General features: G+C 36.9%; 2 protein-coding genes across 2 annotated transcripts; one reads left to right on the top strand and one right to left on the bottom strand.

The window, feature by feature from the left end:
• Positions 1 to 17,939: 17,939 nt before the first annotated feature.
• Positions 17,940 to 18,374, bottom strand: LOC149138500 (UDP-glycosyltransferase 71K3-like). The gene has a single exon (XM_089450374.1). It carries the CDS (start codon positions 18,372 to 18,374, stop codon positions 17,940 to 17,942), a length of 435 nt encoding a protein of 144 aa, XP_089306500.1.
• Positions 18,375 to 30,664: 12,290 nt separating this feature from the next.
• LOC149138499 (putative LRR receptor-like serine/threonine-protein kinase At4g37250) lies at positions 30,665 to 31,159 on the top strand. The gene has a single exon (XM_089450373.1). The coding sequence runs from the start codon at positions 30,665 to 30,667 to the stop codon at positions 31,157 to 31,159; it is 495 nt and encodes a 164-aa protein (XP_089306499.1).
• Positions 31,160 to 72,089: the final 40,930 nt, after the last annotated feature.

The following is a 72,089-nucleotide window of genomic DNA, read 5'->3' as shown; positions in this document are numbered from 1 at the left end:
AAACATTGAAATGAAATTTGCAGCAGCGTGAATGAAACGAAAGTTTTTTTACAGCAGTAAATGTAAGAAATTTTTTACACAGTAGTGTAAAATTTTCAGAAGGGACAGAGTAAATCCTTTTTTTTGTGGAACTAAAGTGTTCCTGGTGTAATCCCTCAGGAAGAGGAAGAAGTTTGTAACAGGCAGTATTTATTAATGAATAGAAATCTTTTTATGTGTGTGAAAAACTTTGTTCTTCTTCAGCAAACAAATTTTTGATCCTGTGGTTAAAACAGAGCATTTTCTCTGTTCTGTTCAAGTTATTTTGTTTTGGAATTAAACAGAAAATTCCCAACAGTGGTATCAAAGCTTGTCCAGGCTCTTTGAAGCTATCAAAGAAGCTGAAGGAAGGATTTTTTGCTGCAGCAGCTTCTCCAGCAGAGTGAAGACTTAGTCAAGAAAAATCCAAGGTATTTCTCAAGCTAGTTTTCTGTGTTGCTGTTGAAAACAGACGGTTATTTTAATACACAGTCAAGTATTTTAAAGAGTGGAAGAATGGCTGGAGCCAGCACTAGCATGGGTATCTTTAATACTCAGCTCCCACAGTTTAATGGAAAAAACTATGACTATTGGGCAATAACCATGGAAGCTTTACTTGCCTCACAAGACTTATAGGAATTTGTTGAAGATGGTTTTGAAGAGCCAGCAGATGAAGATGAGTTTAATAACTTGACACAGGAAAAGAAAGATCTATTGAAGAGCAATAAGAAGAAGGATTCTAAGGCCCTCTTATTTTTGTATCAAGTAGTGCATGAGAGTGTGTTTCCAAGGCCAGCAGTAGCCAAGACATTCAAAGAAGCATGGCAAACTCTTAAGATAGCCTATCAGGGCATGAAGAAAGTGAAGACAATAGAACTACAGTTGTTGAGGAGAGATTTTGAGAATCTTTGCATGAAGGAGTCAGATAATATTGACTGATTCTTCACACATGTGATTGGTCTGGTCACACAGATAAGGTCTAATGGAGAAATTCTTGAAGAAAGGAGGATTGTGGAGAAACTATTGAGGATCCTACCCTCAAGGTTCGATGTGATTATCACTACCATAGAAGAGACAAAGGATCTCACAAACTTCATAGTTGATGAACTACATGCATCACTGATAACACATGAGCAGATATTGAGTAGAAATGAAAACTCATCTCTAGAACATGCCTTTAAGACCCAGATGTTCTTTGGAAGAGGAAAAGGTCAAGGCAGAGGAAACAAGAGAGGAAGAGGCAGAAGCCAAAACAGAGGTGGAAGAAACAGTCCAACAAATGCTCAAGGAAGAGGCAACAATCCAAATCAGAACCAAGGCCAAGGCAGCAGCCAACAAAGTGGACAACATCATGCTCAAGGACCAAGGTATGAAAAATCCAATGTCCAATGTTACTACTGTAAAAAATATGGGCATTATGCAAATGAATGTAGGAAGAAGCAGCATGATATGAGTAATAGAACTAGTGAAAATTTCACTAGAGAAAATATCAGCCAAAATAATTTGTTTTTAGCTTGTAATATGGCTAAAGAAAAGAGTGAAGATGTATGGTTTCTAGACTCCGGTTGCAGCAACAATATGACAGGAAACATAGCTCTGTTTTCTATGTTAGATCAGAATGTGAAGTCACAAGTCACACTAGGGACTAATAATAAAGTTTCTGTTATGGGAAAAGGAGAAGTAAAAGTATTAGCAAAGAAAGGAGAAAATAAAACCATAGCAGATGTTTATTATGTTCCTGGAATGAAATGTAACCTCTTAAGTATCGAACAGCTTGTTCAAAAGGGTTACAATGTTTTCTTTGTGGATGATGTATGCACCATCATGGATAGAGCACCCAGCAAGCAATGTATTGCTAAAGTGAAGATGACAAGGAACAGGATGTTCCATCTCAGGATGAAAGAAAATTTGAAAAATAAAGAAGTAATAGCAGCAGTGACTAAAGAGGCTTTCCAAAGCGAACCAAATGATGAAAATTGGTTGTGGCACTTGAGGTTTGGACAACTCAATTTTGGAGGTCTTAATTTGTTGAATAGAAAAGGAATGGTAAGAGGATTACAATTGATAGAGAAACGAGACATCCTTTGTGAAGGTTGCATCTTGGGGAAACAACACAGAGAAAGTTTTCCATCCGGGAAAAGCATAAGGGCAAAAGTACCCTTAGAGATTGTCCACTCAGATTTATGTGGACCGATGCAAACTCCATCACTTGTAGGCAGCCACTATATAATAACATTCATTGATGATTTCACTAGAAAAACTTGGGTTTATTTCCTTAAGAACAAAAGGAAGTGTTTGAAATATTTTGCAATTTCAAATCACTTGTAGAAAACCAAAGTGGGCTGCATATCAAAGTTCTGAGAACTGATAGAGGAGGTGAGTATATCTCCAAAGATTTTCTACGTTTTTGTAAATGGAATTCATAAGCAGTTTACCACTAGGTACACTCCGCAACAAAATGGAGTTGCTGAAAGGAAGAATAGGACAATCATGGATATGGCGAGGAGCATGTTAAAGGGAAAACATTTGCCAAATGATTATTGGGCTGAAGCTATACACTGTGCAGCGTACATTTTGAATAGATGCCCTACAAAAGCAGTTGTGAACAGAGTGCCAGAAGAAACATGGAGTGGGAGAAAGCAAGGAGTCACCCACATGAAAGTTTTTGGATGTGTGGCTTATGCACACATTCCAGATCAGCTAAAGAAGAAGTTGGATAGCAAAGGGGAGAAATGTATTTTCATTGGATACAGTGAAGAATCCAAAGCTTACGGGTTGTATAACCCATCCACCAAGAAGCTTATAGTGAGTAGAGATGTTCAGTTCATTGAGGAGGAAGCTTGGGATGGAAGCATAAAGAAAACAGTGAATGTTAAAAACTCTTTGTCACGTGATGAAAATGATGAAGAGATGGCTGAAATACATCCCCAAACAGCAGCACCAACACAAGGGCAGCAAGGGACACCCTTGAAGAGAAATGAAAGTGCTTCTTCAAACACACCACAAGGAGGAAATTCAAGTGCTTCTTCAAGCACTTGCACACCAAATGAAAGAGGTAAGAAGTTCAGAAATTTAAGTGATATTTATGAGCAAGAGGCAGCAAATGAAGGTGTGAATTCTTTGTTTGCATTATATTTTCATGTTGATGACCTTGTTCATTTCGAAGAAGCAATTAAGGATAAGAAATGGATAGAAGCTATGGATGAGGAGATCAATTCCATAGAAAGAAACAAGACATGAGATTTAGTTGAACTACCAAAAGGAAAGGAAGTCATTGGAGTTAAATGGGTCTACAAGACCAAGAGTAATGCTGAAGGAAAAATAGAAAGACACAAGGCAAGACTGGCTGTCAAAGGATACAAGCAGCAGTATGGGAGAGACTATGAGGAAACTTTTGCACTGGTTGCTAGAATGGAAACCGTGAGAGAAATGTTGTCCATAGCAGCACAAAACAAGTGGAAAGCTTACCAAATGGACGTGAAGTCAGCATCCCTAAATGGAGTGTTAATGGAAGAGGTTTACATTGAGAAACCTCTAGGCTATGAAAATAAAGGCCAAGAACACAAAGTGTGCAGATTGAAGAAAGCGCTTTATGGGCTGAAGAAAGCACCAAGAGCATGGTACAGTAGGATAGATTCATATCTACTAGAAAATGGATTTGAAAAGTGTGAGGGAGAACCCACCCTCTACATCAAAGAAAAGGATGGTAAAATACTAATTGTTGTGTTATATGTTGATGATGTTATTTTCACAGGTAATGATGATTATCTTATTGAAAATTTCAAAACAGTCATGAAAGAAGAATTTGAAATGACTGACATGGGTTTGCTAAGATACTTCTTAGGAATAGAAGTAGAACAAAGTGGAAATGGGATTTTTATCTCACAAGCAAAATATGTTAATGAAGTGTTGGAAAGATTTAATATGCAGGAGAGCAAGGTAGCAATCACTCCCACAGTGATGGGATTAAAACTCAGCAAAGAGGACAGCAGCAAGGATTTTGATCCTAGTTTGTACAAGAGCATAGTTGGCAGCCTCATGTATTTGACTGCAACTAGGCCAGATATAATGTTTACTGTTAGTTTAATTTCCAGATTCATGGAGAGACCAAAAGAAGCACATTGGCAGGCAGCAAAAAGGATTCTGAGGTATGTTAAAGGTACTAAAAGGTTTGACATTATATATACTACTTCAGAATGTTTAGATTTAAATGGATACATTGATAGTGATTGGGTTGGAAGTGTAGATGATCAGAAAAGCACATCCGGTTATGTTTTTCACATGGGTTCAGGAGCTATTTCATGGGCTTCTAAAAAATAGCCTATTGTAGCATTGTCTACAGTAGAGGCAGAATATGTGGCAGCTACAGCAGCAGCATGTCAAGTAGTTTGGATGAGAAGGATGTTAAGGAGCTTAGGCCAAGAACAAGCAAAAGGAACTGTGATTTTTTGTGACAATAGCTCAGCTATTGCATTATCCAAGAATTCGGTGTTTCATAAGAGAACGAAACACATTGACACAAAGTTTCATTACATCAAGGAATTGGTAAACAGTGGAGAAATTGTCTTAGAACATTGCAGAACTCAGGAGCAGGTTGCTGACATTCTGACCAAGCCTTTGGGGCAGAAAAGTTTTGAATTTTTGAGGAAGTGTTTGGGTATGACTGATAACCCAACAGTTGAAATTAAAGGGGAGTGTTGAAATATTAATTCCAACTGCAGTGCAGCGCTGTTTTTGCAAAACCGCCAGCACTCCCATCGCACCGCTTTTCACCGAGTGGTGGTTTTCCTCCGAAGGGCAGCGATAATGTACACCAGCTCACACGTGCACAGTAGTTTTACCAAAGCGGTTTTCATCGGAGCATAAAGTTCGTGTGGATTGAGCAAGCGATAGCCGTTCGATTGAAATCAAGGTTGTCCACCGTCGATTGAAACCAAAGCTACATACAGGCCTGCACATGGAGCTAACGTGAAGTAGAAGTCTCATTTTGACCGTCGTTTGTATCAGTAAAGCATTTAATAAAATTTATTGTTGTCGTAAATGTAGGTAGAAGTTTTAATTTTAATGTTTTTTTATTATTGTCGGGAGTATGGCAATAGGTAATAGTATTGTTATGTTTATTTTTTGTTGTATTATTGTATATGCAATGAACTTGCAATGTGAAGCTTGTAGCAGCACGAAAGAAAAGTTGTTGTTGTTCATTGCATATGAAAGGAAAGCACGCAGTAGCGTGAAGTTTTTTTTTGTAGCTGTTTGTTGAAAGAACAAAAGGGAACTCATAGCAGAGCGAATGTACGAAGAATTTTTACAACAGGTTGAATGTAATACACACGGCAGTGTGAAGCAAGTGTAATGGTTTTGTTTTTGTAAAACATTGAAATGAAATTTGCAGCAGCGTGAATGAAACGAAAGTTTTTTTTACAACAGTAAATGTAAGAAATTTTTTACACACAGTAGTGTAAAATTTTCAGAAGGGATAGAGTAAATCCTTTTTTTTGTGGAACTGAAGTGTTCCTGGTGTAATCCCTCAGGAAGAGGAAGAATTTTGTAACAGGCAATATTTATTAATGAATAGAAATCTTTTTATGTGTGTGAAAAACTCTGTTCTTCTTCAACAAACAAATTTTTGATCCTGTGGTTAAAACAGAGCATTTTCTCTGTTCTGTTCAAGTTATTTTGTTTTGGAATTAAACAGAAAATTCCCAACATATTCCTAATAAGATTTGAACCGTCGACAACCTAGTGAAGTATTAAATTTGACCACTACCCATCATAATTTGAATTGTTGTTCCATGGTCTTTTGGTTTGTCTCTCAGAATTTGAAATTTCGCTTTCATTACCTATTGCCTGGTTTTTCGATCTATGTTAAAGTTATGAACATGCAGATTTTGTTTAAATGAAATTGGAGAGATAGTAAAATGTAACAGTTTCTAATTACTCAGTTATTTTTAAGAAATGGTTTTAGTTTTATTTGTGAAATTAGTTTTTATTTTCAATTATTTAATTTTATTTAGTATTTTTTTCAAGTTAAATTATTCTTTATCCCGGGAAACACAATGTCTTGTTCAAAGCTATGACAATTAAGGGGTATTCATCCCATCAAAATCATAAAAAATTGATCTCATGTCCTCGTCCATTAGCACATTCACTGCAAGTGCCCCAACTTCTTGTTGAACCACAACAGAACCTACAATCTTTTAAGATATAACTACATTGAATTAAATTGATTGATGTATAGAAGCCTAGGTGATAACTGCCCAAGGATTTGACATTTCCTTTTCCATATAAAGTAGTCGCTTGAACGTGTTAGGCCTTTATAGCCCTACTTCACCAATCTCTTTCATTTGGTTGGCCTTGTTAGATCCCGAGTGTCGAATCATTGCATAAATCACTCATTATGTTGTATGTTGAGGTATAATTCGTTTTTTAGCACCTTTTCAGGTATTCAAGTTATGGATTGTCATGTTGTATTAAGCGTTAGTATTCTATTTTGCAACTTATGTTTGAGGAAAACACATTGGAATTAGTTTGTAGTAATTGTCAAGAATGTCAATGGTCTCTCAACACAATTTCTATTGATTCACTTGATTTGTTATTATAGAAATTTATTTTTTAATGGCCCATGGGAACTCATTTTAGTTAGGTTTGCATATATATTGAAGATTCTCTACATAGTCTTTGTTCTTCTTTCTGCTTCCACTGTTCATAATAAACAACATGTTTTCCAAATAATACAATGAGGAATTTTAAATGTTATGATATATTTACAGATAATACAGGGATGCATATCGAATGCTACTACATATCCTAACATATCCTAATGAATATAAAGAGGGCATGGTGATAGTGACATATTTTCTCGTATCAAGTGGAAGCTATATGCTAAAGTTCTATATAGTTTTTTTTTTAAATCTCCTTGTGGAAAAAATTGCAATTTCTATTAAAAAAAAGAATAGAAATCACATCTGGAAATCACATGCCTAATGTGCTTTAAGCACGAGTACAAAGGTAGTTGAAAGTAAAAAGACTAATATTTTGCCCTAAATACATGTGGATCACAAAAATGAAATATCCCGCCCTAGAGTCCCCTCTAGAAGCTTTCCTCCCTAAATAAGCCCCCATAATATAAATCTCATGGCAGTTTTGAGTTATAAGGAATATATATTATAATTAGAAAATAAAAAATTAGTGAAAATGACTCATCAGAACTAGACATCAAATCAAAAGATAAAATATCTTGATTGTATCAAAGTTCCAGATATAGAGTCTTCCAAAATAATTCATCGAGCAGAACCAAGATATTGTTTCATGATTACATGAGCCCTACAGTCCACTCTAGAAACTTTCCTCCCAAAATAAGTCCCCATAATATAAATCTCATGGCAATTTTGAGTTATAAGGAATATATATTATAATTAGACAATAAAAAATTAGTGAGTATGACTAATCAAAACTAGACATCAAATCAAAAGATAGAATACCTTGATTGTATCAAGGTTCAAGATATAGAGTCTTCTAAAATACAATCAAGGTTCGAGATATAGAGTCTTCTAAAATAGTTCATCTAGCGGAACCAAGATATTGTTTCACAATTAAATGAGTAAATGATACTGTCTCAAACCTCTGATGCCTCTTTTCACTGATTTCCCAAATCTTCTAGCAGAATCTAGTGAATTTGTATCTTCCCTTTCCTTGATTGAATAACCAAGGAAGAATCCTATATATGTCTGAAACTCACTCATTTTCCCACGACTATCTCTAAAAGAAGATTGAATAACCAATGAAGAATCCGATATATATGTCAAAACTCACTCATTTTCCGAGGGCTATCTCTAAAAAAGACAAAAGCCATCATTTCAGTATAACAGTTCTTTTCCCAATATTTATACTTTATATTATAGTAGTTGAAAGATAATTTTCAAATAATAACCAAGGAAGAATCCTATATATCTCTGAAACTCACTCATTTTCCCACCACTATCTCTAAGAGAAGATTGAATAACCAATGAAGAATCCGATATATATGTCAAAACTTACTCATTGGGCTATCTCTAAAAGAAGACAAAGGCCATCATTTCAGGATAATAGTTTTTTTCCCAATATTTATACTTTATATTATAGTAGTTGAAAGATAATTTTCAAATAAGGGAGTTTGACGCTTCCAAATTTATGTAGAAATTAAAATGAAAGACATGAAAAATAAAAAAACGTCATCAAATAACGTCATCAAATTTTTATTTGACAAGCAAAGAATTTGAAATTCCAAGCCTGCTCAGGACAGGACTGATCGGGCGATGATGTAATGGGGCTGGTGCGTCCGTACCGTGATCCATGATCGCAGAGCGTGCTCTTCGACTGCTTCCCACAGAACCACAAATTTGGGGCTTTGGTATGCTGTCCGGAATAGGAGCAACCGAATTCTGTGAGCCACAAACTCCTGAATACTCTGGCCGGCTAAAGCCGCACAGCCCAGAAAAAGGACGAGCAGCACAATCGAAGCGAAAATCATTAAATTCGATACCATCATCCAATCAATCAATCCCCATTTCCACTCGTCGATATAGAAATAATGATATTCATAGAAATAATAATCATCAAAGTCAATGTATATCATATATATCTCGGAAAACAGATGAATAAGCACGCCCATTTTCAACTATTTAAAACAAAAATTAAGACAATGAACTTATTATCGGTTTAAAAATTAAAAAGAGTAAACCAGTTATTGGTTTACTTTACTTATCCAAACGATTGGTCTAAAAGTTAAAAAGAGTAAATCAATTATTGGTTTATTTTACTGTATCCAAATTTGTTTTGGAGTTTTTTTAGTGTGATTTTCCGGGGTTTTTAAGATTTCCCTTTCACCCACTTAACAATTCCCCTTATCTTTCGTTGAGTTAGTTCTATTTCTCGAAATCGTGTGTACGTGGTGGGGCTGTTGCGGACCACCACCTAAAAGTCCTTTCACCACCTTCGTGACAATTTCGTTTAGTGCATTCGATTTCTAGTCGCCCAAAAAAGTCATACGAAAGAAATTTCCGTGAAATTCCTTTGATAACAACATTACAATTCATTACCCCCGAATAGGGTACCTTGCACGATCTGCCCACACAATGCCGCCATCGATCAGTCACCAGCGGGTTTCGTGACAGTTTCTGTGATGTTGTTTAACTCATTAGTTGACTTCATTCGATTTCTAAATAAACAAAAAGTCGGAGGAAAGAAATTTCGGTGAAACTCGTGTGATAACAACATTACGATTTGTTATCTAGCACGATATGCCCACACGATGCCACCATCGAGATGCCTGAACAGGTGGTGTGGCAACCGCGTATCGCCGTAGCATGGAGAGGATTTGGTACGTAACTGGGAAATCTCAAATCATTATGGACTTAAGTGTTGTTTCCATTCACCTTGGAGCACGATTTTAAACTGTCCTTGCGGCCTTCTCGTCTAGTCGCCGCTGTTATGGCCATGAAATCTCATAGCCACTACTGCTATGGCCATGAAAGGAAGAATTTAGCTATAACAATTTCAGTCTCTCACATTGTGGATGGAGTGCCTCACCTGTATGTAAGTTGGTTTTCCTACTCATCTTCAGTTTATCTATAAGTGTACGTACTTGTAATCTGAGCTTTCTCGGGGACCTGGAGTTGGACCTTCTCAACCATAGGCTACACTATTTCCCTTCTCTAGCAAGTTTCTTTTCCTCAATCTACTCCTTCAGCGACCTCCCTTAGTTTGGTTTTGGTCTGGAACTTCCCTAACAAAGTTATGGTTCCTTTCATTCTGCTCCCCTGACTTTGTCACTATGCCTCATACTAATACTGGTTGTGATCTTTAGGGATGTCGAAGGTGTGGTGTTGGTCTGGAACTTCCCTAACAAAGTTTCTCCCACCTATTTTCTATGGTTCGTTTCATTCTGCTCACCTCACTTTGTCACTTGCCTCATACTGATACTGGTTATGATCGTTAGGGATGTCGAAGGTGTGGTGTGATACTGGTTGTGGGCCCATGACGGTGGAAAGGCCTCTGCTACCCTATACTCTGAGCTCACCCCTCTAGAAGCCGGAGACGAGATCAATGTTGTCGAGGTTGAAGCTTGTGTAGAGACGAGCTTCATATAATGAATAGATATGGAGAAAGAGATGGGGAATTAGGACCCAAGAGCATGTTACACTTTGGTAGAAATACCAAATATTTACCAACATCGGACATTTATTTGCTTATAAAGACAAGAACATCATTTATAATGAATATATAGAGAAAGAGATGGGAAATTGGAACCCAAGCACATGTAACATTTTGGTAAAAATACCAAATATTTACAAACACCTTTATTTGCATATAAAGACAATACAACCATTTATAGTGAATATATATAGAAAGAGATGGAAATTGGGACCCAAACACATGTAACACGTTGGTAGAAATACCTAATATTTACAAACACTCGACCTTTATTTTCATATAGAGACCAGACAATCATGGGGAACATGATGGTTAAAAGGAATCAATCATAATTGGAAATTCTTTTATTTTTGAATGCCTTTTTATTGAAAGTAAAAAAAAAACTGGACCACATGGTCACCTTACTACGAATAAAATAAAATCGTTAATTTGTAGTTTTCAGTCTCAAAGGAGGATGATGGCACTGGTGAAGTCGTTCCAATTAATTGACCATACTATCGAAGAAAATCATTAATTTGGAGATTTCAATTTCAAAGGAGGAGGATGGTGGTGAAGCCATTCTCATTTACTTTCCTCAAGCTTAGCAGGTACTAATTTACGCTTCTTTCTTCTTTTTTTTATTTTATTTTTTAAGATCTAGAGGACTTATTTAGGCCAGGCCTAGGTTTACGCGTTTATGTTTATTTCTCTCTTTTCTTTATGTCTATCTTTCTAGTCTTATTACAATGGGCCAATATGTCTTTTTTTTGAGCCAATATGTCTTTTATTGGAATCCAATTCAAGTGGAGGGGAGAATAAACCATGCTCCCAACCACAAGTGGAGGGGAGAATAAACCATGCTCCCAACCACAAGTGGAGGGGAGAATAAACCATGCTCCCAACCACAAGTGGAGGGGAGAAAAAACTACCCACCCACCCACCCAAACTAGAACCTAACACTTTATTTCTTTGTTTATGGGAATCTCAATTTGTCTTTAACATAACCATATTCCTAGGATTTATAGAAAATTTGTAAACAATCCTAAGATATTTTTTCCTGGGTTAATATTTTATTTCTAAATACATAACAAAATAATTATTCTTTTGCCATTGGTCTTTTCAGTCACATGATAGTTATTGTTATTTTGAAGTTAACCAAATTTAATATAGAGTTCTTATTTAACTTTAAGAAAGAAAAACAATATGATCTTGTAAATAAAAATCATGTTTAACTAATATAATATAAATATAAAGTAATTAATATATGGTGCATTCTAGTTATTCTATTTTTTTTCATTAGAATTGGCTTATACAATTTTTGGCGAGATCATGATTTTTTATTATTTTAAATGTATTTATGAGTGCATAAATGTATTTTGCACCCTAAAAACCCCTTGGGAACTCACATTATGCAAACTCCAAGAGAGAACTTACAATTCCAAAAAATATTTACCATATTCACTAAAATGTTTATATAAACATAATATTAACACAACTCTTCCACACTCGGTTGGAGAATGTCTTTCGGGGCAATAAGTATCTCTATATTGGAGCAAGACTATTAAAATTTTAATTTAATTATCATTCATTAATAGATGGATGATGGGGAGTTAACCTCAACCAAATATCCCCATAATATTTTTATTAATATTGAGGATAAAGGGTTGAAATTTATCCCAAAGATAGTTATGCTCTTTTTGAAATTTGTAAAGTGGTCATAAATCTCCATAACTAATAATATTAATAATCTTGTTACGTGTTTCTTATACATGTTTCTTTATATATATATATATATATATAAACTCATTTTAATAGCAATAAAAATAAAGCTATTATGAAGTTAATTTTTGTGATTGACTATTTATTTAATTTATTTAGATACAATATCATTATTAGGCCAAACCTTTTTTTCACTGGAATTTAGAGATACAATTTTAAGTGAAATTGTGACCTTTTTTTTTTTTGTTAAAAATAGGTTTTTGAATCCATAAATAGATTTAGTAACTAGAAAATTTAGGAGCATTTGAATTTTATGAGAGATTTTTCGGCGTAAATCACATGATATTTCATTTGTCAACACGTTTTGAATCAACTAGTGTGGTTCATCGATGGTGCGAAATGCGTTGACAAATGAAATATCATAATGAAATATCATATGATTTACGACGAAAAATCTCTCATAAATTTGATATGGATCAAAGAAGCCTCAATTCAACATTTGAATTTTGTGCATTAAACAAGTTTTGATAAATCTCTGCAACTTCTTAGTCAGAATTGAAAAAAAAATCTTAAAAAAATAATTTTGTTTATTAGTTAAATTGTGCACTTAATTTAAATAGTTGTGCTTTGAATATATATATATATATATATATATATATATATATATATATAATATAATTTTGTTTATTAGTTAAATTGCGCATTTAATTTAAATAGTTGTGCTTTGAATGAATATATATATATATATATAATTGAGTTGATAAATTTATTAGAATTGATAGATTTATTAGATTGGTTTGAATGAATGTTGTGAAACAAGATTGCAATGCAATGGTATACCTGCCGAAATAGGACACAACCAGGGAACCAGCAGCAAATATTGTTTTGGTATTGACGTTTGAAATTCAGCATCAACTCTGTCAAAAAGCTCCAACCCACACAGCTAAAAACGTTGTTTGTTCAGCACAAAGTTTTGCACAGCAGAATGGAGCTACACCAAAATAGAAATAAGATACAACCAGGAAATCAAGAATGGAACCAACCAAGAAACCAACAATAATGTTCATAATTTATAGAAATAGGACACAACCAAGAAACCAACAATAATGTTCATAATTTTAGTATTTGCCTTCGAAATTTATGGCGGTTTGAATTGGCAGCATCAACTCTGTAAAAATTCGAGGCCCAATACAGACGTAAAAACACTTTGTTCACCACAGTTGTGGACAACCGAATGGAGCTTGTGCACCATCTGCAACTAATCCTCTTATTCTGTCACAACGCTCATACTAACCCTCTTATTTTATATAAGAGATATAAAATAGTTAGTTGATAATTATTTTTTTTGCATTTATAAATCAACCGTTTTCATTTCCTTTCTCAATATGCATTTAAATATTTTTTATAATCTTCTCTGTTATTCATGTGTCAGATGAATTCTGCATTCAGTGTTTATCCAATCAAGTTAATATCTATCTATTGTCAAGATATGGACCAAGCTCTGACCAAGCATGAGCTGTATCTACTTGGCACATGTAAATGCTTAGAGAAGGGTGCACTTTCCCTCTCTTAGAACTCACGTGTGCAGTTTCTAAAGCTTTTTATAATGGCGCTCTTCAATATTCCGTGTCTATAAACACATGCAAGTGATTTATTTCATGATTTGTGCGGATACTTAGGGGGTGCCCTTTCTCCTCTGTGTTGAGGGCAATCAGTCTTCATACTGCAAAGTGAGCTCCTTGTTACAACTCTTTGTTTGACAAGCCAGATCTAGGCTTTTGAGTTGAGATTTAGTGACCTCACTTGAATCTAATGTATCAGATTCGCGACTCAGACGTAGGCTTTTAAGAGCAGTTATTGAAATAAATTCGACAGAGATCATGACCTTATAGCTTTACCCCATTGCATGGATTATTTCCCCGAGCGCTTCACCTGTCAATGAAGAATGTTCACCATCAAAGAGATCAGTACATTCAATCAATACAAAGCTATGTTGCTATGCTGCTAAAAATACAAGCTCAGCGTTGCTGGAATACTTAAGGGACGTTATAAATCCATGTTCGCACCATTAATCCCATCCCATTATGTGAAACAGGTATGCATAAACCTTTGATGTTAAATAGAAATAAACATGGACACCAACATATTACTGTCATGAGCAATCACGTTTTTACCCATTTCTAGACCAAAATCATCGTAGAAAAGACTCGAACAACATTAACTTTGTACTTCAATCACCTTTCATCCTCTATGGTGAGGGCAATCAGTCCTCATGCTGCGTTCATATAAAATCAATCATATTTAAAATGTAAGAGTATTGTTGTACTCCAAGTTGACAGCAATAGTTACAACTTTTTTGTTACACCAATTTATATATATTTATAAAAAAACAGAGGAATATCAATCACTAGCAAATCACATTTAATCAAATTGCTACGATGCTAACCTGCTGCAGTGCTGCCAGAATTTGTTACACCAATTTATATATATTTATAAAAAAGCGGAGGAATATCAATCACTAGCAAATCACACTTAATCAAATTGCTACAATGCTAACCTGCTGCAGTGCTGCCAGAATTTGATGATAAATCACCTCTGTGGAAGCCGCTTGTGTAGCCCAGAATTAGGGAACACAATGGGTGGAGGAATTTCGTAATTTTTCCCTTCATTAATGCATGTTGACGGCCTGTGATTCTATCACTCAGCTACTTCAACCGTTCATATTAGGGGAAATAGCAGAGTACAAAAAAAAAAAAAACTGGCCAAAACAAAACAAAAAAATATAGGCAAGTTTCGAAAATTTTGAATTTGTAGGGTCTAGATAAATCCTGTATCTGGCAGCAGCCCCCATAAATTTCTCAAGAGTCTTGTTTTCCAATTCTCGGTTCCTCGACAGCTTGAACAAATCCTCGTCAATGTCATCGTAAAGATCCTCTCTACACTAGTACACTAGCGCTGCCTCGTAGCCTCGGTTGCGGAGCCCTCCAAGCCAATGATCCAATAATGGCTTCCTATCCCATAGAAATTCATCAGAAACTTCCCACTTGAGTTCGAGTTCTGAAATCCTAGCCTGTACATAAAGGGCGGCGCTCGGTCGCAACTCAGCGACAGTTATCCAGCGTCCAGCTTGTAGAATGTAGCCCAACTCAACTAGTAAGGTAAGTCTTTGCAATTTCCCTCATCTTCATCAATACCATGATGAAATCCTAGCCTGTACATAAAGGGCGGCGCTCGGTCGCAAGTCAGCGAAAGTTATCCAGCGTCCAGCTTGTAGAATGTAGCCCAACTCAACTAGTAAGGTAAGTCTTAATGATGATGAGATCTCTTCTACAGGAAAGTGCTTCTCCTGCAAGAAACTACTCTTCGCCTTGGTAATTAACAGATATTGTGCGTTGTCACCCGTCCTTGGTCGACCAACATGCAAATAGCCACATGCCAACAGTCACACACAGACGTAGGGGGACGGATGGCTAAGCCACAAGCGCAGATGGCGGAAATATGTCATAATGCTGTAAAGTATACCAACTATAATGTCACATAAAATGTTAGGAAAATGTTATGCTTTAATGCTAAGGCCAATCCAGCATTAATCAATCCCACTGGTCCAATTTTGAAGCATCTCCTGATCCATGTCCTAAGTTTATGTCAGAGAATAGAGGCTTGTGTCCGTGTTCCTCGCAATAAGACTTGAAAGTCTCTGAACAACGCTGTCAATATTTGACTGCCAGTCTCCATTTTTTAAACTCTTGACGCTTTCCACAATGATAAGGAAAGTTTAATTTGGTTATTGGATAAACACACTCAAACTTTGGTTTTAAAAGTTTTGGATAAACTTAAAACTTTAGATAAACACAAACCAATAAATTTCGCTTTTAAAAACTTTGGATAAAGGCAAAACTAATGTTCAGCGTTTGCAATTATATTCTAAGAACTTTGGATAAAGGTAAAATTTTGGTTAAAAGCAAGCTTGACGTCTGCAATAAGACCCCAAAGCTGAATTGCCAATGAAAACCATCGAAAAATATTTAAATGATTTAAAAAATTCACTTTTTGCGTAAAATTTTGGTTAAAGTATTGAATAGCGGTTCATATTTAAAAAGTCAAACGAAATTAATTCGTAGTCAAAGCGATATCGATGGCTATATACCTGCTACTATCGGCAGGTATAATAACTTGAAAATAATGAAGAAATAAATAGTTAAGTTGTTTGGATTTTGGTTGTAATTAGAAATTAGATCATATTTCTTAGGAGGTTATTTCATCTCCCTAACTAAACATATTTGTAGAAGATATGTATTGTTCGATTTTTTATTTAATGATAGTCAATGTCGTGGCAGCTTCAAGGCTCCTCACGTGAGGACTGCAAGTTTCATTCAATTTAGTTTTGTCTCCCATTTTGAATTGGTATCAGAGCAGGGTTGTGAGGTTGCAGTTGATTTAGTTTGGTGTGAAGATCTGTGTTTATTCAGTTGCATGTTGATTTGCATCCTATCCAAGAGAGGAAAGCTTGGGACATGTTGATTTGGGACCCCCAAGGCCTTAGTCCAGTTTTTTGATCATTTAATTCATAGTCGTTCCAGAATTCTCGGGGTGCCTTTGTTCGTTTGTCCGCCTTTCCCAGTCCAAGTGACTTTCCCAGAATTCATTTCCCATTAATTTACCATTTATTAATATTCCACCAATGTAAACAACTTTTGTCAGGCGTTGCTCCTCAATCGGGTGACAAGGCAACAAGGTGTTTCTCCTCGAGTCGGTATTAGTCAACAGTTGAAGGCGGATCTATACCTCATAGGCGTGGTGAATGTGAATGTGATGGGGCCAAGAGTAAGTTTGTCGCCTTGGCCTGATTTTGTAAACAACCATTCTCACGTTGGACGTGGAGGTCATGGAACACTGGAGGTCAAGGATGGCATTTTCAAGGTCGAAGGTATCACAAAGGCAGTCAGTGAGCAGAAAACTCAGCAGTAGATTCGACCTGCATGTAATAGATCTGAGCAATCTGTGATCTGGTTAGACGTGTTGGCAGGAACAGTGTGGCGTTTAATCAGAGGTATTCGAAGGAACATCGTTTGGTCAGACTTGTTGGCAGGAATAGTGTGGTATGAGTGTGCCCAATGTGCAGAGTTGTGGTGTGGTGGGTGTGGAAGAGTGTTGGAAGTGTGGTTCTCAATTGGAGGGTTGATCTGCTTGCCCAGGTGCAGAGAATATTTTCCACGAGCTGAATTTTCCAAGATCCCAACACGGGTTGTTTGATTCATGGAAGTTCAAGTCTGTCTCTTTCTGAACGTGAACATGTGTCTTGAGTAGGTGATCTGCGAGCTTGAGTGGTGCAAAGATTATTATTTTTTTTTGTTTTGTGGGCACTCCCTCTAGTAAAGCGTGAAATGCGCTGATAGAGGGAAAACTTACGTTTTGAAATTTTTTGCGTTGCAACGCTCTCTAAGATGAATCCGGAGGTGTGTTGCTCATAGAGATGGTGTTGGCTTTTTCTGCATTATAAAAAAATAGGAGCGGCCCATCATGTTTTTTTTGTTATGCCACTTTTGTTTTCTCTTTTGTACATATATGTAATGTGTACCACTGAGCTATGTCATTTTGAACATATGACAAGAAAAAAAAAATGAGGTTTTGTTTTTTGTTTTTGTTTTTTGTTTTTTTTGTTTTTTTGTTTTTTGCCTTTATTACGCCGTAAGGCGTTCCCTCTGAAAGGAACTCCCCTCCATGCCGCGGTGTCTCGTTATGGGCCCTTAGATCGATTGTTAGACGATGGAATAAACTCCAGCCATTAGATCGTCAGTGAAAAATGTTGTAGGCGGTTCAGATTATTGGAATGTCGTAGGCAGTTGAGAATATTGCGCTTTTTAGAAACCGTTTTCGTGATGTTTTCCATCCTTAAGACAGTTGTTACTCAATGATGGGCCTTCCCCTCAATTTTGCCATCCCCTTCTTCATTTCCATTCCCCCTCTCCTTCCATTAATTCCCTCGCAGCTCTTTCCACTTCCTCTCTCTTCACCAATGCATCTGCGCCCTTCTACGCTTCAATGCCCACCTTCATCTCCTTCACTAGAAGGAAGGCATTCATTCTCTGTTTAGCAAAGAGAGGCCAAGCGATCATCGCCACTCCATGTAAGATGCTTTCGATCGTTGAATTCCAACCGCAATGAAAAAGGAAACCGTTTGTGGATGGATGAGAGAGGACAGCAATCTGAGGCGCCCATGAATCCACCACAAATCCACAGTCCTGGATTCGAGTCTCGAAACCCTCAAGTAGAACCTCCCTCATATCTGCTTCGGTAGTCATCGTGGATTCAGTTGGAGGAGGAGGCTCCTTACGCAACACCCAAAGGAACCGCTGCACGCTTGCTTCTAGCCCCAAAGCTAGTTCCTGAATCTGATTCTCCGACAGGGTGCGCGGCTCCCAAAAGAAACGAACAGAACTGACGAGGCGGGCTGGCGGTCCAGCCATTTGAGGCAGCCCTCCTTCTCAAACTTCTCTTCAGATTCTGACAGAGACAAAGCTATTAGCAGTCCAACGGGATAAATAGAAGGGGTCATTTCAACAGCGCTCAGAAACTTCCTTCCTTGAGAGCTTTTATTTGTGCTGGTTCCATTTCTTGGCATGTATTTATCAGAATTCCATGAGCAACCTGAAGCCGAAGGGAATGTTGAATGAACCAGTTGAATGAAATATCAGATCTGTCTAGAATAGGGTCTGGCAAATCTATTCCGAGAATCGGCGGAAGGCCCGTCAGAAAGAAATTATAATTAAAGTGGATGTAGTGTATATGTGATGTGGCAATGTCATGGCCTAGATTGTCAATCATAGCAACTCTCTAATTAGGACGTGGTTTAATATGGGGATATGTGTTCCAGCTTTTTGAATGCATGTGAAACTAAGCTGCCATGTTGTTCCCTTCTATCCATTGTATAAGACTTGTGTAACTGGTTACGCTGTAAGGCGTTCCCTCTTAAAGGAACTCCCCTCCATGCCGCAGTGTCTCGTTATGGGCCCTTAGATCGATTGTTAGACGATGGAATAAACTCCAGCCATTAGATCATCGGTGAAAAATGTTGTAGGCGGTTCAGATTATTGGAATGTGTAGGCAGTGGAGAATATTGCGCTTTTTAGAAACCGTTTTTGTGATGTTTTCCATCCTTAAGACAGTTGTCACTCAATGATGGGCCTTCCCCTCAATTTTTCCATCCCCTTCTTCATTTCCATTCCCCCACTCCTTCCATTAATTCCCTCACAGCTCTTTCCACTTCCTCTCTCTTCACCAATGCATCTGCGCCCTTCTACGCTTCAATGCCCACCTTCATCTACTTCACTAGAAGGAAGGCATTCATTCTCTGTTCAACAAAGAGAGGCCAAGCGATCATCGGCACTCCATGTGAGATGCTTTCGATTGTTGAATTCCAACCGAAATGAAAAAGGAAACCGTCTGTGGATGGATGAGAGAGGACAACAATCTGAGGCGCCGATGAATCCACCACAAATCCACGGTCCTGGATTCGAGTCTCGAAACCCTCAGGTAGAACCTCCCTCATATCTGCTTCGGTAGTCATCCTGGATTCAGTTGGAGGAGGAGGATCCTTACGCAACACCCAAAGGAACCGCTGCACGCTTGCTTCTAGCCCCAAAGCTAGTTCCTGAATCTGATTCTCCGACAGGGTGCCGCGGCTCCCAAAAGAAACGAACAGAACTGACGAGGCGGGCTGGCAGTCCAGCCATTTGAGGCAGCCCTCCTTCTCAAACTTCTCTTCAGATTATGACAGAGACAAAGCTATTAGCAGCCCAACGGAATAAATAGAAGGGGTCATTTCAACAGCGCTCAGAACCTTCCTTCCTTGAGAGCTTTTATTTGTGCTGGTTCCATTTCTTGGCATGTATTTATCAGAATTCCATGAGCTTCCTGAAGCCGAAGGGAATGTTGAATGAACCAGTTGAATGAAATATCAGATCTGTCTAGAAGAGGGTCTGGAAAATCTATTCCGAGAATCGGTGGAAGGCCCGTCAGAAAGAAATTATAATTAAAGTGGATGTAGTGGATATGTGATGTGGCAATGTCATGGCCTAGATTGTCAATCATAGCAACTCTCTGATTAGGCCGTGGTTTAATATGGGGATATGTGTTCCAACTTTTTGAATGCATGTGAAACTAAGCTGCCATGTTGTTCCCTTCTATCCATTGTATAAGACTTGTGTAACTGGTTCTGTTTCCTTGGTTAAGTGCAGGTTTCAGTTGATCAAATAAAAGCTGCAAATAAGTACACTGATGACACCATCTATGCTGGAGAAAAACTTATAATTCCTTGAGAGGGATATGGGAGCTCAGATTATATTTGAAAGTTTGTAGTACAGGTTGTCATGGAATGTGTATGCAGTAATTTGCACAACAGCCTCAAGTCCCCAGTCTTGATTAGATATAAGAGGTCGTCCAGTCCAGTTTGAGTTTTGGATTGTTTATGGTAGGTTATCTATCACAAATTTTAAGGAAATATGTGATAAGCCAGTTGGAAATGTATTTGTTTTGTTTATACAGGTTTCTTTTAGATTTGTTACTCAGGGGCATGATGTCATGTTCTAGAGATACCCTGTCCATGTATCTTTACTATCTCGTAAAATGCAAGTTGAATGCTAATCATGCCAGAGTCCAGTGATTCTTTGGAAACTCATGTAGCAAATGGGTGATTGGTGTGCCCTGCATGACAATGCTACCCTGCGTTTATTAATAAGCTTTATCGTTGTATTGAACTCTTGTATTTTGGTGAGTGGTCTGACTCTATTTATCAAGTATCTTTATTCTTTGTTCCACCTTATTGTAGAGCATTTCTTAGCGTAGTTGTTGTTCAGATTTTTGAATGCATGTGAAACTAAAGTTGCTGTAAGGCGTTCCCTCTGAAAGGAACTCCCCTCCATGCTGCGGTGTCTCGTTATGGGCCCTTAGATCGATTGTTAGACGATGGAATAAACTCTAGCCATTAGATCGTCGGTGAAAAATGTTGTAGGCGGTTCAGATTATTGGAATGTGTAGGCAGTTGAGAATATTGCGCTTTTTAGAAACCGTTTTCGTGATGTTTTCCATCCTTAAGACAGTTGTCACTCAATGATGGGCCTTCCCCTCAATTTTGCCATCCCCTTCTTCATTTCCATTGCCCCTCTCCTTCTATTAATTCCCTCGTAGCTCTTTCCACTTCCTCTCTCTTCACCAATGCATCTGCGCCCTTCTACGCTTCAATGCCCACCTTCATCTCCTTCACTAGAAGGAAGGCATTCATTCTCTGTTCAGCAAAGAGAGGCCAAGCGATCATCGGCACTCCATGTAAGATGCTTTCGATCGTTGAATTCCAACCGCAATGAAAAAGGAAACCGTCTGTGGATGGATGAGAGAGGACAGCAATCTGAGGCGCCCATGAATCCACCACAAATCCACGGTCCTGGATTCGAGTCTCGAAACCCTCAGGTAGAACCTCCCTCATATCTGCTTCGGTAGTCATCGTGGATTCAGTTGGAGGAGGAGGCTCCTTACGCAACACCCAAAGGAACCGCTGCACGCTTGCTTCTAGCCCCAAAGCTAGTTCCTGAATCTGATTCTCCGACAGGGTGCCGCGGCTCCCAAAAGAAATGAACAGAACTGACGAGGCGGGCTGGCAGTCCAGCCATTTGAGGCAGCCCTCCTTCTCAAACTTCTCTTCAGATTCTGACAGAGACAAAGCTATTAGCAGCCCAACGGGATAAATAGAAGGGGTCATTTCAACAGCGCTCAGAACCTTCCTTCCTTGAGAGCTTTTATTTGTGCTGGTTCCATTTCTTGGCATGTATTTATCAGAATTCCATGAGCTTCCTGAAGCCGAAGGGAATGTTGAATGAACCAGTTGAATGAAATATCAGATCTGTCTAGAAGAGGGTCTGGCAAATCTATTCCGAGAATCGGCGGAAGGCCCGTCAGAAAGAAATTATAATTAAAGTGGATGTAGTGTATATGTGATGTGGCAATGTCATGGCCTAGATTGTCAATCATAGCAACTCTCTGATTAGGACGTGGTTTAATATGGGGATATGTGTTCCAGCTTTTTGAATGCATGTGAAACTAAGCTGCCATGTTGTTCCCTTCTATCCATTGTATAAGACTTGTGTAACTGGTTCTGTTTCCTTGGTTAAGTGCAGGTTTCAGTTAATCAAATAAAAGCTACAAATAAGTACACTGATGACACCATCTATGCTGGAGAAAAACTTATAATTCCTTGAGAGGGATATGGGAGCTCAGATTATATTTGAAAGTTTGTAGTACAGGTTGTCATGGAATGTGTATGCAGTAATTTGCACAATAGCCTCAAGTCCCCAGTCTTGATTAGATATAAGAGGTCGTCCAGTCCAGTTTGAGTTTTGGATTGTTTATGGTAGGTTATCTATCACAAATTTTACGGAAATATGTGATAAGCCAGTTGGAAATGTATTTGTTTTGTTTATACAGGTTTCTTTTAGATTTGTTACTCAGGGGCATGATGTCATGTTCTAGAGATACCCTGTCCATGTATCTTTACTATCTCGTAAAATGCAAGTTGAATGCTAATCATGCCAGAGTCCAGTGATTCTTTGGAAACTCATGTAGCAAATGGGTGATTGGTGTGCCCTGCATGACAATGCTACCGTGCGTTTATTAATAAGCTTTATCATTGTATTGAACTCTTGTATTTTGGTGAGTGGTCTAACTCTATTTATCAAGTATCTTTATTCTTTGTTCCACCTTATTGTAGAGCATTTCTTAGCGTAGTTGCTGTTCAGCTTTTTGAATGCATGTGAAACTAAAGTTGCCATCTTGTTCCCTTCTATCCATTGTATAAGACTTGTGTAACTGGTTCTGTTTCCTTGGTTGAGTGCGGGTTTCAGTTGATCAAATAAAATCTTCAAATAAGTACACTGATGACACCATCTATGCTGGAGAAAAACTTATAATTCCTTGCCTGAAATCTTAAATAATCCCCAAAGTTTTCTTAGCTTTTCATAGAATTAACAAACACTCATATCCTTTATACAATGTAATTGAATTGGCACCTGAAAATAAAAAAACCTCAAGAAAAGATTTGCACAATCTTTCATTTATAGAAGAGGCCAGCAAATTTTCAATTTTTCAGAATTTCGCCATAATTTTAAGGTTGAACAGCGTAACCTTAAACCCTAACCCCAGAAATAAATATCCCACTAAACCCCAAGTAATACATATAAGATCAGACTGCAAGCCAAAGAACTCAGTTTTTGGAATTTTTCACACTGCTGGATTGTTTGAGAAAGAGAAGCCCTTGTACGCGTACCCTGCAATTCTCGAATAATAGAACCCTGGGACAAACAGGATTGTTTGATCCCCAAAGTTTTCTTAGCTTTTCATAGAATTAACAAACACTCATATCCTTTATACAATGTAATTGAATTGGCACCTGAAAATAAAAAAACATCAGGAAAAGATTTGCACAATCTTTCATTTATAGAAGAGGCCAGCAAATTTTCAATTTTTCAGAATTGGCCATAATTTTAAGGTTGAACAGCGTAACCTTAAACCCTAACCCCAGAAATAAATATCCCACTAAACCCCAAGTAATACATATAAGATCAGACTGCAAGCCAAAGAACTCAGTTTTTGAAATTTTTCACACTGCTGGATTGTTTGAGAAAGAGAAGCCCTTGTAGCCCTTGTACGCGTACCCTGCAATTCTCGAATAATAGAACCCTGGGACAAACAGGATTGTTCCCAACAATGCAAACAACATACCTGAACAACAATAAATAGAAATCCCACAAAAATAAAATCAGATATAACCCTCAATCTTCAGCAGTAAGGCAACACCGATATAAGAGGCCAAAAAATCCAAAAACGGATTTGAGAAATAGAAGAAAAATGAAATGCTTTATTTCCGGATAAAAATCATAGACAAACCATGGGTTCTGTCACCACCGATTTGCTGAGAGAACATGAAGAGGCCAATGGCAATGACGATGGTGTCGAGGATTAACAGTGCAACTGCCAATGATATTTCCTTTCTGGGGGGCTTGCTGGGTACAATAAACGTACCGCTGAAATCATTGTCGTTTACATAAGCCATGGACATGGATGGAACAAATCAAACCTCTTCTATTCGGCCTTATTATGGCAAAAACGCTTCTCCAAATTGCTCTCCATCAGATCTGTTCGTCCCAGAGATATTCAATATCTATATATAGCCACTATGATTGAACTTAGCTCCAAAAGCCGCTTTCTTTGCAAACATCTGCTTGTGACAAGGAGAGTAACGTGCATTAAAGCTTCTCCCAAACGCCTTGTCGGAAGCCTTACCTTGGAAGTTGATCGTTCATGCTTCAAACCTCATTAACTTAAAGCTACCGATGAAAATATCAGCGTAATTTTGGCGGGGTAATAATGTTGTTTAATTACGCCGTAAGGCGTTTCTCTTTGAAATGGGTAGGTCAAATTGACAGATCATTGAGTTGGAAGGTTTGTAATAGTCCTCGTAGAGAGATATTTCAAATAATTCTTCAGTATTGTGCTTGAATATAATGAAAATGGATAGAGAAACACCTAGAGAAATCTTGGGGTAGAGTTGCTGCCTTTGCTTGTGACCTTCTGAATCTCAAAAAAATTATTTGTGATGAGTCATATTATGATTTACATCTTCAAGAAATACTTCGTATCCTTTTTCAAGAAATACTTTGTATCCTTTTTCCAACTTTTAAGCTGAAATATGCATATTGTCACACCAATGCATTTGATTACCCATTTAACACCAAAACAGAAGGCACGGGTCTAAAAATTGTTTAGTTTGAGTTTGTGAGCAGGATGTGAAATGGTTCAATTTGTTTCTGCATGGTTGTTTTTTATTTTTTTTACAAATACAACCCTTCAATTGCTTGCATATTATGAGTTTCTTATGGATTCCACAATCTCCCCTGTTTAGCTACTGTACCTTTAGCTAATACATAGTCATTTGAAAAAGATGTACCTTCAGCTCCCGTATCTATTTTTTCACCATCTTTATGACTGCAATCAGATTAGATAAACATTGAATAACTATAATTTTCAATTTTAGTCACCTTGTCTTGGGCCAAACTTTTAAACATTATGGCACCTCTTTCATTACAAGCATCAGGGGAATTGACATTATTACAAAGATTTTGGTTGATGTTGTATGTATCAGGTTCCGTACCTGTATATTGGTTGATGTAACAAAGGTGGATCTGAGTACCACTATGTTGGGATTCAAGATATCAATGCCTATTATGATTGCTCCAACTGCCATGCAAGAGATGGCTCATCCCGAAGGTATGCATTAGATTATTGTATTACAGTTAACATCCTATTTTGATGCATATATTTTCTGAAAGTGAATCCATCATCTTTTACAGGAGAGTATGGTACTGCAAGAGCGCTGGAACTATAATGGTTTGGGCAACAGTCTTCTCTTTGTGGGATCGATCTTGTGAATGTTTTAATTTCCTTCTAGCTATTAAGGATTTAAGAAATTATAATGATTTTGGATTTTGAAATAGTTTGTTGTGTTGATAAAAATTGAGGCTTGGACATATTTGTTGTAGACGCTTTCTTCATGGGCTACATCAAGTGTTGAAGAGGTTGCTTCAACCGGACCAGACATTCGCTTTTTTCAACTTTATGTAAGTTTATCATTTCCACCCATATGATTGTCTTCCCATGTTTTCTGAGATGTAATTGAGTTCATATCCATCCAATTGTATTATAGGCTCCTAAACCAATGGTAAGATCAATTATATTGCGTTGGGTTTACTAAATGTGGATGTATGAGTGGTGTTAAAATTTAGATGTCATTGCTGGCAGGTTTACAAGAATAGGAATGTTGTTGTACAACTTGTTAGAAGAGCAGAGAGGGTTGGTTTTAAGGCAATTGCACTGACTGTGGACACACCTCGACTTGGGCGGAGGGAGTCTGACATTAGAAATAGGTAGTGAAAATTCATTCTATTTTAGATTTGCTGACAGGACTAGGTAGACACGTGGGATAAATCTTATATTCAGATTATACTCCTCTTTAACGTTATGAGTTTGTACCCATGTTTTAACACTTTCTCAACTCTCAATAAAAATAAAAAAAATTGTGGAATTCTTTTAGGATCAGAAGCGACGCTAGGGTTATAAAAAGCATTTAGCGCCTATAATGTATCAAACTTAAAATAAGTTAGAAGTCTCCATGTTATCTGGGATTCCTCTTTGTTCATCCCTTGTCTAACACTGAGGTATCTAATGTTCCGAAAAGTCTCATTGTGATATCCACTAACAGAAGGCACGGGTCTAAAAATTGTTTAGTTTGAGTTTGTGAGCAGGATGTGAAATGGTTCAATTTGTTTCTGCATGGTTGTTTTTTATTTTTTTTACAAAGATAGCCCTTCAATTGCTTGCATATTATGATTTTCTTATGGATTCCACAATCTCCCCTGTTTAGCTACTATACCTTCAGCTAATACATAGTCATTTGAAAAAGATGCGCCTTCAACTCCCGTATCTATTTTTTCACCAACTTTATGACTGCAATCAGATTAGATAAACATTGAATAGCTATAATTTTCAATTTTAGTCACCCTATCTTGGGCCAAAATTTTGAACATTATGGCACCTCTTTCATTACAAGCATCAGGGGAATTGACATTATTACAAAGATTTTGGTTGATGTTGTATGTATCAGGTTCCGTCCTTGTATATTGGTTGATGTAACAAAGGTGGATCTGAGTGCCACTGTGTTGGGATTCAAGATATCAATGCCTATTATGATTGCTCCAACTGCCATGCAAAAGATGCCTCATCCCGAAGGTATGCATTACATTATTATATCACAGTTAACATCCTATTTTGATGCATATATTTTCTGAAAGTGAATCCATCATCTTTTATAGGAGACTATGCTATTGCAAGAACTGCTGGAACTATAATGGTTTGGGCATCGGTCTTCTCTTTGTGGGATCGATCTTCTGAATGTTTTAATTTCCTTCTAGCTATTAAGGATTTAAGAAATTATAATGATTTGGATGTTGAAATAGTTTGTTGTGTTGATAAAAATTGAGGCTTGGACATATTTGTTGTAGACGCTTTCTTCATGGGCTACATCAAGTGTTGAAGAGGTTGCTTCAACTGGACCAGGCATTTGCTTTTTTCAACTTTATGTAAGTTTATCATTTCCACCCATATGATTGTCTTCCCATGTTTTCTGAGATGTAATTTAGTTCATATCCATCCAATTGTATTATAGGCTCCTAAACCAATGGTAAGATCAGTTATTTTAGATTTGCTGACAGGACTAGGTAGACACGTGGGATAAATCTTATATTCAGAGTATACTCCTCTTTAACATTATGAGTTTGTACCCATGTTTTAACACTTTCTTAGCTCTCAATAAAAATCAGAACATTGTGGAATTATTTTAGGATCAGAAGCGACGCTAGGGTTAGAAAAAGCATTTAGCACCTATAATGTATCAAACTTAAAATAAGTCAGAAGTCTCCATTTTATCTGGGATTCCTCTTTGTTCATCCCTTGTCTGACACTGAGGTATCTAATGTTCTAAAAAGTCTCATTGTGATATCCACTAACAGAAGGCACGGGTCTAATTTTTTTTTAGTTTGAGTTTGTGAGCCGGGTGTGAAATGGTCCAATTTATTTCTGCATGGTTGTTTTTTATTTTTTTTACAAAGATAGCCCTTCAATTGCTTGCATATTATGAGTTTCTTATGGATTCCACAATCTCCCCTGTTTAGTTACTGTACCTTCAGCTAATACATAATCATTTGAAAAAGATGTACCTTCAGCTCCCGTATCTATTTTTTCACCATCTTTATGACTGCAATCAGATTGGATAAACATTGAATAGCTATAATTTTCAATTTTAGTCACCCTGTCTTGGGCCAAACTTTTGAACATTATGGCACCTCTTTCATTACAAGCATCAGGGGAATTGACATTATTACAAAGATTTTGATTGATGTTGTATGTATCATGTTCCGTCCCTGTATATTGGTTGATGTAACAAAGGTGGATCTGAGTACCACTGTGTTGGGATTCAAGATATCAATGCCTATTATGATTGCTCCAACTGCCATGCAAAAGATGGTTCATCCTGAAGGTATGCATTAGATTATTGTATTACAGTTAACATCCTATTTTGATGCATATATTTTTTGAAAGTGAATCCATCATCTTTTACAGGAGAGTATGGTACTGCAAGAGCTGCTGGAACTATAATGGTTTGGGCATCAGTCTTCTCTTTGTGGGATCGATCTTCCGAATGTTTTAATTTCCTTCTAGCTATTAAGGATTTAAGAAATTATAATGATTTTGGATGTTGAAATAGTTTGTTGTGTTGATAAAAATTGAGGCTTTGACATATTTGTTGTAGATGCTTTCTTCATGGGCTACATCAAGTGTTGAAGAGGTTGCTTCAACTGAACCAGGCATTCGCTTTTTTCAAATTTATGTAAGTTTATCATTTCCACCCATATGATTGTCTTCCCATGTTTTCTGAGATGTAATTGAGTTCATATCCATCCAATTGTATTATAGGCTCCTAAACCAATGGTAAGATCAGTTATATTGCGTTGGGTTTACTAAATGTGGATGTATGAGTGGTGTTAAAATTTAGATGTCATTGCTGGCATGTTTACAAGAATAGGAATGTTGTTGCACAACTTGTTAGAAGAGTGGAGAGGGCTGGTTTTAAGGCAATTTCACTGACTGTGGACACACCTCGACTTGGGCGGAGGGAGTCTGACATTAGAAATAGGTAGTGAAAATTCATTCTATTTTAGATTTGCTGGCAGGACTAGGTAGACACGTGGGATAAATCTTATATTTAGAGTATACTCCTCTTTAACATTATGAGTTTGTACCCATGTTTTAACACTTTCTCAGCTCTCAATAAAAATCAAAACATTGTGGAATTCTTTTAGGATCAGAAGCGACGCTAGGGTTAGAAAAAACATTTAGCACCTATAATATATCAAACTTAAAATAAGTCAGAAGTCTCCATTTTATCTGGTATTCCTCTTTGTTCATCCCTTGTCTGACACTGAGGTATCTAATGTTCTGAAAAGTCTCATTGTGATATCCACTCATACATGCTAGATAGTAAGGCACACCTCTGTGTTGAGATAAAATTCTGGATCCATAATTGTTTTTGACTTCTATTCATTTTCCTTTGTCAAAAATGTAGATTCGCATTGCCTCCACATCTTACCTTAAAGAATTTCGAAGGTTTGGATCTTGGGAAAATGGAGAAGGTATGTATTCCATTTTATGAGTTCTTTAAATAGAAGGATGTTGTTTTTAGTTCTTCCTATATTCAAGGTCCAAACTTCTTCCTTAAGTTGGTCTTTTCTTGCAGACAGCGGCTTCTGGACTGGCATCATATGTTGCAAGTCAAATTGAAAGATCATTAAGTTTGAAGGTTTGTAATAGTACTGGTAGAGAGATATTTCAAATAATTCTTTAGTGTTGTGTTTGAATAGAATGAAAATGGATAGAGAAGCACCTGGAGAAATCTTGGGGTTGAGTTCCTGCCTTTGCTTGTAACCTTCTGAATCTCAGAAAAATTATTTGTGATGAGTCATATTATGATTTACATCTTCAAGAAATACTTCGTATCCTTTTTCAAGAAATACTCTATATCCTTTTTCCAACTTTTACGCTGAAAATATGCATATTGTCACACCAATGCATTTGATTACCCATTTAACACCAAAACAGAAGGCACGGGTCTAAAAATTGTTTAGTTTGAGTTTGTGATCAGGATGTGAAATGGTTGCAGACAATTACCAATTTGCAAATACTTGTGAAGGGGTTTTGAGAGTTACAGTATGTCATGTATGTAGACACACCTCCCATGGTCATAGGGGCACTCCAATTCAAAATTTCTTCTGCTCTCCAATCAGATTTCCTATATGGTTTTTCAATTGTACTCTCCCATAGTAGAACATATTTTGTATGCAAAACATAGGCGAAATTATATTGCATCACTGAAATCAGCAAGCAAACCTAATCAACATCCCACATGGGGAGGGGTTGAAGATGGGAGCTACCTACGATGGAAATAAGTTATCTTGAGAGACATCCATGGTTGACCAAGTCTCACACAATATCAAAGCCACTCCTAACCCAATTGAAAGGGAGGAAGGAAAAACTCTTAGCTGACATTGAGGCGCAACTTGGGAAGGTGATATATGGTGTATTATTGTTGCAATGGCAGGGGATGGATTTTTATTGCTGGTTGGACCAAAAGAAATTGATGCAAATCGATATTAACTACTTATTGATAATTTTGCCCACTGAGTTCCCTGAGGTCGAGTATAATGCTTTCCTTGCTTATCAAAGAGTATTGCTTATCAAAGAGTATTGATTCCTTTTCAATTTCAACATTCTGGATAACCAAATCTAGTTCTCTGTAATCATTGCAAAAGGGAGTCCATTATCATGTAGGGTTTGAATTGTTATTATCCTCTTGTTGCATGCTAATCTTGATCATCTTGTTCAGCTTCTAAGGTTCTTAGTGGCCTATCCTTTTCAGATCCTTTGACTAACACTATATCTCTCCAATCTTGTAGGAAGGTCATCAAACTCTCCCTTTTATCTGCCATGGTTGGCCAGGATTAAAATTTCAAAGGGAGTAGCCAGAGGCATGTCTTATTTACATGAAAGGAAGTTTGTTCATGCAAATATTAATCCAAGAAACATCCTTCTAGGCTTTGACATGGAGCCATACATAGCATATTTTGGGCTAGAAAAGCTACTGGACATTGCCAATGTCAAGTATAGTAGCTCTGCTATCCACCTAAGGAACCTTGAAGGTATATTTTCAGGGAGAAAATGCTCCACTGGCTCCTGCGATAGCCTGCAAACAACACCTGATTTGCTGAGCAGTCCAGGCACATCCAAGAACTTTGTATCTCCTTACCAGGCCCCAGAGGCATTGAAAAATCTCAAACCCAACCAAAAGTGGGATGTTTATTCCTTTGGGGTTATTTTTTTGGACATTCTTACTGGGAAGCCACCTTCAGATAAGGATTTTACAACATGCGGTCAAAAATTTGTTAATGACAAGCATCGCCTTTTGCACATCATAGATCCTACTCTTCAACCAGAGGTTGAAGGAAGGGAAGAAATCTCAGTGTCTGTGGGGATTGCATTGAATTGTGCTTCTGCTTCCCCTCAAAAGAGACCATCAATGAAGGAGGCATTTTTCTAGAAAAAATGCCATCATCCACAACCGATTAACCAATTCTTTCTTCCTATGTATCATCCTTGCTTTGACATAAGTTGGACAGAGATGAGGACTTACACCCACATTCCGTATTCAACAACTCTACTTAGACATTTCCATAACTGACATAGACACCTCTATGATTGGGACTCAGACAAACTCTGTTGTCAACTCAGCTGCTTATGAGATCTCTAGAGTCTTCTTAAAAATTTTAGTATTCTACAGTTGAGGATTGTAGCAAAACTCAGGGATCAAACTTAACTCCATGCTTATGAGGCATCTGCATTCTCACAGTTTACTTGCAGCTCATTCTCAGTTTTAATGGGAAGGTGATATATGGTGTATTATTGTTGCAGTGGCAGGGGATGGATTTTAATTGTTGGTTGGACCAAAAGAAATTGATGCAAATCAATATTGAAAATTAGATTTATTGGTTCAGCTATAGTTTGCATATACAAAGAAGAAACTGCTCCTTTTTTAGGTTAGAATATTTATATATACATGTTCATCTCAGCAACAAATGATAATCTATCAAAACCATGAGAGTGCTACACAACTTCCTTCATAAGCCTTCTTAGGAAGACCATGAAATAAGACAAGTGACCCTGTGCTTGTATTTGTATCTTATTCTAGATAACATCTTCTTACTTAGCTAGAGAACAATTGGCTGCAGCATTTATATAAGTTTCTATGGAATGTTCCTGTTGTTATATATTGAACAGGTCCATTATACCGTATTATTGGATTTTGCAGAGTCTATCCCTGTTTCCTCTTCTTTAGAATATATATCAACCCTTTTGTTTTGTTTCAAGGATATGTTGCAGTTTATTTCATTTCTCTTTTATCTTTAAGATGGATATTTATCTTTTTTATCACCACGTTCTATGTGGTTCATTTAAATTGGATATTTGTCATTTTGTTCACTGGGTTCTCTGTATTTTGTTATAACTAGTTATTGATAATTTTGCCCACTGAGTTCCCTGAGGTCGAGTATAATGCTTTCCTTGCTTATCAAAGAGTATTGCTTATCAAAGAGTGTTGATTCCTTTTCAATTTCAGCGTTATGGATAACCAAATCCAATTCTTTGTAATCATTGCAAAAGGGAGTCCATTATCATGTAGGGTTTGAATTGTTATTCTCCTCTTGTTGCATGCTAATCTTAATCATCTTGTTCAGCTTCTAAGGTTCTTAGTGGCCTATCCTTTTCAGATCCTTTGACTAACGCTATATCTCTCTAATCTTGCAGGATGGTCATCAAACTCTCCCTTTTATCTGCCATGGTTGGCCAGGATTGAAATTGCAAAGGGAGTAGCTAGAGGCCTGGCTTATTTACATGAAAGGAAGTTTGTTCATGCAAATATTAAGCCAAACAACATCCTTCTAGGCTTTGACATGGAGCCATACATAGCAGATTTTGGGCTAGAAAAACTACTGGATACTGCCAATGTCAAGTATAGTAGCTTTGCTATCCACCTAAGGAACCTTGAAGGTATATTTTGAGGGAGCAAACGCTCAGCTCCCGTGATAGCCTACAAACAATGTTTTAATTTAGAATAGAATTATCATGGTAAATTGGTATAAGAATATTAGTAGAAAAGATCACCTAGTTATAAGCCTAAATATTGGCAAAGGCTAATTCTTCATGTGGAATAATCAATTAGCCATGTTATCTTGCTACATGATGCAAAAAAATGACCCATGGATCCTAATACTTTTTAGGGCTCTTTTTCAATTCAATAGGCTTTTCTTCTTCTTCTTCTTCTTCCTGAGATGGTAAAGATAATGACTCAAGAATGACTCTAAGCTTACTAGATAACCAAATTCTCAACATACCTTGCAATGCATATTTGTTACACCTCTATTATAGACCAAGACAAATGTAACAAATCAATGTACACTAGTGCATCAATATGATTGTTTTCACATAATGCTTGATCATTAAAAGGACATTAAGGTTTGTACCTTTTGGGACAATTGCTAGTATAGTCAACATCAGAGAAAATACAAATGACCCAGAATATGAGAGAAAATACAAATGACCTAGATCCATTAAAACCTTGAAAGTTTGTTCATGAACTCTCTGAATCTGGTATAAAATGTGTGCTGTATTTGAAACTTCAATTTGCCATTAAATTAATGGGACATGAATTCCCACAAAGCAGTTCAAAAATGTGCAATTAAGTTGAGCTTTCATCTTGTCATTCAATTGATGGACACTCAATATTAAATATAAGATAAATATATAGGAGTAGCATGTGAGTGTTAGATTAATAAAGAAGATTCTTTTTATTATTAATAAAATTATAGATAGTTAGTTTCATTTTAAAGCGTTATAAATATGAATTATAAATACAAGACTTAATAGGTTGTAAATATTTAAAGTGTTGTAAATATGAGTTATTAATTTTTTTTACTCAAAATCTGATAAATAGCAATTTAGTAATTTCTTTTTAATTGAGTTACTTAAATTCATGTTTCTTTAGGTTGAAGGTAAAGCCACTAAAGTGAAAAAATTGTGATGCCAATAATTAGAGGGATTGTCATCATGGGGTGATAAGAAATTTAATATTCCAAGAAGAGGAGGTAGTAGTAGATTCTAAATAAATTAGCAATGCAACAACATAAATGTTTGCAACAAATTTAGAGAGATCCACCTTGTTGAATAATGCACACACTACATGGATAATGGAGTTTTGCACTTTATGCCTTACGACGTTTTCTTTGCAACATCTGGTGCAAATGCTAGTTTAGAGTTTCTTTGCAAATATATATATTTGAAGTAATTAGTGGTTCTTGTGAAGTGCGAAGCAGGGTACTATTGCAGATTGGGTTTATTATCAAGAGTGTGAGTCCACTTGTAGAGACATGCTTGAATGCGGCCAGTAAATTGGATGACTCCAACTACGTTAATTGGAAATTCAAAACCTGTTGCAGGTTTGACAACTGCATCGATTCAAGACTGAGAAAAGTGAAAGAATAAAGAAAAGGTATTATTAAGAATGTACGTGAAAAATAATATAATTCCTTATATTTGTGATTGTGAGACCTCAAATGAAACCCGGAATACATTGAGGGAGTTATTGAAACTAAAAATATAAATCAACTCCTCTTTTTGAAAAGTAAGCTCTTGTATATTAAAATGAAAGAGAATGAATTTGTTAGTGCCTTTATTTATAGAATTAAAGATTTGAAAGATAAGTTGGGAGACATAGGAGAATAAGTACCTAGTACTGATCTTGTGACAATCATAGTAAATGAAATGTCAGGGGACTATCAAATGCTTATTACAGGTCTTGTAGCAAGGGAGAAAGCGTCAAGTTTTGAGGAATTGAGAGGTATATTGATGCAAGAAGAATAGAGGCACAAGAATTTGAAGCCTCAAAATCCATACTTGGCACTTATGGTGAAGAAGAAGTTTTTCAAAGGGAACCAAGGAGGAGGAAGTAAAGGTGGAAGTTCATCTCAGAAAAGGCCATTTCCAAAACCAAATCAAGGTATGTCATCTGTCAGAAATGACTCTGGAATGAAATGTTTTTATTGTGGTAAAAGTGGGCACCTTGCCAGAGACTGTTATAAGAAGAAAAGTGATGAAGCTAAGCATAATAAACGTAGAAGAAATTCAAGACATTTTGCAAGAGAATACCTGAATTTTGATCTCAAAAACCTTAAGTTTCTTATGTCCAATGTTGAATTGTGTATTCAAATGTATGATGTTAATGCCTGGTTTGTGGACTCTGGAGCTTCGATTCACATGACATGTAATAAGGACCGTATGGAAACTTCAAGGAAATGAGCAATGGCGGAAACATTTATCTTCGAGATGGTCGTGCATATCAAATCAAGGGATATGGTGATATTCCAATGACTTTACCAAATGGCAGTGTCAAGTGCATTCATAATTTTATGTATGTGCCCAAGGTCAAGAAGAATTTAATTTCTATGTCCACAATTACATATTAGAATCTGAAGGTTGAATTCTTCAAAACACATTTCATAGTGAGAGATTTGTTGGATCATTGCAAACCTATTGCTTCAAGAGTAAGATTTGGAGGACTATACAAACTTGATGTCACCAGCAAGAGTCATCAAGCACTGACTTCTACAATTTTGTTAACATAAATTCTTTGACACTAGAGTTATGTTCATATCAATTATCATGATTCGTTGTTATTTCATAAACAAAGAATGGTTGAAGGAATCTCTATGTTAAAGAATGAGTACGCTTCTTGTGAAGGTTGTGCATTAGGAAAAATTCACAGAGATGAACTCCCCTCTAATTCTGATAGGAGAAGAAGACATGTATTAGAACTTGTGCGTTCTGATGTTTGTAAATACAGACTAGATCCCTAGGAGGTGCTTATTATTTTCTATTGTTTATTGATGATTGCATAAGGTACACTTGGGCGTACTTTCTTAGGAAAAAGAGTGATGTCTTTGGGTATTTCAAATAATTCAAAAATATGGTAAAGAAGCAAATAGGGAAGTTCACAAAGATCCTTTTTTCATATCAACAAGGAGAATACAAATTGGGGATCTTTGTCAAGTATTGCAAAGATCATGGAATAATGTTGCAATTTATAGTACCTTACACTTACACTCCACAGAAGAACAATGTTGCAGAAAGGAAAAACATAACATTGGTGGAGTGTGCAGAGTGAATGATCTAAGAATATCTCAAATTATTTTTGGGCAGAAACCATTAGTACTAATGTTTATTTAAAAAATAGAAGTCCAACAAGATATCTTGATCTCAAAGCCATATTTTAAATATAAGTATTGATTTTAAAATATATAAAAATAAATTAATTATTTTAAATAAAAACAAAAAAAAATATTATTGAATTATTGTTATTTATTATTGTTTTTATAAATATGTTTTTCTTATTATATTTTTAAATATATATGTTTAAATTATATTTAATTAATATTAATGATAATTTAGAATTTAATAATAATAATAATTTAAAATAAAATCATAATTTAATTATTTATATTAATTTTTGAAATATTATCGATGCAAAATAAGATATATCATAAACAAATATAGCAATGCAATAACTACCCTAAAATTTATTTAAATAGAAAAACATTAATAATAACATTGAAACATTTATAACCAACAAACTTACTCAAATATTAATTTGTTTTCTTCCCATGTGATTGATAATAACAAAATAAAAAATATTATTACTTAAAAAAATATGTTTCAAAACCAAAAACCAAACTACATTTACTTGTGGTTGATATATTATTAATAATAAACTTAGGGCATCCATCATTTATATTATTAATATTAAACTTATAGCGTTCTTGGGCCAATATGTTCCAAACATTTTACTAAAAAAAATAAATAATATGGGGCAAATGGTGGTCTATTCATTCACATGTTGCCCATACTTGCAGGCGAACGCCTTCAAAGCTTCACAACATTGTCTTTCAGTGTAATCCGGGCCCTGGAACAGATTCATTACAGGAGAATAATCCACCGATGAGAACTGCAAGCTTACAAAGTTCACTATAATCATTTCCTTTCCAAAATTAATCCCCAAGTGTTCAGCATATTCAGCTCCTCATCAAAATTAATCCCCCAAACCGAGCTTGTACACTAAATACCTAAAAGCCATTTATGAATAACCAGAGCGAGGAAGAGGCTTGATACTCACACTTGGTAATTGGGTGCGTATAGTTGATACCTATGGCTCCTTCATATCTCGTCCTGTGCAAAGAAGAATTATTGAGTAGATCAAACAATTAAAGAATTATGTTCTAACATTAAAATTATTATTATTTTAAATTACATTTAAAATAGAAAACAAAAGGAAAAAAGAAAAATTAAATTTAAATCATGACCTTGTATTACAAAACAATGTTTACATTTAAATTCATAAAAGTGATAAGTCTAAATATTCATAAGACGTTTGATATATAAAATCAATTTTCTGTTTTGATTCATAACACTGCACCAAAAAAAAATCATAAATATCCTTTTAATTTTCCCAAAGATTTAAGGAAAAGCTCACTTAAAAAATTCAGGAACCACCTCACATTTTATTTTAAATCATTTCTTCCAATGTTGTCTTTATACGTACATTTCTTTCCCACCTGTGACACATTTCATACAAATCCATGATGATGGGTGTTCGTATCTCACCCTTGAAGCAGGGGAACAAATAAATATATGGAGACAAAGTTCATAAGACCAAACGGGGATTATTTATGTCAATGGAAGATGATTAAACTTCCTCCGTCCATTTCATTGATTCATTCATGGTTAATAATAAATTTATTCATAATTAATTAATAAGTCATTATAATAATTAACTTTTTTCGAGGAATTAAGAGCATTGAGAGAGCGATGGAGGCGACGCACGGAGTCAGGGTTTCTGGAGATTTGATCTGCGCCGCCGCGGCCAATGCAGATCTGAGCTGTTTTGGAAGAGATGGAAACTGGATCGTTGAAGATCCAAAGCACAATGCCTCTCTCTGGTACTGGGCTGGATTGCTCCATCCAAAGAACAAAGGAAAGCTGCCCGTGGCCAGCGATCTGCATACTTTATCTGCCCTAGAGCCCAGAACCTATCCAGGTATTAGTTTTCGTTTTTGCAGAGATCTGCTAGCGGCCGCTCTGGATGCGCTCTCCTCCGCATACGCCTTGCATAACACTGGCAGATCTGCCTGCGTGAATGGGAAGCCGAGGTATATGAAGGGCCCCAGATCCCTATTTGGCGTGCTGTGGAGCCGATCTATTGAGATAGGGCCGTTTCTTTTGGTCGAAGATACAGTATGGGCTGGGAGTATGGAGTTTCCTTGGTACTTTGGGGTTCTTTTGCAGATCTGGGCATTCAACATCTCGATGCATCGCTCAATCAGAGGGTTCGGAGACTACCAGCGATCAGATCCGCAATGTGTGCTGCTGGACAAGGGTGAAGCGGAACGGCTGGAGAATAATACGTGCGCGGGAGCCAAACAGAATGGGGACGGCCAGATCCGGGTCTTTCTCAAGAACATCATTGCTGGAAGAGCTGGATCTGCAGCAGCCCGCATCGAACCTGCGAAAACTGCATTGGATAAACCGTTGGTTGGAGACGGCCTTCCCTCACCCTCAGTGGGAAGATATGTGAACCCCAGATCTGCTATACTTCCGCCAGATCTGGTTCATAAACCAGTGAATCAGGATCTACTCCTCACAAACACAGATCTGCTCCAGATTTTCATTAAATCTATTGAAGGCAAACACATTTGTATCAGACTCAGTAAGGGGATGAACGTACACGAGTTAAAGAAGAGGATCCAGGATCACCTTGGAACCCCAGCCCAATATCAAAACCTTATATATTCTGGGTATAGTTTACAGGACAGCCAAACACTCCAGCACTACGGCATCTCCAATGATTCAACCATCATTCTTAATCTGCGACTGTGTGGTGGAAGTAGCGGAACCAGTTCAAAAAACACCAGCTCTTTTCGGGATGCAGTGAGAGGGAAAAAAATGGACAATAAAACAGTACCACCATCAGAGCTGCCAGGACCCTACATCGTTGAACAAAAACCAGAATCACCAACTCTACAAGTAACTATGCCAGAGGTAAATAGCATATATACAGATTTATCTAATACTGCAGTTATTTGTAGATTCAATGGCTTCTGGCCTAAATCAGATGCCCTGCATCAATGGATCTACTCAACATGGTCACCTAACTGTGAAATTTATCTCTGCCCTAAAGGGTTTTTCATAGTTAGATTTAATACAGAACAGGAAAGAGACAGCATTATCAATCAGGGCCCTTGGTTCTGGGGCAGTGCCGGTCTCTTCATCACCCCCTGGTTCTCGGATTTCGATGCAGCTACAATGATAGTCTCAAAAATGCCTGTATGGGTGAGGCTACATGGACTCCCACTACACTTCTGGCATCAAAAAGTGTTAAATGCCATAGGGAACTCTTTGGGGAAATTCCTAAAGATGGATGAAGAAAGAACTATCAGAGGAATCTTCACATTCGCCAGAATTTGTGTAGAAGTGGATTTGAGTGAGGGGCTACCAGATCATATCACGCTGAACTACAACAATACACAATGGATACAGCAGCTTGACTACGAAAACACAGCATTCCGATGCAGGAGTTGTATGCAGACAGGGCACCTTCAATACAACTGTCCATTGGCTCGAAAGGACCCCAGGAAAAATAAGAAAACACAAAAAAAGCCCAAAGGCTGGCAGCACACAGACCCATTAGAAGAAGAGGACTTCAATGAGGACCCCACAGAGAACCAGGAGGAACCAGCCCCACAAATGGGACAAAAACAAACCCCGGTAGCAAATACCCCTTCTACTCATACGGGACCGATCATCACAGATCCGCATCAGGAGTTACAAATGGAAACAAGTGGTATAAAGAGAACTCACAGCTCAGAGGGCTCAGAATCAGACAAAGAACTACAAATAATCACAATGGAAAACCAGCTAGCAATTATCACACCCACTGCTGACTCAGGAGGATGGCGTCGGGTGGAGAAGAAGAAAGGAAGAAAAGTATAAGCTCGCTGGAACATATTCTTTTTTCTGTTACTCTGTTGTTACCTGTATTTACAGGAATTGTTCTTTGCTACCTAGTGTTATTGTCTTTGTTACGCTGCCTGTCATTGCAGGATCAGCCATTTGCATATGCCTCGGCATCTACAAAATGTAATTTTTTCAATATGAATAAAATTACGACTTTTTCCTAGGGGAAAAAAAAAAAAATTAACTTTTTCTTATTATTATTATTTATAATGTTTTATTAATACAAATATTGCAAATTAATTAAATATTTTTGATTAATTACATAATTTTTTTTTATTTCATTTGTTATTAATTAATTCATGTAATAACTAAATTTTAAGATATATATTGTAAACTCTTAAATAAATATGTTTGATTTTCGTAATGAGACAATCTTTGTCGCAATGTGTCTTTGGACCATGTTCGACTATGGTTATACCCTTAGATTAATAAATTCAAGGGATTAATATTATAAACCCAAGGGAATAATACTAAAACCGCAAGGGAATAATATTAAACCCAAGGAACCAATATTATAAACCTTAAGATAAATATTATAAACACTAAAACAAACATGGTTGACCATGGTTGATTTTCATATTGAGACAATCCTTGTCACAATGTGTCGTTGGAGCATGGTTGACCATGCTTAACCATGGTTGATTTTCATATCAAGACAATCTTTTTCACAATGTGACATTCGACCACGGTTGACCATCACTAACTATGGATGACCATGTTTGGTTTTATAAAACATGGTTAACCATGGTTGACCAAGGTTAACCATGATTGACCATGATTATCATATTGAGACAATCTTTATCATAATGCAACGTTAAACCATGGTTGAGACAATGATTGATTTTCATATTGAGACAATATTTGTCACAATCCAACATTGGACCATCGTTGACCATGACCAATCAAGGTTGACCACGATTGATTTTATGAAACATGGTTGACCATGATTCAATAATATTAAACCCAAGGTATATAAACCTTAATATAAATATTATAAACACTAGAATAAACACAGTCGACCATGGCTGATTTTCATATTAAGACAATACTTGTCACAATGTGGTGTTGGACTATGGTTGAGAATGCTTAACCATGATTGATTTTCAAATCGAGAGAATATTTGTTGCAACGTGACATTGAATGATGATTAACCATGGTTTATTCTCATATTGAGACAATATTCGTCACAATGTGACATTGGACCATGGTTGGCAATGATTAAGACAATCCATGTCACAATGTGATGTTGGGCCATGGTTGACCATGTTTGACCATGATTGATTTTCATATTGAGACAATCTTTGTCACAATGCGATGTTGGACCATGGTTGAATTTGGTTGGTTTTCATATTGAGACAATCATTGTCACAATGCGACATTCATGTTGGGAAAAATACTTAGGGGGGGCGGTGAATCCGTATTTTAAAAACTCACAATAATAATTTTTCTTTTCTGAAATCTCTACGTGACTTGACTGAACCCAGCTAGCGTATATACGTAACTGTTCTAAAGGAAACTAGTGTATGCCCAGTAAAATTTGTAAACCAACTCATTCTTTATCTATTAAACTTTGTACTAGAATGTAAGAGATTTATCAAGCATTTGATAAGTAGTAAACATGTGCAGAACAGAATAAAGTAAAACACACATGAACACCAGGATTTAAGGTGGAAACCCAATGTGGGAGAAAAACATTGTTGTTGTTGTCTCAGTCTCCAAAACTTATTAATATCAAAAACTTATTACGTTCATGTACTAGTATGGACTCATACCAGTATGCAGGCACCCACCTGTTGAATGCTACAACCTTCACTCATTCTCCAGCTCCTACTGGAAGGGAGCTCCAACCCCCTAATCTGATCACCAGCTACTACTGGCATGAAGCTTCGACTTCCTCACTGAAGGCTCCAACCCTCAACAACATCCATGGACCATGTTTCTTCAAATTTTCAGACTGGATCCAATACCAACACTTATGCTCAATCATCACTGTAAATCAATCATCAATCTCTGACACACAGAATCAACCAATCACTGAAACCCAAACAACTAATACATAACCAAAACTTAACCAATCAATTGAAACAGTCATATCACCGTAACCAGTACACAGAAATGAGCTCGGAATGCTGCATCAACACAAAGAATCAACTGCAAGCCTGATCATTCATTTTCCAAAATGTATATGCTACTTCACTTAAGGAAACTCGTGCACATATGCAATTTTTTTAGAGAGAAACCCGCGTATAGATCTTAATATACTGAAAACTGAAAATTTGGCCATTGCAATTTCTTAAAAGAACATTGAATCACACCCAAATCTATTACAACACTATGAACCAATAATAGAAACTATCTCTAATCTTCAATAACAATTAGCAAGTAATCATAACATTATTCAATCAATTAATACCCAAATTCAACTTCATCATTCAATCATATATACGTCAGACATTATCACTCAACACAGATCAACATGAGGACAACATTGAGAGACAACAAAGAAACAGTAGCACTGATCAGGTTGACCAGTCATTTATGAATAGAAATTCCTTACTTTATATACATGACTTTGCATAAGTGAACCCCCATGTATACATTCTTTTCCTGAAACCAACCAGTGTATAGCCTTGCAAGTTTTGACCTAAAATTGCGCAGCTCTTTAGAAATTCAGAAATACCTGGATCATAATAATCAAATATAAAAACATGCATCAATACTTAGATCTAGTCAATCTTTGAACAGATCATACAATGAACAGTCATTTCAGGTCTCATGATCTTGATCCATCATTGTATTCATCGACACATAATTATTTCAGATCAATGTGACAATTATGGCCCTTACAATGCAAATATACTTCAGATTGAAGTATTCATCAAAACCCTTTCACTTCTTCACTTCTTTATATATTTTAGCTCTTATCCAATACCATGGGTCAAAACAACATTAGTGCCAGTGGTAATCTTTGATAGGATCAATATTTGTTGTCGCGCTCATTACTATGGGCCAATACCTTGGTAAGGAACCCTAGTATTTAGAATACCATGATACAAAAACCATACGCTACTTTTATTCACTGAACCTGCGTGCATATGCGACTTGGCTTAACAGAACCAGCATATAGATTTTGAACTTCCAACTTTATCATTTCTCTGAACTGTCATGCATTCTATCACATCTGTATTCATTATGGTATTATGTTGTATTCATTTTTTTACCTCTGAACAGACCTATGGATTCTGTTACAAGTGAATTGTCATCAAGGACAACACATGCATCATAATGCCAACAATCTCCCCCTTTGGAATTGATGGCAACCACTTTAGTGTTTGGTCCCGACAACCTGTAAATAAAATTAAGCCAAGCACCAGGCTATTCAAAAACATCAATATAATCTCCAAACACCAAGCTACTCTCCCCCTTTGACATCAAGGGCAAAGGGATGACCAACCCCCTAAGAACATGTTGAATTCTCTAATTAATGATCCCCCTGAGCACATGCTGAAATCTCTAACAGATGTAAAATGATTTATATGACTCTATGGCTATGACCTTCCTATCACCTAGGACCCATACTTACATCAATCACCCAACCAAGTGGGATTACATATTTGACATGATCTCAAAAGTCCATACATGATTGAATATGACAATTATTACATCATATGTCTTTACATGACCTTTACATCAAATGATATACATGACATTTAAAGACCAAAATATCTTAAAAATAGCATAATTCAACAACTAGAATGCCAACAATGCATTATATTCTACAAGGCTACTGCTTCCCCTGAACCTGTGCTACATGTTCATTTTCAAAAACACATTCATCAAAGCATCTTCATCAATTAGAGAAATATCAATGAGAAAAACATAACTCAATACCATATCAACAAACTATACCCATCAACACCAGACCAAGAAAAATCAAATCATAGCTGTCAGAAGCATGTCAGAGGCTAATCTTGAGTTCATCCCACTGTTTTTCTATCATAGAAAAATATATGCTACTTTCGGCAAATAAATGTGTGTATATACGCAAATATACATCATGCAACTTGCGTATAGCCAACAACCTTCTGAATTTTCACATGTAGACTAAGAAGATTGATTTAACAACAAAGTGAAATAGAGACAACTCCTAGTTTCTTTCTGAGATATTCAAACGATTCTCTAGGAAGAGGTTTGTTAAATATATCAGCAACTTGTTCTTTGGAGGGAACATACTCTAATTTAACCTTTTTTCTCAAGCACTTGTTCTCATAGAAAGTGATACTTAATATGAATATGCTTTGTCTTGGAGTGCATAACAAGATTTTTTGAAATACTAACAGCACTTGTATTATCACATAGGATTGAGATAGGTGGAGAACATTTGATTTGTATATCCTATAATGTTTGCATCATCCAGAGAAGTTGTGTGCAACAAGATGAAGCAGCTACATATTCTACTTCTGTTGTAGATAAGGCAATGGAACTTTTTTTCTTGTTGAACCAAGATACCAATCGGGGCCCCATGTAGAATGCACCTCCACTACTCCTTTTCTGGTCATCAACATTTCCAGACCAATCCGCATTTGTGTATGTATGAAGGGTAAGATTTGCATATTTATGATACCATATACCAAAGTCTTGCGTTCCTTGAAGATATTTGAATATTCTATTTACTTCCTGAAGATGTGATTTCATTGGATTGGCTTGGAAACGTTTAACAATCCTAACAGCATGCATGATATCTGGTTTTGTACTTGTTAGATATAGTAGACTTCCAATCATATACCTGTACTCTGGTTGGTTTACAGTAGGAGAATCATGATTAGAACTGAGGCTTCATCCTGTTAGCATGGGAGTACATACAAGTTTTCATTCTTCCATCCCATACTTCTTCAGAATTTGCTTGAGATCTTTTGTTTGTGAGAGAAAGATGCCATCTTTTTCTTATTGCACTTGTAGACAAAGAAAATAGGTTAGTTCCCCAAGTAAAGATATTTCAAATTCTTGTTGCATAAGAGAAGTAGAGTTTTGACTCATAGATTCTTCATTACTTCCAAAGATGATATCATTAACATGAACAACAATAATTAGCGGTTTATCACCTTCATTTTTTGTGTACAAGTCATTGTCTGAGGATCCTTTTGTGAAACCTTGTTGTTGAAGATATTTTTCAAGATGATAATACCATGCTTGTGGAGATGGTTTTAGCCAATATAAAGCCTTTTTGAGTTTGCACACAAGATTTTCATCATTCCCCAAAATGAATCCTTTTAGTTGTTCAATATATACTTCTTCTAAATATCCATTAAGAAAAGCATATCTTACATCCATTTGATAAACTTTGAAATTTTGAAAAATTGAAAATGCAAGAAACATTTTTATGGCTTTAAGTCTGGCTATTGGTGCAAATGTTTCTTCAAATTCTATACCTTCTTGTTGAGCATAACCTTTACAAACAAGTCTAGGTTTGTTCTGAATGACCTCTCCATTTTCATTCAACTTATTTTTAAATATCCATTTTGTCCCTATAACATTTTTATCATGAGGCCTTGGAACCAATTCCCAAACATTCTTTTCAATTTGATCAAGTTCTTCATTCATGGCCTTAACCCAACATTCATCTTTACTAGCTTGATTTACATTTTGTGGTTCAATGGTGGATAATAAAGCTAAATAACTAGAAGATCCTACAAGTGTTCTTCTTGTTTGTACCCCATATTCCTTTTCTCCTAGAATTTGAGTTTCTATATGGTTCTTTTGAACATACCTGGATGGATCCTTTTCTTTTTCTGATTTATCTTCTTCTATTGCTTCATTAGTTTCTTCTTCTATATCATTACGATTTGATGTGGGAAAGAATTCATCATCATCATCCTCTGTTGTTGATGGTACATTTTTAGGCCCTGTGCATGCTTCATCAATCACAACATCAATGCACTCAACAATTTTCCGAAGTCTCTTATTGTAACATTTGTATCCTTTACTTCTAGATGAGTAACCAAGAGGTATTCCTTTATCTTCTCTTGCTTCAAACTTACCAAGTTTTACATCATTATTTTTTATGAAACATTTTCTTCCAAAATCTCTAAAACGTTGTAGAGTGGGAGGCTTATCATACCAAAGTTCATATGGAGTTTTATCACTATTCACACGAACATGAGCCTTGTTGAGAATATTTACTGCAGTATGTGCAACTTCACCCCAGAAGGTTTTAGGAGTCCCATCCTCATCAAGCATAGCACGATCCATTTGTTGAACAACTTTGTTGATTCTTTCTACCATGCAATTTTGTTGAGGATTTTTAGCTACATAAAATTGTCCTTTATGCCATGTTGTTAACAGAAATCAAAGAATTCATATGATATGTACTCTCCTCCTCGGTCAGATCTAAGAAATTTGATTTTTAGATCTAATTCATTTTCAACTAATGCCTTGAAAACTTTAAATTTATCTAGTGCTTCATCTTTGTGTTTCAAAAGACTGATCTAGCACATTCTAGAAAAATCATCAATGAATAAGATATAGTATTGTTCTCCACGAGGTGACTTTTTCCTTACTGGTCCACACAAATCAGTATGTATAAGTTCAAGAGTCTTACTTGCTAATCCTTCTTTTCCATTGAATTGAACTCTGGTTTGCTTACCGAATTGGCATGACTTACATATGGTACTTTCTAGTATGGTGATGTAAGGTAGATCACGAACAGCTTTGAGCCTGCTTGATTTTCTTATTTGAGAAAAGCTTAGATGTCCCAACCTTCTATTCCATAACCAATTTTCTTCTGCCTTCCCTAGGTAACATTGTTCTTGGCCACCTTTCAATATATATAGATTGGTCGGAGTTCTTGTTCCTTTTATTATGGACTTTCATGTGTTAAGTTCACGAACTACACATTCTTGTGATTGGAATACAAACTCATTTCCTTGATCACAAATTTGGCTAACACTCAACAAGTTATGCTTTAATCCATCAACATACATAACATTACCAGCTTTAACTTTTTCTTTTAGAAAAATAGAACCATTACCTTTAATGACAAAAGGTGAGTCATTTCCAAAAGTGACATTATTTTCTTTCTCTGAAGCATTGTATGAAATAATTTTATCATTATCACCTGTCATGTGTTTTAAGCATCATCTATCAATGTACCATTGATTTTCTTGTCCTTCTGCAAACAATGCTATGCCACAGCTTTGAAACTATAACTCCTTCCTTTTCCATACCTTGGAACTTGTTGATAGTTCCTCCTTTTGAGATGTTGGTTGTAATTTTCTCATGCATTCATGATTTTCCTGTCCAAATTTATTGAAAACTGAGCATTCAATTTCATCTATAAAAGGTGAGAAGATATTATAAGAGTTCTTCTTGACTCCTGCCTCATTCCTTTATTTTCTTTCTTCTCTAGTCATGATAGCTTTGTATGCAACAAATTGAGCAGCATTATCACCAAAATTATGACATGAGAAACACTTTCCATTAAAGAAGAAATTTTTGTGACCATAAAATCTTCTGGTGTTGTTTACCTTTTGATTGGTGCTTATGTTGTTGTTCATCCTTGGATTGGAGTGAACATGATTTACCTGTGGAATGTCTTTATTCTTTTGTTGAGGACTTAGGTTTTGCTGACTAGGTTTTTCTGAATTAATGAAGCTTTGCTGGCTAATTATTACTTCATTACTGAAGCTTTGCTTATTAGTTTTTGTTGCATTTAGATAGTTTCTATTGGTGACTGAATAATATTTTGGTTGAGATGTTTCTCCAGTGTATCCAAGACATGTCTTCATAAGAGGAAAGTGTTGTACCTAGATAATTTTATCTAAGGTTTAAGATCCTTTAGAAAATCTAATATTCAGAGTTTTTATTTTCTCAAGTTCCTTTCTTAGACTTACTACTTCACATTCTAACTTCTCATTATGCTTTTCTTTTTCTATGAGTTTATGCTTCAAAGTATCTATGGCTACTTTCTTTACTTCCAAGAAAATTTTGAGTTTAATAATTTCTTCAAAGAAATCCTTTGTTCTAATGCATCCAAAAATTTATCATTAGACTCATTAGTATTTTTCTCAAAATCCATGAGTAATTTAAGATATTTATCAGAGTCACCTTCTTCACTATTTGACAAGCCATCACTATCTTCATGAGTATAATAACTTCTTCTACTATCAAACTGTCTCCTATTACCTTTTATAGAATCCTTCCTGTTGGCATTAAGATACATATGTTGTACTTGATGGCAACCCACTCATCTCAGATAATAAATTATAGTGTAGAGAAAAGTTCACGCACTTATATGCAGAGAAAAGTTTATTTCATGTAGAGAAAAGTTCACGCACTTTTATGCAGAGAAACGTTTATTTCATGTAGACAAAAGTTCACGCACTTTTATGCAGAGAAAAGTTTATTTCATGTAGAGAAAAAGTTCACGCACTTTCATGCAAGGAAAAGCGCGTATATGTTGGAGAACTTACCTTTGGTCCATGGTAGTTAGTCCTTGGTATTTGAACCTATGAGGAAAAGCGCATATATGTTGGAGAACTTACCTTTGGTCCATGGTAGTTAGCCCTTGGTATTTGAACCTATGAGGAAAAGCACGTATATGTTGGAGAACTTACCTTTGGTCCATGGTAGTTAGTCCTTGGTATTTGAACCTATGAGGAAAAGCGCGTATATGTTGGAGAACTTACCTTTGGTCCATGGTAGTTAGTCCTTGGTATTTGAACCTATGGTTTTGGACCATGGTAGTTCGTCAAAAGTGTTGATCTCACGTACTTTCATGGTTGGTTCATGGTATTAGTCCAACAGTTTTTTGATCCTATGGTTTTGGCCCGTGGTATTGTGAAAGGCCTAAGCCTATATAAAGCAAAGGAGATCACTTGGCTAATTCATTCTTGCAAATCGAATATCTTAAGATCTGAAATATTGGGTTATTGTTTTAAAAGTTTGATCTATGAAAGGGAAGTTGAAAGCGAATCTGTGAAGGGTGATCTCTCCAGCGCTGCAGCTGCAGAAGTGCGGAGGCGCCACAGAAGGCGCAGTGCGGAGGCGCCACAGAAGGCCCAGTGCGGAGACGCCACAGAAGGCGCAGTGCGGAGGCGCCACAGAAGGCGTAGTGCGGAGGCGCCACAGAAGGCACAGTGCGGAGACGCCACAGAGGCGCCACAGAAGGCGCCACAGAGGCGCCACAGAAGGTGCAGTGCGGAGACGCCACAGAAGGCGCAGGTGCGGAGTTTGAAAATTTATGAAAAGTGGTCCTTGAAAGAAAAGAAGTAGGGGGTTGTAGCTCCCTTCCAGGAGAGACTGGAAAACGAGAGAGAGTTGTAGCTCTCTGCAGGTTGCAGCCTGTGTACTGGTAAAGGACTGCACCAGTACAAAACCATTGTAAAAGGAGTTTCTAATTTGAAAGAAGATAGAGACATATTGCAGCAGGTGGTTTTCACCCACATTGGGTTTCCACCTTACATCTTGTGTTCTTTGGTGTGACTATCTGTTTTCTTTGTTCATGCTCATTATTTTATGGTACTGACATGCAAAAATAATTCAAAGAATAAATAAGGAAGATTTATTAAAAGAACTTGATAATACTGATTCACCCCCCCTCTCAGTATTATTTCCAACACTTCCGTTTGTCATGGTTGTCATTATGAGGACATTTAGAAGCATAATGACCAACTGTACCACAAGCAAAAATTGAAGGGAAGCTTACCTCTGAATCTTCTGGTGCCCATTTGAAGTTTCTTTACAAAGTTCACCTCATCTTCTTTTGATATGTATCTTGATTCCTTGCGTTCCTCCTTTTCTTTTCCTTTTGCAAATGCTTTAATTGTGGCTTCTCTAACCTCTAAGGGACCTCCTTTCCTCATTTCAAAAGTAGTCAGGATCCCATGAAGTTGAACAACATTAAGTGTCTGTAGATCCTGCTTCTCTTCAATGGCAGACACTGGACTTGAATTTAGGAGTTAGTGATCTTAAGATTTTCTCTACTAAAGTAGTGGCTTTTATTTCTTCACCCATATTTTTCATGCGATTTACAATCTCATCTATACGTAAAAAGAAACTAGTAATACTTTCATCATTAATCATTCTAAGAATTTCATATTGAATTTTGAGAGTTTGGAGTTTAGCACTTTTTACCTTAGTATCGCCTTCATAGCTTTGAATGATTGTGTCCCATATTTCTTTTATTGTGTTTAGCTACATAACTTTGACAAATTATAATTTTGTCATACTTCCCAATAAAGCATTGACAACTTTGGCATTGGTTTCATACATCTTCTTTTCTATTGCATCTATGGGAACTGCAACTGGATATTGGTGACCTCCTTCCACAATCTCCCAAACATCTACTCCAAAAGACTGAATATAGGATCCTCTTCTTGTCTTCCAATATATAAAATTATTTACATTGAAGAGTGGTGGCCTGATAGATTTTGATGTGTCTTGATTGCTCATCTTGGGAGATCTTGCTTCACACGATCAAGCTTCTTTCGAAGGACCTGCTCTAATACCAATTGTTGGGAAAAATACTGAGAAGGGGGTTGGGGGGGGGTGGGGGTGGTGGTGAATGAGTATTTTAAAAAATCACAATAATATTTTTTATTTTCTGAAATGTATATGCAACTTGATTGAACCCAACTAGCATATATACGCGACTATTGTAAAAGAAACTAGCATATGCCCAATAAACTTCATAAAAACAGCTAATTCTTTATCTGTTAAACTTTGAACCCATAATGTAAGAGATTTATCAGGAATTTGATAAGTAGTAAAAAGGTGTAGAACAAAATAAAGTAAAACACACATGAACACCAGGATTTAAGGTGGAAACCCAATGTGGGAGAAATCCACTGTTGTTGTTATCTCAGTCCTCAAAACTTATTAATATAAAAAAACTTCTTACATTCTTGTACTGGTGTAGACATATACCATTACGCAGGCACCCACTTGCTGAAGGCTAAAACCTTCACTCATTCTCCAACTCATACTGTAAAACAATCATCAATCTCTGACACACAGAATCAACCAATCATTGAAACCCAAACAACTGATACATAATCAAAACTTAACCAATCAACTGGAACAGTCAGATCATTGTAACCAGTACACAGAACTAAGCTCAGAATGTTGCATTAACAAACAGAATCAACTGCAACCCTGATCATTCATTTGCAAAAATGTATACGCTGCTTCACTTAAGGAAAACTACGTGTATACACACTTTTATGGAAAGAAACCCGTGTATAGATCTTAATATACTGAAAAATGAAAATTTTACCACTGCAATTTCTGAAAAGAACACCGAATCATACTCAAATCTATTGCAACACTCTGAACCAATCACATAAATTGTCTTTGATCTTCAATCACAATCAACAAGTAATCTTAACATTCTTCAATGAATTAATACCCAAATTCAACTTCATCATTCAATCAGATCTGCTTCAGACATTATCACTCAACCTAGATCAACATGAGGAAATCATTGAGAGATAGGAGAGAAACAATAGCATTGATCAGGTTAATCAGTCACTTGTGAACAGAAACTCCTTACTTTATATATGTGACTTTTCATAAGTGAGACGCGTTTTTCCTGAAACCAACCAGCGTATAAATCTGCAAATTTTGACGTAAAATTGCACAATTCTTTAGAACTTCGGAAATACCCAGATCATAATAATCTAAGATAAAAACATGCATTAATAATTAGATCTATTCAATCCTTGAACAGATGATACAATTAATATTCATTTCAGGTTTCATGATCCTAATCCATCATTGTATTCATCGATGCATAATTATTTCATATCAATGTGACAATTATGGCCCTTACAATGGAAATATACTTCAGATTGGATTATTCATCAAAACCCTTTCACTTTCACACTTAGCCCTTTGATCTTCACTTCTTTATATAGTTTAGCCCTTATCCAATACCATGGGTCAAAACTACATTACTGTCGGTGGTCATCTTTGACGGGATCAATATTCGTAGCCACGCTCATTATTATGGGCCAATGCCTTGGTAAGGACCCCTGGTATCCAGAATATCATGGTACAAAAACCATACACTAATTTTATTCACTGAACTCGCGTGCATACGTGACATCGGACCATGGTTGACCATGGTTGACCACAGATTGATTTCCTTATTGAGACAATCTAAGTCATAATGTGAGATTGGAGCATGGTCAACCATGATTGACCATGGTTGATGACGGTTGACAATGGTTATCCATGGTTCATTTTCATATTAAGATAATATTTGACACAACACAACCATGGTTATTAACCATGGTTGACCATGGTTGATTTTCATATTGACACAATATTTTCATAATGTGATGATGAAGTATGGTTTCTGATGATTTATTTTCATATTGAGACAATGATCAGTTGTCACATTGATAATGGTTTACCATAATTAATCTCGGTTAACCATTCTAATCATTTTTATCTTTAATGGGCTTGGTTGGCCATGGTATTAATTGAACATTATGGTAGTTTATGGTTGATCATGGTTGACCATTATCATTGATCATGGTTAACCATACTTGAGTAAGGTTGACCATGTTTGACCTATTGAGAATTTAATAGGGCAAGGAATATGTTAATTCTGTCAACTTGATAATTTCTTGTGTTATCTTTTACTTATTAGATTTATTCGTTATTATTCCAACGTGCAATGCATCAAACATCTACCAAAATAGTAAGAACAGTGATAGTATATAGGATGCAAGCAAGGGCCAAAACCCCTCCTCTTGAGGGGAAAACCCCGTAAATTTCTTATTTTCTTATATCTTTCAATTAATAAATACCATGACCTAGAGACTCAGACAAATACCCTCCAAAATATCTACCGCGACCTCCTGTTGCAATATCTTCGACCTCCCAGTAGATAAGAAATTCTACTACCCAAAAACTGTTGCAACTACTGTTGCTTCTCTAGGAGACTTCGATCTACCTCTAATAGCCTTCCTCTTGAATTTTCTTGCCTTCCCTTCTCTTCTGCTTCAAAAATTGGATTACAACAGATCCTAGTGTAGAAACCCTAACTTCAATCTTCCCAAGAGAGATATATAAGGCCCAGAAACACTTCGACTTCTTCACATTTCCTTCTTGACTTCTTATTCTTCACATAATAGATGAGTGAGTAACTGATCCAAATGGAGGACGAGTTCCTCTTATATAGAGGCTTCTTCAAGTGTGGACGTGGCTCTTCATGTAGGCCAACTTGATCTTGGAGTTATTTTGACACTTTAAAGACAAAATAATTTTTTTATTTACAATTTACAATGTGCCTATAAGGTCTTCAATATATGAAAATTACTCTTATACCTAGGACAAACCCTAGAAGCACTCAATGGATGCTTGACTTATAAAATAAAATAACTTGAGCATGAAACCCATGCTCCAATAATAACAATAATTTATTTTTCATTTTATATTTACAAGAATACATTTCATACTTATGAAGACCGAACCTAGTTACACATTTTTCAACAATCCCTCTTAACTATGGAGGTATTCATAAGAGGTACATGGTCATTCTCAATATGTAGAGATCTCATAAGAAGAGTTAGATTGGTAACCCATTTGTCTAACATCATACTAACCAAAATTGTCACATAGCAAGGCCTTGACTAACAACTCTATCTCTCTGCAAGGTTTGAGCACAATTATGGCTAAACCAATTCACAAAGTATGACCTTCCATTGTACTATTCTTATCTTGGGTATCTAATACTCAAAGAATATTGGTCCACGACTACTCATGTCTTGAATTCCCTACCACATTCTCAAAGAGTATTGAATACTAGATGGCTATCCAATCCTCCATTCTTTATTCCCAAGTGAAGACAAGAATGTAGTGTCTATCTTTCCCTCTCAATTAGGGAGGACAAATCCACCAAATCAAGCTTGTCCCTTAAGTATATAAGATTCTTGTTCGGAAGTGATTTCATCAGTATGTCAAGTACATGTTCATCAATGGAGATATACCATAGTTACAACACGCCATTTTGTGCTAGCTCTCGAATATAGTAATAATTGTTGTTGATATTATTTTTCTTTCCATGAAACGTTGGATCCTCAGAAAACAAATACAACTAGTGTTATCACAAAGTATCACTATACGGTTCATCGGTCCTTCAAACAAGTCGGATAGAAGATTCCTTAACCAAATTGTTTCCTTGCTTACTTCACTTCACATGCTGCAACATATTCAGACTCAACACTACTCAAAGGAATGATGTCTTTCATTCTGCTCATCCATGAGACCATGGAGGATCCTAAACTAAAACATCCTCGTGTATTGCTTCTTCCATCCTGTTCACTACCTCCCTAGTCAGATCCTGTATACCCAATCAATTGGAAATTATTCCTTCTATCATATTTCAGACAGTAGTTGATGGTTGCTCGCAGATATCTAATAATATGATTTGTTGTTATCCAATGATCATGCTTCAACTCCACTTGTAATTTACTTAGTACATTTACTGCAAAACATATGTATGGTCGAGTATTCACCAAGTACATCAATAAAAAAATAAGTTTTCTATACCTAGAAGGATCCACAAAGCTTGATTCAGAACTCCTCAGTCTCTTCAAGTTTATGATCATTAGACTGGTTATAGGTTTACAATCCATCATGTGGAACTTATTTAGAATCTCGATCACATACTTTCCTTGACCCAAATAAATTTGATTCGGTCATTGCCAGACTTCTAGTCCTAAATAGTAATTCATTAGCCCAACATGTCAAATCATGCTACCAGTTGCTTTTTACATTCTTCAATTTGAACTTCTACATATGTCAAGATAAGATCATCTACATATAGAAGAATAATTACAAGTTCATTATTTTCAAACTTAATATAAAGGTTCGAGTTAGACAAACTTTTTTTGAAGCCAATTCTCTATAGGTATGCCTCCATTCTAGCATACTATGCCCTTGGTGCTTGCTTGAGGCCATATAATGCTTTCTTCAATATACAAACATATGCCTTCCTATATTTGAATTTAAATCCCAAGGGTTGTTCTATATAGACTTCTTCATCTATGGTGCCATTCAGAAATGCAATCTTGACATCTATTTGGTGGATGTTCCATGACATCGATGTTGCCAAAGAGACTAATGATCGAATCATTGTATATCATGTTGTTGGAGCAAATGTTTCTTCATAGTCAATGCCTTCAAGTTGACAGAAACCTCTAGCCAAAAATATTGCTTTATACTTACCTATACTTCCATCAGTTGCATGTGTGATCTTATAGATCCACTTGGAACTAACCACATATTTATCTTCGGGCCTAGGTATGATCTCCTAGACTCCATTCTTCATTATAGATTGATACTCTTCATTCATGGCATCCTTCCGTTCTCAATGTTCTACAACCTCTTTAAAGGTGGATCGTTCTACTTCTATTAATTTTGTCATGTATTTAGCACACCCATAATATTTCTTGGGTCTCTTACTTTCTCTAAATGATCCTTGCATTTCCCCATGACCTTCTGCAACAAGTAGTGTGGATTTCAACCAATTAGGTCTTTTCCTTGTTTCTAGAATGACCATGGGTTGAGCAGGTTCATTAGGCCCTTCTTCTTCATGGTGTGATTCTTCTCCTTCCTTTTCATCTTCCTCCTCAAATATTGAAATTTCTTCATCATCAGAATCTATAGAAAGTTCTTTTGACTTCTTGAATTCTATACTCTCCTCAAATATGACATCACAACTAACTTCAATGTGATGTCCATATTTCATATAGATTCTATAATATTTCAATGAGTTACTATACCCAACAAATATACCTTTCATGCCAGAAGGATCCATCTTCTTTATTTTGTCCTTTCTTATATGAATATACAAAGGAAACCCAAATATCTAGAGATGATCTATAGACATCTTCTTTCCAGTGAACACTTCCCACAGAAACTTAGGTAGATCTTGATCGTATAACATTGCTTTTACACTTTCTTCAATAGATCTATTCTTTCTTTTTGCAACTCCATTTTGTTCAAGATTGTATCGGAATATCAGCTCCCTCTTAACCCAGACTCCTCACAGAATGCTATAATATCTTTGGATGTATATTCTCCTCCATTATTAGATCTTAGTATCTTGATTCTTATTTCTATAAGATTCTCCACTTTAGCCTGGAATTCTTGAAATTTTATAAATACTTCATACTTGGTTTTCATTAAGTAAACCCAAGTTTTTTCTTGAATGATCATATATGAATGTGACATATTATAGATGGTCTCCAAGTGATTTTGGAGCCATAGGATCACACACATCAGAGTGAATGAGATCCAAGATTTCTTTCGATCTTGAAGCACTACTTCCATATGGTCTCTTGGTATTCTTGCCCAAAGAACATCCCTTGCAGACACCTTCATGATCTTCCTTTACATTCGGGACTCCATCTACTATGGAACTTAAAGTTCGAAGTTTTTTGAAATGTAGATGACCAAACCTTCAATGCCAATGTTCACACGGACTAATATCAGTGTGAAATAGGGCTTGGTTTACAAGAGATATTAATATGTAAATCCTTCCTTATTGGATACCAATAACTTTAGCTTGATCTAAGCTTGAGTCTTTCCCCAAAAAACCACTTTACCATTAATGAAGGCTACTCTATCTCCTTTATCTTCTAAACTTGAAATAGAAAGTAAATTTTTGTGCAAACCTGGAACAAATAGAATGTTGTTGAGGTTGATGTTGCTTCCATCTTATAGTTTTATGGAATTTGATCCAATGCCCTTCACAGGATAGATTTTGTTGTCTGCAAGTTCCACAGAGTAAGCAGATTTTCCTCTTGATAAGGTTTTCAATCTGTTGGAGTGGCCAGTCATGTGCTTTGATGCACCACTATCAATTACCCATATGTCTTCATCTTGGAATGTACCAGAGAGATCCAAGAAGAGAATTTCATCCCTTTCATTGATTCATGCTTTCTTTGAAGAGAATAAGAAACTCCATGCTTCCTTGATACCTTTCTTGAGTTGGCTTGCAATTTTCTTGATGACCTTGTTTATTGTAGAGGAGATCTTCATGATTCCCTTAGAGAACCAAAGCTCTGAAAGCATGTTGATAATTTGATGCGGGAGCATCCGGAACTCTTCATTAAAAGAGGAATCCAAAGTGGAACAAGGAGGACGTGGACCATCGGAGCAGAACAGGGGATAAATTCTGTTATAAATAGATCTGGTTTGATGGAATGGATAAAGTCTCTAGAAGACTTATTTAATGTAATCTGCCATATGTATGCATGTAGAGAAATTAGTTGAGAGATTTGAGGAAAGGATGTGATCGGATCCTTCACAGTGATCCGATCTAATGTTCCCTTATATATATATATATATATGTGTGTGTGTGTGTGTGTGTGTGTCTATATATATATATATATATATATAGAGAGAGAGAGAGAGAGAGAGAGAGAGAGATAGAGAGAGAGATACACATATACATATACATATACATATACATATACATATACATATACATATACATATACATATACATATACATATATATATGATGAACCTGTGTGTTCAATACGGGTGAGACAAACAATAATAGATAGAGAGTTGTAAGGCAAGTGAGAAAGATGTAATCGATTGGGAGCTTGTTCTAAGGCTGAAATGCCTTAGCATGTAATTGTCGTGTATAATATAAAAGTGTGTTCAGTGTTGATATTGTATACCTGTGTGTTGTATTTCTTGAACAGTCTGAGTATGCATGTTGTAGTATTGATCGACCATCAATCACTACGAGGATTGATGGAGATCTAAAGATAAACGAATTAATTGTTATGTTGTGTGTGAAATGCTATATGGCAGAGGAATTGGATTTAAGTGAAGAATCCAACGAATGGTGGATGAATGAGAGAATGCACAAGATCCGTTGATCTCATAGATCAATGGACAGTAATGGCAGAAGGTAAGGAATCGCTAGAAGCTGATCTGGATCGTCGGATCGACAGATCAAGAGATCGATGGTCATCGCATGGTGAAAGAGCATGGAAGATAATCGGTGAAGAGTGGGTTTTAAACAGTAGAAGCGGTATTTTGGGTGGCCTAAAACCCATAAATGGTATTGAAGGGTGATGTTAGGTAGCGGAAGCCCTATACAATGGTTAAGGGGCGCGAAGCTGGACATTTTTGGTAAAATATAGGATAAAGACTCCACTGAATGCACAGAGCGTGAATTGTAATAGGTTGAGTCAAGGGGTAGTCCGCTGGAAAACAATGTAAAGAGATGTAACTATGGTTGGCTTGCGCAAGGGGTTACAGGCCAAGGGATGGTATAATAGAATGAGGCTCTATGAAACAATGTAAACTTTGAAACGGGAACTCTGGCCAAAAAACCCCAAAAAAACATCAAAAACAGCGCTAAAAACGAAAAGTGTGTATACTGGAACGATGTTTTTTTTTTAGGTGTCAATTTTGAACGTGTTTTAAAAATGGCAGTGACTACGAAATTTACTACGAAATTTTCATGCAAAATATAGCTTCAAAACGAAAGTGATGCTACTGCAATAACATTTTTTTTTTAGGGTCAATTTTCAAACTTTTTAAAAAATGCTAATAAAACCAATTTTTTTTGTCTCAAACAAAGTTAATTTTTAAGGAAAAAACACATTAATGTTTCTGGTAGAATATCATTTTCCTTTCCTAAGTATAAATTTAACATGTTTTCAACCACACCGTGCTAGATACAAAAGAAATTGAAATTTTTTCAACTATAAAATTTAAAAACCATGACATTATGAACAAATTATATCACTGAATGAAATCAAAAGTCTTTATTTGTATACTGAATAAAACAGACATTATATCTCTAATTTGATATTGCATTGTAGATATTTAAACAATAAAATTTATCATACTTAAGACATAATCCAACAACATAAAAATGCTTCATAACTTCTCATTTAACAACATATGGAAAACATTAATTTTATTTGAAGATATGATGCATACATCAGTTATATAATCTGTCTTAAACAATTATTCAAAATCACTCATATTTTCTTGCACACCATCACAATTCACATCTTCAGATGAGTGACTGGATGCTGACGAAGATGTTCCATATTCTCCTCTTTCATCAACTAGTGCCCCATCTGAGTCCACATGCATGCCCAACATTCCAGGTTTCAAAAGTCTTCTAGATCTACGACTGGTTTCAGCAGACTCCCATGTCAACACTATTCCTTCTGGTAACAACCTTTTCAGAATCTCTATCGTCTTGAAGCGAAGAGTTCCTCTCTTTGTTAAATTGAAGTCATAAACAAGTATGTCAACATCCTCCAATTGTAATATGTTTGTGCGGCGACGATTTATATTTGTACCCTTTCTTTTTCTTTTTCCACCATTTTTTTTGTCAACTACCATCTCTGGCTTATACACACCATTGAATGGGTGTGTATTTGTGGCATACCAATGTACTTCAACACTTGTAACATCCTCATTTTCTGTAAAGACCTTTATAACTTTAGCAACCCAAAATGGATAGCCTTTGGGATCTCCATCTGCTAGCACTGCAATCATGCAACCCTCCTTAATATCATGTACTGAACCCCTATAAAGGTCTTCCATGACTTCACGTTATGCACGAGATCTTCTGGAACTAATATACATCTCTCTTTCCATTGCCTATGAAGAATTAATAATACCTTGAGTTTGTTGCTGTTCAACAATGTTTACTTCCTCTTGTTCATTCGACACATTTTGTGGCCAAATAAATGGATTTTTCAAAGGTATATCTTCATTGGTTGTTGTTGAAATGATATCACTTTGATTATTGAAAAATGACTCCCACCAAACTGAATCAGCAATGTCAAAGTACTCATATGTATATCTAATACATTTTTTAATTTCTTCTAGGCAGGGAAAATTTTAAGAACCCCCCCTAAATTTATAAATATAATAAATGGGCGAATCTCCATGGTATATAGGAAAAATGGAAGGTGATTTTATCAATAATATAATATGTATATATAATTTTTTGGCGAATCTCTCACCAGGCATGGCGAATATTTTACTCAATTATAAAATATTGTAAGATCTTGGCGAGTCTTTCACTAAATAATAAAACTTTGTAAAGTCCTAGTGAATCTTAGCATAGGCTACATGCTGGTTTAATTCCCCCATTTAAATAGGCTACATTCCAGGTGAATACCATGGGTCAATACCATGTGCCATTTTGGTGAATACCATGGGTCAATACCATGTGCCATTTTTATTTTTATTAATTCTAATATTAGGGTTAATAATGGTTTTTTGCATGCTATTAATAACAATCTAGTCCATGGTATTTGTCCCATAGTATTTTGGCCATAGGTTTCACCTAAATATAACCCATTTTTTGAGTGTTCGTAAATATAAGGTGACTTATGGAGTAAATATAAAAAAATGTTTTATTTGTTTACCATACCTCTCGTTTATTTATATTTTTATTAATTTACCATACCTCTTTTACAAATATGGTATTTGGCCCATAGTATTCACTTAAATAAAATCTCTTTCTTGAGCCTTCATAAATAGAACGAGGGTTATGGACTAAATATAAAAAGAGGTTTTATTTATTTACGATACGTCTAGTTTATTTATATTTTTATTTATTTACCATACCTTTTGAGTAAGTATAAAAAGACGTTTTATTTATTTACCATACCTTCACTTTACTTATATTTTTATTTGTTTACACCCTTACATGTATATAAGGTGACTTATGGAGTAAATATAAAAAATGTTTTATTTATTTACCATACCTCTCATTTATTTATATTTTTATTAATTTACCATACCTCTTTTATAAATATGTTATTTGGCCCATAGGATTCACTTAAATAAAACCTATTCTTGAAAATGGGCGAATGGAAGGTTGTAAGTCCTAATTTCAAGGGCTAAATTTACCTTTTTTACCCTCTCCCTTAAAATAAGGTGGGCTATTTGAGGTGATTTGTAAAAATGTACTATGATACAAAATATTCGCCCACTAAAAATTTAAAACCCCTTAATTTCGCCAAAGGGCGAACATTCGCCCCTAAAATTATCCTTGCTTCTAGGCAATCAGAATAATTTATATGTCTATTCTGTCTGCGTGCATTCTGAACTTCACCAACTGATTGTAATAGCAATATTTTTGATGAAAATATTGGATGATCTGGAATGAACTTCAAAAATTGCAAACCTAATGACGGTGCCCATTCTGTAGTAGTTGAAAACTTCTTGCCCCATATTAGTGTTTTCCCATCAATTTTTTTTATACGAGATTGATGTTGGAAGCTAATATCATTAAGTTGTTCAATGCATTTCCCCTCACCATATGATCCTAGAATAAACCTTCACATGTCAACAGTTTCTTCCAACACTTCAAAAGCAGGCTCTGGCATGTATGATTTCTTAATACATTCAATTAGTGATGGCAAGCTCCCAACTTCCTTCCTCCTCAATGTGACTGAAAAATGACTGAACATCTGATCAATATGGTCATGAGTGTGCCCAACAAGAAGGAAACCAACCTTTACCTTTTGAAAAATTCTCAATTCAAAAAGCATGTTCAGATACCCAAAAACAACCTGATTTTTGTTTTCACGGCAAGTGTTGTCCAATTGTAGATACAAAACTTCAGGAAGATTACCAGACCAATGAGAAGTCACATCATGAATTATGGTTATGGTCAGATTTGCATCATTATGAATATTTGGAGCTGTGAAGTACACCCTTGGCAACATTTTCCCATTGAAGACCATACAACCGACCAAGTGAAACTGAATAAAATTTTCCTCTTGTAGATTTTTGGGTGTGCGAACAAAATGTGGTAAAAGTGTTTTCTTCTGGTCCATACCATCAATTATCAAACCCAAATATTTATTTGGATTATCATAACACTTCTTTCGATGCTTGTACAACTTATTCCTTTCATTTGTTTGTTGTTCGCGATGCTCCTGAAGTTCTTTGACAATTAAATCTACACAACATAAAAGAAATTCATTAAGAAATATGTTTTCATAGTTGATGACTATACAATTTTGAAAGTAAAAGTTATGAACACTTACCTCTTTCTGAGCCTTCACATTTGTCCCTTTTTGATTTAAGAGAAGCACATGTACTGCAAATCCCCATCCTTGTCTTCTTAGGAATACGAACATTATTGAATTCTTTCTTCCATATCTTCACAAAATATTGATATGTAATAAATTGGCCCTGTCCCTCAGCGCTTTCTGCATATTCTTTGTATAAGTTGTAGATTTCTCGTCTTGAAAAATTATCTGGAATATGTATTGTCTCTCTATTTGGCATACACTCTCCATGCTTTGAAAAGAAATCTTTCATCCATGACATTGTAGTATTTGATAATGGCCCAAACTGTCTTTTATAACATACTTCTGAATAAAATGTGGGATCCTTTTCCAAATTTTCTTGAATTCTCGAGAGACGAAAATTCCCAATTGAATGAAACATTTTGAAAGCTTTTCTACACAATAATAAATTCCTAATATGATAATCATAACCTGACAATGTAGATTGCATGCAGCCAACTAAATATGAGTTTTGCATGCTTTTATTCATTGACAAATATCTCTTCCTGCTTTCTAATGCAAATGTGAAATCCATACGTTTCAAGCAATTTTTTTGGTAACATTCACTTGAAATGAGAGCGTTGATAGAACTTCTTCTCGTCAGATATTCTGCTCTACCCCTTGTATAACTAGAATAGTTTGCATTGATACGAAAAGGTTTGCTCCTACTCCTCGATACAATATTTCTTGGCAACATCTCCATCATTGGATCATCACTGCTGCTCTCATCCTGTTCTTCATCACTGCTGCTCTCATAGTCCTTAGAATCAGGACTAAGAGGACATTGTGATACTCCAATCTTTTGAAAATCATCATCCCGCGCTTCATCACTGCTGCTCTCATAGTCCTTAGAATCAGGACTAAGAGGACATTGTGATACTCCAATCTTTTGAAAATCATCATCCCGCGCTTCATCACTGCTGCTCTCATAGTCCTTAGAATCAGGACTAAGAGGACATTGTGATACTCCAATCTTTTGAAAATCATCATCCCGCGCTTCATCACCGCTACTCTCATAGTCCTTAGAATTAGGACTAACTGGACACTTTGACACTCCATTCTTTTGAAATTCATTATCACACTCATCATCACTGTTGCTCTCATAGTCCTTAGAATTAGGACTAAGTGGACACTTTGACACTCCATTTTTTTTAAATTCATTATCACATTTTTCATCACCACTGCTCTCATAGTCCTTAGAATTAGGACTAAGTGGACACTGTGACACTCCATTATTTTGAAATTCGCCATCATGCACGTCAAAACTGCTGCTCTCATAGTCTTCAGAATTAGGACTAAGTGGACACCGTGAACCTCCATTCTTTTGAACTTCACCATCACACTCTTCAAAACTGCTACTCTCATAGTCCTCAGAATTAGGACTAAGTGGACATGGTGACACTCCATTCTTTTGAACTTCACCATCATGCTCTTCATCACCGCTACTTTCATAGTCCTTAGAATCGGGACTAAGTGGAAGAATTGACTTTCTATTCATAGTGGAAGAATTCCCACTATATTCATCAATATGAATAGAGTTGTTACGCGATGAAGATGTTGATGGTGTATAAATAGAAACTTCACCATCAGAACAATCCATCCCTTTCAAATAGAAGATGTTGAATGATACAAATGGAGTCTCCTAAGAATATTATATAGCTTAAACAATGAAATATTCCCTTCAAAATTATTCCCTCCAAAAATTTTCGCGAAAATATTTCCCTCCAAAAATTTTCGTGAAAATATTTCCCTCCAAAAGTTTGTTAGATTTATTTACCTTTATTATTTTATTCTACAATTCATTGAAAAACATAAACTAAATTTTTTTATGAAATCAATCACTGAAATTCAAATTGTAAACTACAACTTCTATATTAATTATTCTAATAGTTAAAGTATATAATATTTACTAAACAACTAATTCCTTTTTTTTTAATTTTTATAATATATTCTAAAACAAATTAATCCCACATTCAATCCATTGTAAAATAACTCTACAATATTCGCTCTATAATAATTTAAAACAAATTATCCCACATTAATCGTACAGAAAAACATCTTCGTGATTTCACTTATATATTAAATTTCGTTATCACTATAACTTACCTCACATCCAGGTTTTCTGAAGTTCGTTGAAAGACGTGAATTTTTGGAGCAACTATATTGCTATCAACAACATATTCAACGAAGAATTATCGCAATTGAAAGGTAAGTTCAATTTTTTTTTCAAAATTTTCATATTAAATTAATTTAACGTCGAAGAAGATTTTTTTTTTTAAATTAATAATTTTTCCAAGCCAAAATAACAATTATGTCAATCGTGAGCATGGTGGGCCCAATCAAACTCAATCACCCAATAACTGTGGGTAGGGCGTCGTCGTGCCCCCTTCCCCCAATCCATTACCGATCTTTCCCATTCACCCATGCCCTCTTCCCCCTTCTACCCTACCCATGCGCCAACCCTTGCCACCCCCAACTCACCCACCCATGCACCCTTTCCCCAACTCTTCCTTCCCTACCCCACAACTCTCCTCCCCATAAGCCCACCCCCTAACTCCCATTCCCCTCCAATCTCAACTCCTCCCCCCCTTCCTTAACGTCGACCCCATGGGCCCCACCCCCTAACTCCTTCCCCTTGCCCCCTCTCCCTCCACCCCCTTCTGCCCCCGCAACCCACACCCTACCCCCCCTACAGCCTAACCACCACCCCTACGCCCCCCTTTCTGCCCCTACCCCTACCCCCCACCTACACCCTAACCCCTACCCTTACCCCCCCTACCCTACCCTACACCATCCCCCTACCCCCCCATTCCCCCCCCACCCCCTACCCTACCCCCATTCCCCCCCCCCCCCACGCCCCCTACCCTACACCCCCTACCCCCCCCGCCCTACCCCTACCCCCCCTACCCTACCCCCCCAATTCCCCCCCACCACCCAATCCCCATTCCCCCCCAGGCCCCCTCCCCACCCCACACACCCTCCCCGCCCCTACCCGGCCCACCCCGCCCACCCCTCCCCACCCCTACCCGGCCCACCCCGCCCCCTCCCTGGCCCCTCCCCCTCCCCCGCCCCCTCCCCGGCCCCTCTGCCCACCCCTCCCCCTCCCCGGCCCCTCCCCGGCCCCCTCCGCCCACCCCTCCGTCACCCCCTCCCCCGCCCCTCCTCGGCCCCCTCCGTCACCCCCTCCCCCGCCCCTCCCCGCCCCCTCCGCCCACCCCTCCACCTCTGCCGCCCCTCCCCGACCCCCTCCGCCCACCCCTCTGCCGCCCCTCCCCGGCCCCTCTGCCCACCCCGCCCCTCCCCGGCCCCCTCCGCTCACGCAGGGTCACCCCCGGTCGGGCGGGGCGGGGCGGCCCGGGGGTGGCCTTGCGCAGGCGGAGGGGGCCGGGGTGGGCAGAGGGGCCGGGGAGGGGGCGGAGGAGTGGGAGCTGTGGGCGGAGGGGGTCGGGGAGGGGTGGGGGAGGGGGAGGGGGAGGGGCGGCGGATGGGTGGGCGGAGGGGGCTGGGGAGGGGGAGGCGGAGGGGGCCGGGGAGGGGCGGGGGAGGGGGAGGGGTGGGCAGAGGGGCTGGGGAGGGGGTGGGGGAGGGGGAGGGGTGGGCGGAGGGGCCGGGGAGGGGGCGGGGTGGGCCGGGTAGGGGCGGGGGAGGGGGAGGGGTGGCCGGGGTGGGCTGGGTAGGGGCGGGGGAGGGTGTGCGGGGTGGGGAATGGGGATGGGGTGGGGAGGTAAGGGTAGGGGGCGGAGGGGGGGGGGGGGGGGGGGGAATGGCGGGGGTAGGGGGGGTAGGGTAGGGGGCGGGGGGGGGGGAATGGGGTGGGGGGTAGGGGTAGGGCAGGGGGGGTAGGGTAGAGTAGGGGGGGGGGGGAATGGGGTAGGGTAGGGGGTGGGGGTGCGGGGGGGAATGGGGTAGGGTAGGTAGGGGTAGGGCGCGGGTGGGGGGGGGGGATGGGGTGGGGGGTAGGGGTAGGGCGCGGGTGGGGGGGGGGGGGATGGGGTGGGGGGGTAAGGGTAGGGCGCAGGTGGGGAATAGGGGGGATAGGGTGGGGGGGTAAGGGTAGGGCGCGGGTAGGGTGGGGGGGGTAGGGGGTAGAGGGGTAGGGCGCGGGTGATAAGGGTTGGGGGGGGTGGGGGAGGGTAGGGGGGGTAAGGGGTAGGGGTAGGGGCAGAAGGTGGGGGGGATAGGGGAGGGGGTAGGGCGCGGGGATGGGAGGAGGGATGGGGTAGGGCACGGGGGTAGGGGGGGCGCACGGTGTGGGGAGTGGTGGGCACAGTTGGGAGGGGCGGCCGCAGGGAGGTGTTGGGGGGTGTAGGGGGTTTGGGGGCGGGGGATCGGGGGGGGAGGGGATTTTGGGGGCGGGGGCGAGGGGGGATGGGGCGCGGGAGTGTGGGGGGACGGTAGGGGGTAGGGTGAGGGAAGGGGAGGGGGCTGGGGAGGGGGGGAAGCTTAGGGGGTTGTGGGGGGCGCGTGGGTAGGGGCTCGCCCATACTTGCCTAAATGTCTACTTAGCCTCATTATCCCTCACCTGACCTCCCGCTCGCCCATCGACCTGCCTGCCCGTTAGAGGTGGCTGGGCAATTCTGATTATACAAATAAAAAATTTATGGTATATTTTTGTTATTAATTTAAGTTAATATGTTTTTTTATTTACTAATTTATGTGTTTTTTTTTAGGAAAATGGCATCAAGGAAAATTTCTGTGAATCTTTCTGGACCAAAGAGTCTTAAAGGTGTATCTTCAAAAAACATTGGTGAACGAACTCCACCTGAGCTCATGCCTACAAATATTTCAAGTGCTTCAAGTGATAAGAAGCTAATCTCAGATTGGAAAAGTTCAAAAGAGGTGAAATTTCCATCAAGAGTCTGGTATGTGAAAGAAAGAGAGAGCACAACTGTGAATATATATCTATACATTGATATACCCCATAATAATGAAAATTTGGAGGTGATGGGAAGAGTCATAGATATGTGTTCGGTACCAAACACTGAAGTTGTTTACGTACTTACAAAAGCTCCCAAGTCACATGAAAGGATTAAATACCGACTATCATATTCATTATATGACACGAGAGAGGTATCTACAAAGTTGTGTAAACAAATCGTAAATGAGATGACACAAAACATCGTAAGTATTGTTATTTTTATTTTTATTTTGTGTTTTGAAAGTGTCTCGCTATATTTTTTTAACTTTGTTTATATTAACATATGATATTTTGTTTGGCAGAATTTTGTTGAAAGCTGTTCAATTAGGTTGGGAGGCATTCATTTCATAGAGCATGATATCATGAAAGTTGTCAGCCATTTTTACTCAGTGTCAGAAGAAGATATGAAAAACATGGAAAATGTAGTAATTGATGATGCTACAAAACTACATCCAAAGAATCAGAAAAAAAGGCTTCTGGTGGATAAATCTAGCAAGGGTAAACAAGTTACTTTTGAGGACGATGAAGTTGAAATTGAAAATGAAGCATATGTTGCCATTACTGAAGATGACATTGGAACTGAAGAAGGTCGTAAAAGACCAAAAGTAACAATGCCCAAGAATAGATCTCTTGAGAATGTTATGACGAAAAAACGTAGAGTTGAAGATCTTGAAGTAGTCATTACCAGCAGTCAAGAACCTAGTGAAACTTCAAAAGAAAGCAGAGAAATCATTACACCAGGAGCTGATTTAGATGATGGCGTAATAAAAACAAAACAAAATGCCATTCGACAAAATTTGACAAAGAGACACTTAATTGATGGTGGTCGTACATTTCAGTTAAATGTCAGAAAAACCTATAAGGCAAGTGAAGGACAATGCCAATATCAAATTAGAAAGCCACATCATCTGCATGTTCACAACTTGAATACATTGATGAGGTACAATCCATATGCTCATGTGGTTATTTATGTGCTTCTTGTTGATCCACTTCAAGTTCCCAACAAAGAAGCATTTGATAAGTCAAAATGTTTTGAATACAATTATTATGTGCTTGTGGGGAACCATTCTGTTGAAGCTCAAAGACAATTGATAGAGGAATATCCTAATAACCCACGTTTTGAAACAATGAAATGTATCATTTATGCTGGTTTAAATGAAACAGAGGCAAAGTTAGTGGCATTGGATCATAATTCAGATAATGAATATAGGATGTCTATGACTTTGATCCAAAAGGTTAGATTTATTCATAGTGAATTCCTAGAAAAATGTGGTGGGGATAAGATAAATATTACTGCAGATTTCCGAAAGGAATGTTGTATGGAAATAGGCTATCAAATTGAAGAGAAAACCAATTCAAAAGGTGGAAAAGACAACAGATATAGCGATTTATTCAGAGGTGTTGATAACATTTTCCAATTGGCATTTAGAACTGGAGATATTTGGAATTTGATTGATGACTTTTTTAGCATGTGGGAAGACATTGGCATTAAAAACCAGAGGGTCAAAAAGTCTAAGCCATTGATATGTAGCAACAATAAATCATCTCCTGAACTGAAGCAACTTCCAGACGTTATGACCATCACGCCTTGGAGGGCGATGCAAGGAGTGAAAGATGAAAAAATTGTCAAAACAATATTATCTCGTGTGAGGTCAGGGGAATTATCATTGGAAGAAATGTCTGAAGAATTTCAAAAGTAAGTTTGCTGAATTATTTTTACTTATTTCTAGGATTATAGTTCTCTTTTAAATAAAACATGTTGTTATTGGTAGTATTTGTTATACATATCATTATATTAACTTTTTCTTACTTTATCTATGCAGTCACAAAGTTTACATGAAAATTCAGGAACAAATGGTTAAACTGTTGAATGAAGATAGTTGGGATGATGTTGTACGCAACTATCCAGATTCAAGTTCTACATCAACATTAAAAGCTTTTTATCTTGCATTTAAAAAGGTAACTTGATTTATACATTCAGTTTTAATCATCTGTGTACTATTTTTAATTTAAAACTTACACATACATTTGTTTGTTTGGTAAAAGATGAGGAAAGAAGATAATGGAGCACCAGACAGTTTCAAGACTTTTATTGAAAAAATAAAGATTGAAAGACTGAGAAAGCAACGTATTAAGAATGTTGAACTTGATCCAACTCTTAATCATTTCATTTGGAATGGGCTAGACACTATTCAATATCAAGTAATACAAGGCGACTGTGAAGACATTGCTAAACTCGTACCAAAAAGGGATTATGCCCTGGTTATTGCAGATATTCCCCATGGTTTCAATATTCCAAACATTTACTATGATAGTGACCCTTATACTTATCAAGCTTTTAATAAAGTGGTGGCGGGATTTATGGAAGTGACGTCATCACCATTATGGAGATTTGTGACATTTCATTTAGACACACAATTGGCAATGGTATTGTCAAGCTTCAAGGGGAAAACAAATTCAAGGATGCAGCTTACATGGTAAGATGTTTAAAGGTATATTTGATTAATGTTGAAAAATTCATTTATGTACAAGTTAATTGAACTTTTACTATTTTATGTTACAGGCAAAAGTCAAATCTTCTTAACAATGAAGATCAACAATTTATAAATGACTGTGAGTTCATTCATATTGATAGTTGGGCAAAAGATGATAGCCATATGTCTATGATTTTTAATCGGGTGGACAGAAAGAGTCATAGCCAAATACTGACTTATGATGCTGTTGTGAGAAAACTAACATATGAAGACAAAGAAACGAAAGGAGAGATAGTTAACATTTATCAGAAACCACAATTATTGATTAACTATCTTATAGACATATGTTCAAATGAAAGAGATTGGGTTCTGGATTTATTTTCTGGCTCAGGTAGGTTTTGCCACATGGAATTGAATTTCAATATGTTCTTTTTTTAATTAATATGTCATTGTACTAATTTACTTCATTATTTTTTTGTGCTTGATAATTAGGTACAACACTAGCATGCTGCCTTCAAAAAGGAAGAAACTGCGTTGCAATTGAGAAAGATCCATTACAATGCAATTTCATTCAGCAAAGAATTAATGCTCTTCAATTTCTTCCAGATGCAATGCAAGAAATTGGGTTGAAGAAAGGGGACTTTAGTGAATCACTTGTGGCAAAAAAGGCAAAGGAACCCCAACCACCATTATATGGAATGTTTGGAAAGACATATATTGGGAGATTTGCAGACATCAAAGACCCATTAGAAGAGGAAATTGCGCAAAAGGAAGCAGAAAATATTGTGGAAGATGAAAATGATGAAACTCTAGAGGATGAAGAGTTTGGATTACGTGACATTGTTGATTAAATTTAAGTTATACCTGGAAATCAAGCTTTTCAATGTTTTGACTCTGACATTTCATGAAAAGAATAATCAATGAATTAAAGTCGTTATGTGTTCAATATTTGTAATTTGTGATTTTCGCATTGATTTTTAAGTTAATTATTATTTTTTGAAAAAAAAGTTGTTATTATTATTTTTTTGACATGAAATTCATAAAAAAAAACTATTATTTGACCATTTTTAGTTAATATTTTTGTATAAAAATTGTGATTTTGACATGTTAATTCTAGCAAAAAATTATCAAAACGTTTAGTTTTTTTGTTATATTTATGTTCAAAATGGTTATTTTTATGTCGATTGTCAAAAAATGTTGTTTTTTAGAAACAATTATTTCATGTGGATTGAAAAATTAATTAAGGATGTATAAATATGTAGATTATCTAAAATTCAAACTATCGACTTTCTAATTTAAAAACGCAAAACAATAAAAACCCCACAAAAAAAAAAAAAAATTAAGATAGAGAACAAGAAAATATGAATAAAATGACCACTTCAAAAACTATCAAATTTAGAAAATAATTTTTTACATTTCACACACTAGAAAATTTAAAGTCAAAAAATAGGTCTTTTAAAAAAAGGGTGTGATGCAGAATACTCACTTTTTAAAATCAGCATGAAAATCACTACCATTCTAAAACTTAATGCACATGAAAAAATTTAAAGTTCCAAAAACCATGTTCTAAAAAAACATGTGTATTCTGCATCACCACTTTTGAAAATCGGGTCATTTTTTTGCTATCTCTACGAAACTGGTAATAGTATCAGTTCCCGTTTCAAAGTTTACATTGTTATGAGTAGGAGTAGGATTTTGATAACAAGGAATGTAATGGGTACTTGAAGTAAGGATTGAAAGTGTCTATAAATCTGAGTCCAGGGATAAGGGTAGTAGGTAGAGGCTCTACAACTGTGTGCACAGAGGCCCAAAAAGTCCACAGCTGTGTGCGTGAACCCCTGCAACTGAGTGCATAGGGTAGATCTGGATGTATTGGTGAAGAGTAATAATAAACATAAGTTTGCTTATGTAATTTTGTGTTATCGCACCTCTATCTTTATGGTTTACCTTTCTATATCTATTTAATGCAAATGTGATGAATATATGCGAATTTGGGTTCAATTTTTGCGAATGAATTATGTTGGTTAAATGTTTGCTTAAAGACCATGTTGAATAATTATGAATCATAAATAGCGCATGAATAAGAAAGACATAATCACCCTGGATCAGTGCAAAGGCCAAGTAGCGCAGAGTTATAGATTAGTGTGCAAACCCTCTAGTACTCATCTAGACATCCCTAGGGTGTGGAAACCTAGTTCCAGCACCCTCCCCTACTACCTCGGGTGAGACCTCAATCCGCGCTCCGCGGGCTGTTGCCAAAAGGGCCGGTAGCTGCGGGATTTGTTTGGCTAAATAACTCATCCGAACCTGAGTCGGGCCCAAACAAGCCAACAAATGGTTCCATTGTCGGGACTAGGATCTACCTAAGGGGTGTCTAATGTGGGAACATTGGAATCCTACGAAGAAAGAACTCAAATATTCGTGGGATTTGAAGCTTCGTGAGTTCGCGGTTCAGGAAAACAGAAATTCGTGGATAATGGAGGAACAGTGGTTGGATTGCTATATATTCACAGACATACATGACATTTTCTTCGTAACATTCCTGATATAATTATACGAGTGGATCACAAAGTTAGCTGATAGCATGGAGAGGTACAGATTGGACCAACCCATAGTTTGGACTTTAGAACTAGTGAGAAGTCTGGAAGCCACTGAAGATAGGCTTGCGTGCATGGTAGACCACTGGTTAGATTGGGTCATTAGGGGATTTATCACTGAATTCACGATAGATACAACCATAAGTTACAACGAAGCAGAAAGGAACTTTCTCCAATGACCATAGGGTAGGTGCCACAAATCATTGAATACCTGGATTAAGATGTTGTTGTGTGAAAAATAGATTTTGTGCATGTATTGATGTCTGCAGTAACATGG

The sequence above is a fragment of the Pinus tabuliformis genome, chromosome X, assembly GCF_031772625.1.
Source record: "Pinus tabuliformis cultivar Carrire ecotype Pingquan chromosome X, CPIR1, whole genome shotgun sequence".
Classification (NCBI taxonomy): domain Eukaryota; kingdom Viridiplantae; phylum Streptophyta; class Pinopsida; order Pinales; family Pinaceae; genus Pinus; species Pinus tabuliformis.
Note: the sequence above shows the minus strand (reverse complement) of the source record. Positions and strands in the feature narration are given on the sequence as shown.

Bases quoted from the DNA above. Each gene is read 5' to 3' on its own strand.
- LOC149138499 (XM_089450373.1), top strand. From the start codon at position 30,665: ATGGAGCCATACATAGCATATTTTGGGCTAGAAAAGCTACTGGACATT.
- LOC149138500 (XM_089450374.1), bottom strand. From the start codon at position 18,374: ATGGCTGGACCGCCAGCCCGCCTCGTCAGTTCTGTTCGTTTCTTTTGG.